Source organism: Odontesthes bonariensis, chromosome 18 (genome assembly GCF_027942865.1).
Source record: "Odontesthes bonariensis isolate fOdoBon6 chromosome 18, fOdoBon6.hap1, whole genome shotgun sequence".
NCBI lineage: Eukaryota > Metazoa > Chordata > Actinopteri > Atheriniformes > Atherinopsidae > Odontesthes > Odontesthes bonariensis.
Window position 1 is genome coordinate 24308091 of NC_134523.1, and position 72089 is coordinate 24380179.

Consider the following 72089-nt stretch of genomic DNA (forward strand, 5'->3'; position numbering starts at 1 on the left):
TCCCACCGGACGACAACCGACTTACGGTAGGCGTCCACTATTCCGGCACGTCAAGCCGTATCCAACGCATTCAGTTCATTTTCAATGAAATCCGGCCGATCGTTGTCGCCGTGCTCGCAAAGCATGCTGGGATTCCGGCACGGCAAGCGGCGGACCTGCGGCACGTCAAAAAGTTGGGCTCGGCCGGACTTTATGCAAATTTGCCACGGCAAACGGAGTGCGTTATCCAATGACAGTAGATCATGTGTTCTCCTGTGTCGCAGCAGCAGCAGCAGCTCAATAGCAGCTCTCCTCGCTCGGAGATCCGGATCCATGGTACAATATGAAATAATGTTCCATTGCTGACGATTTATACACATTAATTTCCCTCCAAAACTCAAATTTTTAGAGGGAGAAACTTCGGTTGGTTAAAATCACAAGTTATTTACTTTCCCCCGGAGCCATTCTACACGCCCCACACACCCACTGTAGTAGCAACACGGCGACAACTAGGCATCCAATCCGGCGAGTTAAATTGACGTGCCGGAATAGTGGACGCCTAGCCTTACCCACTTGGCAGCGACGCGGGGTGGGCCTATGTTCAACAGTTCAAAATCCATTGCGTAATAACAGCAACTCACAGTCCTGTTAAAATGTACTTCATCAACTTCACTATTTATAACAACCTTAACAATTTAGACAGATTCTTCCCCACTCACTGATAACCGTAGGCGACCCCTCCTCGTACAGGTTCTAAGCCTGCCCACTCGCAAAACGACAGTCATCCAGCCTCCCGTGCAGCTGCTCCCCATGAGAAGGTGAGAGAGAAAAAAACAACTCACCGTTAGCCGGCCTCAGAGCACACAGCTCCCCGGGGGGACAGACGACAGCCGGATCGCAGAGCAAAGCCAATGTTCGTGACGCCAAAATGAAGTGAATTCGATAGAGAGGAGAATCGCCGAACCGGTACAGAAGTGAGTGATGAAGGAGTCTGCTGACAAGAACTCAGTCGAACAAAAGAAATCTTTATTTCTGTCGTCAGGTTCGTGTCTAATTTACAGAAAGATGCATCTTCTGGAGAAAGTCTGTGTCCAATAGCCCTATGAAATCCTTTCTGCTCTTGGAGAGAAAGTCCTCACTCTTTAAAGGTTTTTCAAGGCCACTTGTCCAGGCGTTAAGCCAAGAGAGATGGTCTGACTGTACGAATGTCTCATATCAAATCTACCTTATTTGGTAATGCAAGGGCTTATTTTTCAGTGTATCTCAGTGTCTTGCACGGAGACGCGCGGAGGCGTCTTGAAATTAACCAGCTGTGGACTCATTAAACTCCGGTTCGTCCATTTTGTCTGTGGACTCAATGAACTCCGTTCAGATTTCCTCATGTGCCTTGGGCCCCATTTTGCCTGTGAGTCCATACACCTCAGTAGCATTAGGTGAGGCAATGCTGAGTTTAGACCTACAAGTAAACAACATGGAATGATCTTGCCCTCCCTATATCACTAAATGATTATTTTTCAACGACTGTACAAGATGCATGAAGCCACGCTTACCGAGCCTGTAGCGAGGTACAGAGGCTTCAGCAGTCAGAGGGGTTGACGACAATCCTTGCTGCCGGCAGAATCGAAACTTAAAAAGCTCCGAGTTGGCATGGATTCGCTAGCCTGACTACGTCATATTCACGATTCTAGTCAGAATGTGAGTCTGATACCGCTCAATAGAGTTTTGAGTATGGGGCGTGTTTCAACTAGCCTGGGCGAAAGCCGACTGTTGACTCTGTCAAACAGTCTGGGAAAACCCAAGAGGAATCCGTTTCCATGGAGGGCGGGACCTTACCCAGCAACTTAAATTCATTGGAGTAACAGAGTTCCCCTAACCAATCAGTAATGTTTAGAAATGACGTTGGTTATGCGCCGAGGTTCATGCTTACTCTCGCGAGGCTCTAGCTCGCGAATCACGCTTCCCACATCCGCTTTCATTATACCGGTACCATTTGATAAATCAAACTTTTCCCAAAGCCAGTTGGAAGGAGAGCTACGACATCCTTGCCACTAACAAAATTGAAGAGGCATTCCTCTTGCTCTCGTTTTAATTGTGTAATGATCTCCAGAGTTGAGACAACTTCATGGACAGCTTCTAGCGTTCTTCCGTCGCCATGTTTATTTCCGCTGCGGTTGAACTACAATTATATGGACTACAATGGACTCCGCGCGTGAGTTCTGCGTCACCACTCGCAACTGTTTGCTGATTGGCAAAACACTGAGCGAACCGAGGTAGGGGGATTTGGCCAGACTATGTGCGGAGCCAAAATCTTTGGGCGGAAGTATGTAGGATGGCGTCGCCAGGCTATGTTTCAACCGAACCAGGAGAAAAAATGCCTCTTCGCTCAATTGGATAGACCTACAACCAATCAGAGCAACATAGTATGTGACGTAGTTTAAGCAACACACACTTGTTGTTGGAAGGACGGCAAAAACATATTTTCTATCGATAAAAGCCTTTATCGCGTTCCTCTGTTCGTCTTTCAAAATGAATGCAATGTGGAGATCCTGTAGAACAGACTCGATGGCAGAATCTACACACCCTAGCTCTCCAGCAGCAGCCATGTTCAGCTCTTTAGTGACGTAGTCGATAATGTCCCTGTTGATCATCTGTCCATCATCGTATAAAGCCCGCCCTGGCAATCTAATTGGTCCGACCAATTCTTGGTCGGGCATAATGATTTCCCAACTGAGCAGAGCCAGACCGAACTTCCCGACCAAAACTTTTATGGGCGGGGCTAAGTTCGGCTGGCACCCAGGCTATGGATTCGCTACTTGCCCGTCTGACCGCTGAATCGCTGGCTCTGGGTTACTCAGCGGTCAGACGGGCAAGTAGCGAATCCATGCCAACTCGGATCTTTTTAAATTTCAATTCTGCCTCGTGACTTGACGAGCGAGCGCCCGGTCGCGGCAGCAAGGATTTTCGCTGTGGGGCCGTGAGTCACCCAGGTGGCACGAGTCAGCGGGGATTCGTCCCTCACTGTAAGTAACGGATGGATCGCAAGTCAGGACGGATCAGTAGGGGGCATGGCTCACTCACGGGCTCGTGACAAACGGGGCGGGAGTTAGGTTTCGATTCACTCAGTGTGTGACTCAGTGGCGTCATTAGGGCTATTTTAGGGGGGCTTCAGCCCCCCTAAATAATTTTATGTTCATTTATTACTTTTTTTTTTTTTTTTTTTTTTTCACAAAAAAATGCCGACAAATTCAATATAATGTGGCCAGAATATGAGTTTAAATAAATAATCATACAACCAGTCATTATTAACTTAAATATGATCATAAATCTTAGTTTCCCTATAGTGAAAGGTAGAGTCAGGGTCAGTGCGTCGTTATCCAATCCATTCCACTTGTTCATAGAGCACGCCCACGTCACTGAAATCCAGTCCACGTTTTCCCTGCAACCTAGGTTGCGCTGGTCTCGGCACCTGGGTACCTGCAGCATGTGTACCGGGAGCGGAGCACACAGAACCAAAAAATGGATATACGAAATTTTTTCAAGAGAGTAAGTATTCATCACTGCTGTTGGTGACAATTAGGTAGCTCCAGCCCCCCAGCTAACAACAGAAAGTCCCATGTAACTAATGAACGAAATGCTCCCTGTTTGACAAATAAAAACCGGGCTTGCGCCTTGCAAAGAGCCCCCTGTACAAGAGACAGCGTGTGTTGTGTGCTGAAGAAGATCTCTGTGCACTTACCTTAGTTGTTTTGCAGTCAAAAGTTACATTTAGCTGTAAAAGAACGCTGCTACATAGCTAACTAGTTAATCTGAAATGCACTGTGAAGGTCCTGGTTGTTTATAGAGTTAGCAGTCTTTTTTTTTTTTTTTTTACCATATACTATCTTTGGGGTGACTTCCTTCTGGAGCATCAGCTCCAGATACACACAATGAAACAGGAGTCAGAACATACAGGAACTCATTCACGTATGATTATGTGGATAATAATGACAATAAGAATGATGATAATAATAGTAATAATAATATACTAATGATAATCACATCACCACCCCTATTGACCTATAGGAGTCAGGGCAGAGGAGCAGAGAGAGTGAGAGGGGAGAGAGCTCTACTGGAAAGGTGAGTCACAGGATAGAGTCATTTGTGATGCAGACAGTCTTGGAATTTTATGGGGGGACTTCCTTCTGGAATATCAGCTGTGTTTCTAACTTAACGCATGCACACAGTGAAACAAGAGCTGAGCACATTCACATATGATATCTTCAGTGGATAATAATAGTAATAATAACGATAAATATTTTGCATAGTTTTGTATAATACATGAATAAGAAGCATTGGTTAAATACGGCACTGTAACTATGTGGATTTTTTTATTTTTGTTGTTGTTGTTAATGCTGTAAACATACAGTACTTCCTGTGTTTGTTGTTGTACTGTACGAAAGATGTTGTTAGCTGTTTGTGAAATTAAACGTTCGCTCACATCCTGTGCATCTCCTGGGGGCTTAGCCCCCCCTGTCCTTAAAACCTAGTGACGCCCCTGGTGTGACTGTGTGTGACTGAACACCATGCTAGAGAATGACTGTAGCCTAGTAGGCAACTAAAGAGGGATATATATTCCGGTTTCATCATTTCTCTCACGACCAAGGTGCAAGAGCGCTGTAACTGCCATTTGTTGACATAATGAAATGCCGTCTGGCTCGACTTGGGCGGATCATTTTTTTTTTTTATTTATTTTTTTATTTTTTTGAAGGCGGATCAAATGCATGCCACCATCCGGTCTGCCCGGGTGACGTATTTATCCGGGTTGAAAACCGGATAACCCGGATTTTGTTACAGCTCTATCGAGCATACATGGCTACGAAAGGAAAATCACACATGAAGTGTTGTGTTGTTGGCTGCCTGCACCTGTGGTGCGTTTCTGGAGACCCAGGTGTCCAGCAGCAGCTACTGTCTCTGCCGGTGATATCTCCCGGTGGTTTTCACAGCCACGAACAGGTCAGCCTGTGTGAGCTGCTCCACCGGGGCCGAGGGGGGAGCGCTCCTCCGCGCCGGGCCGCTCACGGCTCTCCTCTCCCGGCCAGCCGCCTGAAATAAGTTGAGAAAACATCTCCCTGGAGCCCCCTGCAGCTGGCAGCTCCTTCTGGTGTCCCCCAGTGAGCACGAGCCTCTCCCGGCCACCAGCAGACAGCTGACCGCGGCGGCAGCAGCGCGAGGTCCCGCTGTTGAGAAAACGTGTGGAAGCCTGCCGGGGGACCGAGGCTCGCCTTCAGCTCAGCGGGACCTCGCGCTGCTGCCGCCGCGGTCACCTGTCTGCTGGCGGCCGGGAGGCTGTCCTCAGTGGCGGACACCAGAAGGAGCTGCCGGCTGCTGGGAGCGCGGATGTTTTTCCAACTTATTTCAGGCGGCTGGTCCGGGAGAGGAGAGCGGCCCGGCACGGAGGAGCGCTCCCTGTTCGTGGCTGTGAAAAGCACCGGGAGATATCACCGGCAGAGACTGGAGCTACAGAAACGCACCACAGGTGAGTCAGGCTGGAGACTGCAGAAGCTCTGCACTGAAAACAAATGAAGCCTTAATTCATAGGGGATAGATAGATAGATAGATAGATAGATAGATAGATAGATACTTTATTGATCCCGAAGGAAATTCAAGCATCCAGTAGCAAGACATAATAAAGCAATAAAAATGTTTATACAATTATAAACACTTTAAAAACAATCTAAGAATTAAAAAAAAAATAGTTTAAATATACACTCTGAGAAAACTCTCAGGGACTACAGATGAAAATTAGCCTTGTGGCTATAATCTGACTCAATTGTATGTTGTGCACTGTCCCTGTTAAATAAACATTAAAATAAATAAATAAAGTACAGAATTTTACATTTAGGGGTATGATGGCTTGTCACTGGGGCAGTACCCTCTGAAGGATAGTTTTGTACCCTTATACTGAAGTAGCCTAACACAGACTGTCTATTGTACCCCAGCATGTAGAAAAAAAGGTACATATATGTAGGGCTGGGCGATTTTGAGAAAAACAATAATCTCGATTAGTGTTTGCTGTATCTCGATATACGATATCTATCTCGATATCTATGCAGGAAAAAATAATAAAAATAAAAAAATCGCACCAAATTCAGCAAAGTTTTTTTTTATTGAAGTGCAAACAGGTAGGCAGCCAAGTGCCTAGAGGTAGGTACTAGTAACAAAGTGCTTGTGCACCATTTTTAACATTATCAAACCAAGGAAGAAATATATTGCCTTATTGTAATTATAAACATAAAATCTGAGGGTAGACAGTTATATAGTGGAGCGCAGTGTTTCCCACAGATGTGAAGGCAATGTGTGGTGGTGGGCCACGGGGGGGGTAAAAAATAAAAATTCTTCAAAATAATTCCTTCGTTAATAATTGGTCTCACAGAACTTTATTGTATTAACCCATAAGAACCCGGACCCATTTCTCTCTTTTGTAATACCGCTTTTTGTGGGCAAGATTCAAGGATTGAAAGGTTTATTGTCATATGTGCAGTTAGAAACGTGTTTCCCTGAACAATGAAATTCTTTTCTTTGTTGCCCGCACTGGATGTCCAAATGTATAATAATAAAGATAAGATAAAGATAAAATAAGCATGCAACAGCAATATTCTAAAAGGTTTCTTAAATAAAATAAAAATATAGAAATCTGGCCTGTATACATAATGTGCAGTAGTGCGCTCAGTGTTTTATTGTGTATGGCTTAATTCGGTGTCACAATGGTCACAATATCGCCGAGGTCTTTTCTTTGTCCTTGCAGAGTCCATTTTTGTGTCAAAACAGTGCAAATTGCCAGCTGTGGTCAGACAACATTAAATAGCAAAAGGACGGGAGGTTGTCTCGCGAGTATTCCGTGTAATGACGTATACGCATATGATTGGTGGAGCTTAACGGCTCGCATAAGCTCTCGTTCAATCACGTATGAGAAACATTGTGTCGTGCAGCGTAAACAAAAAGTTTAAGGAGCAGATCTGGCGGCAGAAAGGCAGACAGAAATCGCTGAGGTCCCGTGCTGTGAAAACTGCCCTGGTTTGCGGAATACAATGGCTGGAAGACGACTTGCTTTCAACTCCCCAGCAACTCTCTGCGGGTCTACAGGTTTGTGTGTTTTTTTCTACTTGCACATGACCATTTGATTGTTTAATTTTAGTCTTGTTGACACTGTACAGCACTTGGGACAGTTCTCGCTGATTTTAAATGTGCTGTATATTAAACTTACTTACTCACTTGCTTACAGGCAGATAAAATGAAAGTCCTGTTGAATGCTATGACCGGGATGTCTCGTATGGTGGCCAGCACTGTGGATACGGTCGTGGAGAGGGTTCTGGAGGGAATCGACCAGAGATTCGCTAGGTTGGAGGCAAGATGGCCGTCGAGAACGGACTGGAGTTACATTCCAGAGAAGTTGAAGAGCGCAAGAGAAGGCGGATACAGAATCCGAAAATCGCGGTAAGAGTAGGTTATTGACTGTGGCTTTAGGCTAAACTCAACTTAATTGTGTCCATCACGTGAAAACCAGTGTGAGTTGCTTTATTTAAAAAAATAAATTTCGTGTTTTCAATTTATAGGAAGCAGCTCGCCGCCTGCATAACTCACCGTGGCATTATAATCCAGGTCAAGGGTAAGAATAAGTGAATGTTCTCCCAATATCTAGTTGAGTTGGACCCGATGTTACGTTACGTCAATGCAGTTTTTTTTTATTAACCATAGGCCTGTTGTTTTTACAGGCTACTGTCACCTCACAATATGGATGAAAACAGGTCAAACAGTCCGAACTTCAGAGAGGTAGACGGCGACACTATCGAGGGTGAGCGGCGCTGACTTTTACCACGGCTGGCACTGACACTTTTAAGCACTGGTCATTTTATTCATTCCTCTTGTTTGTTTTAGCTGCGTGACGGACCTGTGTGCTGTGCTACAGGCGCGTCTTGAAGCCAACCCGAAATACTCACAGTCTCACCACAGAAGAGTGAAAGAGAGTAAGAACATATACGCTGTCAATATGACTGTTGTTACTTTATAGACAAGTTGTCAATATGCTGTGCATGGATAGACTATGTTTTGATTATTTATTGGTTATTCCAACAGCTCCCAGAAGCCAGCTTCTGATCCAGGATGAGGACGTCTGACAACTCCCGCAGACCCTGCAGGGACCGGAGTAATGCGAAGAATGCGGATTCCAAACGGCGGCGTTTAGGCTTAGTGTGTATATTGTAGGCTACAGCAGTGTGTGTGTATATAGTTTTCAATTCTTTATTATCAATATGGTTCTTATTACAATGTAAGCTATGTACATTGTGTGGTGTGGCAATAAAAGCGCTTTAAAAAAAAAAGTTTCCTTTTTCATTTCCTCAATAGATTCACGTCATTCATGCCTGCATTAGCCTATTCATAGTGCAGCTTATAAGAATGACGTGAATATATGAAGTACACAAACATCCCAGGAATATTAGTAATCATAATCAAAATTATTAATCATAATTGCTGAGTGATATGCCCATATAAAGTATGCATATATTAACCTTATTGGCCAATGGGCGGTCAGCTTTACAGGAGCTTTTTTATGTAATCACGTGCCTTTTTCGTCCAATACCAGCGAGGCCAGTGAGAGGTCCAGGCACTCTCACAGCGGGTTGCTAATCGCTGAGCCATTAGCACCCCGCTGTGAGAGCCCGCCGCGAGTCGGGTTAGTTTCCGACGATTTTCTCGCTCACCAAACTTAAAGTTTGTCTGCCTGCAAGCGCCCAGGTGCGCCCGAAAATTAGGCAAATTCGCGGATGTTCACTGCCGTCCACAGTGACACAAATCCCTCTTTTCGTGCAGTGGGGGCTGTGTGTGTGTAGGCTATGCGAGAGAGACGCGAGGGACAGAGAGACGGAGGGAGAGAAGGGAAAGGAAATGCAGCTTTATTTTTTAAAATAGCGTTAAAAAAAATAATAATAACGAAACGCAATATGTGGCGGCCAGTGTTGAATCTGTGGCGCACCGCCACGAATTAGTCTAGGCTATGTGTGGGAAACACTGGGAGCGGACAGCTCCACGGCACAGAAGGAAAATCAGAGTGGCGAAATCTTGTTAATTTAGGTTAGACAGCATTAACTCGAGAAATTCGATATGTCAAAATCTTTCTCGATTTCATAAAACATCTCGAGAAATCGTAAAACTCGATTAATCGCCCAGTCCTACATATATGTACCTTTTACCACTTGAGTACATATATGTACCTTTTGGACCCTCAAAACAAAAGGGTAAACAGTACATGCAGCCAGAGGCTTCTCATGAGCGGGGCGGGGCGTGGCCAGCAACAGCTTATTTGCATAAAAGTGACAGAGCCCTTTAAACGGCTCAATTTGGGAGAGACTGAAACTGGCAAGAATAGAGCTGGTGAAATCTCTTTATGTGAGAGTGATTTTATGCAAAGAACTTCATGAACATGTTTTGTATAGCACATAGACCAATTCTAAATTGTTTAAATAGGTAAAATATGGCTCCTTTAACATCAGTGACTCATGATTTCACTTGGACTTGATCCTTTTTGACTTGAAAAAACTTGCTACTTTCCCCAAACCCAAAGATTAAAAAGTATGTTGACATGGATGCTCTATCTCTATTTGCACGTGTGCATCGGTGTGTGTGTGTGAGAGAGAGAGAGAGCCAGCGCGCTGTCGGCACAATATCCAGTCAAATTAGATCCCAGTGTTTTGATCTGACAGCATCCAACCAATCAAATTACAGGACAACCAATGAAGAGGAAGCTAGCCACAGGCTAGTTTGATGGCAAGGTAAAGCAGTACGAATATTGGCCGGGTTTCCCGAAAGCGTTCTTAGCATTATAGAAAAGTCTCTCTATGGATGGCGTGAATATATTACATATAGATTTATGTTTGTGTGTTTCTAATTCTGTCAGGGCCGTAGCAGAGGATGTGAACATGCAGGAGTGGAAGGAGAGTTTTTGGAAAGTGTGGATTTGTTCAGGATGTGAAGAAGACAGTTTTGGAGAAAATGTTTGAAAACTAAAAAGACTGTTTTGCAAACCTAAGGATATTTTGTGATGGAGATGAACACTTTGGGAGAGTTAGGACAGTTTAATAGAGTGCAGATATTTTTTTTTGGGAGAGAGGATATATTTTATAAAGTGTTTGAAAAGGTTAAGGTTACACTTGGGTTTTGAAAGGAGTTAAAAAGACTGAAAATATTTGATTATATGAGATCAATACAATACAGGACAGAAACTGCTGTGCAACTAGTTATAGTGCAATAAGCTACGGAAACACAATGTCAGCACTTTCTGAGGAAATTACATTCGCATTTGTTTATTTCAAATGTTTGAACAATGTTCTTGCAAAAAAAGATTTGATAAATAAATACAGATCTTAAAAGCATAAATGATCTGTGTAAATATTATTTCTCTGTTGTTAAAAGGATACGAAACTGAAACGTAGGACTTGGGACTTGAGACTTATCGGTCTTGACTCGGGACTTGAGGGCAAAGACTTGAGACTAACTTGTGACTTGGTCCCACCTCTGGCATGGTGTGACTGTGATTGGCCAGCAAATTCGCCTGACCCGAACCCCATAGCGACTCGATGGGCTATAGTCAAGAGGAAGATGAGACCCCAGACCCAACGATGCAGATGACCTGAAGCCGCTATCAAAGCAACCTGAGCTGCCATTACACCTCAGCAGCGCCACAGGCTGATCGCCTCCCTGTCACGCTGCATCGCTGCAGTAATTCATGCAAAAGGAGGCCCAACCAAGAGTTGGGTGCATAGAGATGATCATACTGTCCAGCAGCCTGACATTTCTGTTTAAAATATCCCTTTTTTAATTGATCTTATGTAATATTCTCATTTGAATTAGAATATTGAATTTGGTGTTTTCATGATCTTTAAGCAATAATCATCAAAACTACACAAAATAAAAGCCTTAAATATTTCACTCTGTAATGAATCTATATGAGTTTCACTTTCTGAAATCAGTGACAAAAACTTTTTCATGATAATTCAAATTTTTGCAGCTGTACTTGTATGTGCAGCTTGATTTTAGTCTTCCTGCCCAAATAAGGTCAATAAAATCAGTTTATTAATAGCTTTAAGATCCTCAGACTTGAAAATAACAAACAGCATGGATGTAGGGTATGTCATTTCTGGAAGGACTGTCATCTTAATGAGGTTAATTCTACCTAAAAATGATACAGGAAGGTTCTTCTATCGTGTTAAATTTCCTTTAGTGTTTCTTATTAAACCAGGAATATCTTCTGCATAAAGCTGAGCAAGTTTGGGAGCAATTTTAACTCCCAGATATACAAATCCTGTTGGGGCCCAGCGAAATGTCATTATTTCAGACCTTAAATCCAGATATTGATCCAAAGCCTTTCATACAATCAATCAGCATTGGTAATGACTCTGCTGGTTCTGTTAGTGTCAGGATATCATCTGCATATTACAAAACTATGTTCATCTGTTCCAGTTGATAATCCTTGAATATGTGGGATATGTCTAATAGCCACAGCTAAAGCTTCGATGGTTAGAGCAAACAGAAGAGGGGACGATGGGCTTCCCTCCTTAAGCTGAAGGGAGCAGACTAGAGGCCATTTGATTTATACAACAGTTTAATCCATCCCAAGAAATTAGTCCAAAACCAAATATTTTCATCACTTCAAACAAATATTCCCAATCAGTTCTATCAAAGGCCTTTTCAGCGTCCGGGGAAACATCTGCCCCAGGATTTTTATTAGAGCTAAAATAGTGAATTATGTCAAATACACGTCCTGTGTTGAAACCTGTCTGATCTGCATCCACAATGGAAGGCAACATCTGTTCCAATCTCAGCGCTGGTATTTCTGATAATATCTCATCATCCACGCAGAGCAGGCTTGGGTTTTTATCTTTTTCTCCTTTCAGCACTTAAAACAACTCCACCGGGAAGCCTTCTGCCCTCGGACATTTCAACCTGGAGAGACTCAGACAGAGAGATAGGAGACAATTGCAAGGTTTATTGTCAATATTTCTTTGGCGCTCGGGCCCCGGCGGAGGACATGCAAGCTGAACCGCTGTGAGCTTGCAAGTCCGGCATAGGGAGATAGATGCTGAATATCTTCCCCCCAAAAACTGAGCCGGGGCCGAGCTGGTGAGGGACTGGCTGCAAGGTGAGGAAGGAGCCTGTGAGAAGAGTTGCCCACCCTCCAAAAAAAGAAGAGAGCCCGCCTGGGCTGCCTGAGGAGAGAGAGAACGGGAGAGTGATCCCGCCTAGGCTGCGGTAGACTGAGACTGCCTGGGCTGCCTGAGGAGAGAAAGAACGAGAGAGTGAGCCCGCCTGGCTGCGGTATTCTGAGCCCGCCTGGGCTGCAGCAGATTTGAGCCCGCCTGGGCTGCAGTAGATTTGAGCCCGCCAGGGCTGCCTGAGGAGAAAGAGAAAGGGAGATTAAACCCGCCTGGGCTGCAGCAGACTGAGCCCGCCTGGGCTGCAGCAGACTGAGCCCGCCTGGGCTGCCTGAGGAGAGAGAGAACGTAAGAGTGAGCCCGCCTGACTGCCGTGGATTGAGCCCACCTGGGCTGCCTGCGGAGAGAGAGAACGTAAGAGTGAGCCCGCCTGGGCTGCAGCAGATTGAGCCCGCCTGGGCTGCAGCAGATTTGAGCCCGCCTGGGCTGCAGCAGATTTGAGCCCGCCTGGGCTGCCTGAGGAGAAAGAGAAAGGGAGATTAAACCCGCCTGGGCTGCAGCAGACTGAGCCCGCCTGGGCTGCCTGAGGAGAGAGAGAACGTAAGAGTGAGCCCACCTGGCTGCCGTGGATTGAGCCCACCTGGGCTGCCTGCGGAGAGAGAGAACGTGAGATTGAGCCCGCCTGGGCTGCCTGAGGAGAGAGAACGTGAGAGTGAGCCCGCCTGGGCTGCCTGAGGAGAGAGAACGTGAGAGTGAGCCCGCCTGGGCTGCAGCAGATTGAGCCCGCCTGGGCTGCAGCAGATTGAGCCCGCCTGGGCTGCCTGCGGAGAGAGAGAGAATGTAAGAGTGAGCCCGCCTGGCTGCAGTAGATTGAGCCCGCCAGGGCTGCAGTAGATTTGAGCCCGCCTGAGGAGAAAGAGAAAGGGAGATTAAACCCGCCTGGGCTGCAGCAGACTGAGCCCGCCTGAGGAGAGAGAGAACGTAGGAGTGAGCCCGCCCGGCTGCCGTGGATTGAGCCCACCTGGGCTGCCTGCGGAGAGAGCGAACGTAAGAGTGAGCCCGCCTGGCTGCAGTAGATTGAGCGCGCCTGGGCTGCAGTAGATTTGAGCCCGCCTGGGCTGCAGTAGATTTGAGCCCGCCTGGGCTGCAGTAGATTTGAGCCCGCCTGAGGAGAAAGAGAAAGGGAGATTAAACCCGCCTGGGCTGCAGCAGACTGAGCCCGCCTGAGGAGAGAGAGAACGTAGGAGTGAGCCCGCCCGGCTGCCGTGGATTGAGCCCACCTGGGCTGCCTGCGGAGAGAGCGAACGTAAGAGTGAGCCCGCCTGGCTGCAGTAGATTGAGCCCGCCTGGGCTGCAGCAGATTGAGCCCGCCTGGGCTGCAGCAGATTGAGCCCGCCTGGGCTGCCTGCGGAGAGAGAGAATGTAAGAGTGAGCCCGCCTGGCTGCAGTAGATTGAGCCCGCCAGGGCTGCAGTAGATTTGAGCCCGCCTGAGGAGAAAGAGAAAGGGAGATTAAACCCGCCTGGGCTGCAGCAGACTGAGCCCGCCTGGGCTGCCTGAGGAGAGAGAGAACGTAGGAGTGAGCCCGCCCGGCTGCCGTGGATTGAGCCCACCTGGGCTGCCTGCGGAGAGAGCGAACGTAAGAGTGAGCCCGCCTGGCTGCAGCAGATTGAGCCCGCCTGGGCTGCCTGAGGAGAGAGAACGTGAGAGTGAGCCCGCCTGGCTGCCGTGGATAGAACCCGTCTGGGCTGCCTGCAGAGAGAGAGAGAGAGATCCCACCTGGGCTCCCTGCGGAGAGAGAGAGTAAAAGGGGGAGTGAGCCCACCTGGGCTGCGGCAGGAACAGTGAGCCCTCCTGGGCTGCAGTAGATTAAGCCCGCCTGGGCTGCCTGCAGAGAGAGAGAGAAAGGGAGAGGGAGCTCGCCTGGGCTGCCTGTGGACAGAGAGAAAGAGAGAGTGAGCCCTCCTGGGCTGCGGCAGGAACAGTGAGCCCTCCTGGGCTGCGGCAGGAACAGTGAGCCCTCCTGGGCTGCGGCAGGAACAGTGAGCCCTCCTGGGCTGCGGCAGGAACAGTGAGCCCTCCTGGGCTGCGGCAGGAACAGTGAGCCCTCCTGGGCTGCGGCAGGAACAGTGAGCCCTCCTGGGCTGCGGCAGGAACAGTGAGCCCGCCTGGGCTGCGGCAGGAACAGTGAGCCCTCCTGGGCTGCGGCAGGAACAGTGAGCCCGCCTGGGCTGCGGCAGGAACAGTGAGCCCGCCTGGGCTGCAGGGGAAGTGCGAGAACGGGGAGAGTGAGCTCACTTGATTTGCCATAGAGATCGAAAGCCCCCTTTTCTGCCAAAGAGATAGTGCTGCCAGAGAGAAGCGACAATTAGAGCTGAAGGACTCCACCACCAGTAGTTGCGAGAGCTTACCTATAAGCTGAGCGAGCGCTGAGCAGCGAGCACGGATTGAAGGTCTGGACGGATGCAGGAGGAGTAGGCTGCCGAAGACCAGCAACCGAGCTGTTGGAGAGATGCCTCAGGAACACCCTGGACGGCTGCGGAGGTAGCTGCCCCAATCCGAAACTAATGTCCGGAGTAGCTCAGAGTGGCTAAAATCTTTTAAAAACAATATTTCATTGATCCGGGACGAAAGTAGCTGTGTGAGGTGCGCCCAGACACAATGAGAGATGACTGATGAGGGGGGAGGGGGGGGGAGGGGGGGGGGGGGGGGGGGGCAGAAGTCGAAGGCAGCGGAGAACCAACCGGGGCGGAATAATCCGAGCGGCTCGCGGCTGAGGTGGGCCCCGCAGCTGGAGCGGAGGAACCGGAGGGCGGGGACGGCCTCGGCTTCGCTTAGCCGGAGGCGGGGATCGCTTCTTGGACCTTACCAGCTGTGGGTGGGGAAGGAGTGGATGAATCGCCGGTTTGGAGAAGCTCTGCCAAAGATGCGAGCTGATCGGAGCCGAGGCCATCGGCTGGGCGGATGCTCTTGGACCGGAGAACAGATGCTGAAGAGCCGGCAGCAGAGAGAGGAGCGAGCCGGGCGCTCCGACGAAAGGGAGCGGGTAAAGCAGGTTTGGAAATGCCAGAATGACGGCTCGGAGGCCTCTGAGCAGCGTCAGAATCCGAGTCAGACATGATACTCCTGTGGGGTTGACCAACAAGCGAGAGCTAATGCATGCAGCTTGCCGAAGAACCGGTAAAGCCCCATGCAGGAGCGCCTTATATGTGGATCAGAATGGTTGATGAGCGATTGCCAACACCTGGAGGTTGATGAGCGATTGCCAACACCTGGTGAGTCTGCCATGTTGAATTTGCGGCTAGCCTTCATTTGTCCGATTGGAGCTGAGATGGATGTTTTTATTTCTACCTGTGAAATGGAAGCTTCAAGAAGTTTCAGATTCTGACAATTAAGGGAAATTTAAATCTAACCTAAAACCTCTTCTAAAAAAGGATGAAATTGGGTGAGATGCTTTAAAAATGACTTCCCATAAATGAACAGCTTCACTGCTTCCTGACAAGTGGAAAATACCTCTGATAAGATGATTCTTATAAAGATCCTTTTATGTTATGAAAGATCTTTGGGCTTCAAAAAATGAAGACACTTCAACAGTTTTTTTCCTGTTAAAGAACTTTATTAATTTTCAAACCCCTCAATACATCTTCTAGTATAAATCTGGAATGCTTCACTATGTATTATGTTGTCATTAATCCCAAACACAAACTATAATAACAGAAGATACAACAGGAGCTTTGAAAAGAAGCTTTGACATAAATTAAAAGAAACAACCTCTTTATTCTAAAGAACCCAAAGATTATAAAATACCTTTCAGTTTAAATCAATATTGTAAGTATTAACACATGATTGAGATTTTCAAATTGGGAACAAAAGAGCAAAAAACTTCAAATATATTTAAACCCCAACAAACAGCAGTAAAGATCTCAGACAAATCAGACAAACTGGCATCTTACAAGTTCACCTGATCTTAATTGTTTCAAGGATTTGTTCCAATTAAAAAGGTGAATCATCTACAGAAGTGTTTATATTTAATGGTCTCCTGTTTTAATAAAGACACAACAAACATGGCCCAGCTGAAGTGAACAGTGTCCAGAAGCATCTGCTGACAGCTGATTCTCCAGCTATGATCGACTCAAGAAAGATTTACCTACAGAGTAAAACTCATGCTGGCTCTGACTTCCTCACATTTAACAAACAGAGTTGCATTTAGCAGAAGTCACAACAACAACAACAAACAAATGTCAATGAACAAGAATGAAAAGTGGATCTAAGAAAACAGTAAAAATGATGATCAGCAACAAACTCTCAGAAATCGTCTTTTGAGAGTGAATTTTTGCACATTTTACCGTTTGATTTCCACTTAAAACTTTGTTTTTGCTCATTTTTCAATTAGAAGCAGAGACCTCAGAAACCGAATGATTTATTTTTGTTGGCACGTTCAACAGTTGGCGCCCATCATCGTCTGCTTTTCGTTGTCCTCCTGTGAAGAAAAGGTCAACAGAAATATTGAACTCACCATTTCTCAAACGACGCAGTTTTTATTTCAAACATCAAACGACAGCAACATATTTTAAATGTGATTTCACCTGGAACAATTCAACAGTATAACGTACTGATGTACTCACTTTCTTGGAGTCTGGATCTTCACGAGAAGAGGATGAAGTGTCAGAAGCTGCAAAGCAAAACAATTTCACATGAAAAGGATATTCATATTTTAATATAACTGATGCTGCCAGATTGCTCTGATTGATCTTAAAAATGCGTTATTTAAAACTCTTATCAAAATATTATTAAAAATACTCACTGTTGGTTCGTTTAAACCCTGAAAAAGAAAAAAAGCATTTGAGAAAATTAATTAAAGGAGATTACAATAGAATCAGCCTAAAAATAACAACTTTTAACCATCTGCAATATAAAAAAGTCTAATTTCACACAGTACTGACTCAGAGATGTAGTTAAAAAGGCAACAACAGCCAACACGAGGATATGTCATATACATTTAAAACTGACTTCCTGATGGAAGAACATCTTTCTTCCTCACCATGATTTCCTTTTTTCCAGTAGAAGACTCCACCAGCAACAACACCTGCCAGGACAAGTATTCCCACAAGAACTCCAACAACAGCAGCAACGGGGAAATCTGAACCTGAACCTGAAACAAAATTATTCATTCTGTTGAATCACAGGGTCATTGGATTATGGACTGGATGCACGGAAATGCAAGTGGAAATACTGTATGTGTGTTAAAAAAGGTATAAAAATAAATTTCAAATAAAAGTTTTGTTCACTTCACTTTCACAGGAAACACTTTCAGGTTTCCTGCTGCTTTTATACCGAGGAAACTACTCACTGAAGACTGAGAGATCAGCGAGAACAAACTGTGTCATGATCAGGCCGCTCTGCAGAGAAAGTGTGCTGAACAAGAAAAAACCAGCAGAACATAGATAATGATGTTTTAATGAGAGTTCAGTGTCATCGTATTCCATTCTTACCGTTACCCCTGAGTCTTCTTTTCTCCAGTTTGGTGATGAGGTCGTCTTTGACACCCGAGAGCTGAAACACACATTCGTACCTCCCCCACTCTTCAGGTGTGTCTGAAAGTTTCAGGTCAGCACTCATCTGGAAGGTTCCATCATTGTTGGGGAGGACCTCTCCTTTGACCACACCCTCATGAATCTCATCTCCATCTCTCCTCCAGAACAGATCAGCTCCGTTAGGATAGAAACCTGTAGCATGGCAGCTGACTGGAGAGGAGGCAGACTTCTGGAGGAGAGACACTGAGGGGAGCTCTGAGGAGGAAAGAGACAGACTAACAAGTTTAATATAATATAAGATAATGTAATATAAGATATAGAGGAGGCTGATGAACACAGTATCCATTTCACTAAAACAGGTGATGTGATTTTACCTGTTCGCTGGAGCGAGCTCTTCCCATAGGCCACATACTTCTTCAGCCACTCAGGACAGATCTGGGAGAGGTAACTGATCCAGTAGTCAGTATTAGCCTTGTTTTTGTCCCACTTGTGTTTGGTGATGACACCTTGTTGTTTTGGAGCGACCCATGAGGTTGTTTTGAGGTCAAATACTACCAAGTCGTCACCATCATAACCATACTGATTAAATCCTTTAACCTCTCCAGTCTCATCGTCCCACTCACATCCAACCATTTCTTGGTATAAGTGGATACCTGAAAGACAGAGAGAGAGATAGTAGAGAAAATCTATGTAAGATCCAGCACGGTCACTCATAATTTTATTTGCTCTTTCTTGAACCAAGAAGGTCTGACTGAGCTTCACTTACTGAGGAGGTGCCCTGACAATCAGATGCAAGTTAAACCCGATCCTGAACATAACATCCCATCCTCTGAAACTCTACAGAGAACTGATCATTTAACAAATATCCTCTTCCTGTGAAACATCCCCGACTACAGACTGTTCTGAGTTTTATCCAGGAGCCGTCACTGATGGAGAGTTTCAATCCAATGTTTGATCACAAGGCTTCGCTGGTTAACAATAAATCTTTTTAATTCTAATTATTTACTAAATGATTAACTGTTTTAAAAATGTCAGAAAAAAAGTTAAAAGAAACAAATTACTCACCATTTAAAAAATTTAAAAACCAGGACCCAGGAAATGTTTAACTTTTATACAACAAAGTGATGATTTGACAAACAAAACTGATTTTCTGCAGGATATCAGTGAACAGTTACTGCTTAAACACTACATATGTTTTGTTACATTATGGACGTGCTGTGCCTCAATACAGAAAAGTCATGTGGAGTGAACCTCTGATGAATACGATATAGTGTAGCTCACCTTTAAAACTTATGAAAAAGGCAAACTCCTACTATGCGGCCGCTTAGTCTGTAAAACTTGTTTGTTTTTCAGGGTTTATATGTGTTGATAATAGGAATATTGAGGATTATTGACATAGTTTCAGTTACAATCTATATTTGTGCAGGTGGAAACCCACAATGTTCTTTTAGTTGTTATTAAAAATGTTTTAGATGGACAGAGATTTGTGTCAGGAAATATTTAAGTCAACACCTTTAGAATCAGTTTGTAAAAATCCTGCTGGCATTTATAGAATATGCAACTATGAATATTGAGTTTTTAATGATGAAGTCCCGCTGAATTCAAATGGTGTCTGAAATGATTCAGCGGCTGTCTGTTCACTAATGAGTACTTTATATAACCAACACTATAAAGGGATGAGAGTAAAAAGTGAACAATCCAAACACAGTCAGAGATGTTCAGAGAGGAGACGCCCCGATGAAGAGTCACTTCCTGTGTCTGTGTCACATGGTTTACCCCGACTGACACGCCCCTTTAGGAGACCAGCAGCAGGTCCTGAAGGGCCGTGCATACTCTCGCAGCAGTGTGTTGCAGTGAGCTTGTCGCAGGTATGACACAGTTATTTTTGATTTATGCCCAATTTTGAAGCGCGGTCTGCGCTATGTTAATTCCACGCCACAACGCAAGAGGGACAATCACGAACAAGCTAGGATTGTGGGTGTTACGGTTACGGAGGTCATTCAACAACAATGGCGACTGGACGAATGCGCACTTTGATTGAGATGCAGCTGATCGATCTAGAAATAGAAGAAATATTGCTACTACTGGAGCTGGCAGAGAGGCGAAAGAATTGTCACAGTTAGCGTCACCATTAGCCGGTTAGCAAACCGGAAATACGCATAGTGTAGAGCGGATGTAGAGTTGACCAATCAGAGGCCTCCTTTCTCTCCTCCGTGGGGCGATATCTGCGGCGCTGTCTGCGGTGAGTTACAATTTTGCGGAGGTGCACCAGAGTGTCTGCGTAGGGGGGGGGCATGTCTGCGTTAACTGCGACACACACGCAGACGACCTGGTTTCCGACCATAAACCGCCCTTGAGTCTGTTCATTCTAATGGAGACGTGAACATGAACACAGATTCTGATAATTTCTTTCACCCGCAGTTTCTGAAAGAAACGTTGGACCCATTTTAAACAAGACAAACATCTTCTGAAGATTCTGACACTAAACTGATATTTTCCAGACCAACGAATCAGGAGAAAATTTACTTTGTTTGAGGCTGAAATCTGACAACACAAAATCCTCTGAGTTTTAATATATGACCCAAATATAACCTACACACAAGTGTATTATGATATGTACTCCTTATGCAACTTATCTTTTATTGATAAAATCATACAATACTCATCCAAATGTAATTTTATCCATCCAGGCTGCGTCTGAAACACTTATGCCACGCCCACTTTGGAGACCAGAACTCTTATTATTATTTTGTAATCTTAGTGCAGCTTGAAATACGCCATCTTGTTGGTATAAAGGCTCCTTGAGTTTTATGGGATTGTGATGTCAGCAGAAGTGAAGAAAACAAGGCATTTTTTTGGTATTACAGACATCAGAAGTGTTGTAGTAACAGAAGGTGGAACAGGGAAGTTTTATCAAGTTAAAACGATGGAGAATAACCACTTCCTCTGAGTTAAACTGATGAAATACCTCCAACACCTGTGAAGCTCTCATTATTAGTTATTATTTCACATTTCTTATCATACGTCTGATACCTGGCTACCTACAGTTAGCTTCTTATCAGCTACAGACACTGAGTTAAATCTGCACTCTGGTCTGTTAACCGTCATGATTTTTACTCTTGATCTTCCATCTGTGAGTTTCTCCTCCTTTAGTTCCTCTCTGATGTTTCTGTGCGCTCACAGTTACTGTAAAGACTTCCCGCAGCTGCACAAAGACGCCTGTTCGCTAACCTGCCGACTGCTACCCAGAATGCAGTGCGCTCATGGCGTAGTTGCCCGTTCTCTGTAAAGCAGCTGAATCTAAAACGCTGCTGAACATGATGTGTTTTCATGCTGTTGGTAAAGACTTTCAGCCACACTGAGTCGCCTCATCAGAGGAAAACATGATGAAATATTTTCTTCTTCCTCTTCAGCTCAGACAATAAAAACTGTTGCTGAAGGTTTGACAGACGGTCTGAGCTGCTTAAAGCCGCCATCAGTCCTCTCCATCATCAGCTATAACATCAGTGCATTCTAATGAACACACAGTTCAGCTGCTCTCACTGAATTATTTTCCTGTTTCTGCTGTCAGACGACTGAATGAGCAGAAATCTGACCGAGGCTCATAAATGTGAACGTTCCCCGCTAACCAGACGAACTGTGACTCCTGCACTGTGGTGCTGAGACGCTCCTTAAATCACTGTTTTACGATCATGAAGGACAAAGTGGACATAAAAGCAGCTTGATAACAGCAGCTGTGCTGTGTGCTGACAGAGAGGCTTAAAGAGGAGCTGCAGCACAGAAACTGAACCCTGTCTGAGCAGACTGAACACACTGTTACTGTGTTTTCCACATTTATTTCATCCAGTCTGGAAAATGGGAAGGAAAACCTCTAAAACTGCTGCTTTAGTGGGGATTTACTGTTTGTTTTAACTGCTGAGCTTCACTGTTAACACACACTGATGTAGTTTTACTTTCTTGTAGCTACAGGATGACGTGTTTTTCATTTTTTTACTGTTTTCAGGAACTAAGAGGAGGATCGTGTCTCCATCTCTTCATCCTCCCACAGCAGCAGCAGTCCAACTCTAACCTGTCAACATGAACTAAAACGTGTCCCACTGAAAACTTTAAATCATGTCCTCGTCTCATTCTGAGAGTCAGAGAACAGACTGAGAAGAAAAGCTGTGTTTTTAATGAACGTACAGAATAACAGGACAGGAGTTCGATTTTCCTGCTTCACTGAACATTTATGATCCGCGATCAGATCAGCGTTTGTGTTCATTCACTCGTCTGACAGCAGAGACAGAAAAATAACTGAATGAGAGCAGTTACACAGTGAGTGTGAACGTGAACACACAGTGTAGGTGATGATGGAGAGCAGCAGAGGACTGAACTGAGCTTTAACCAGATCAGACTGTCCGTCAAACTGCTCCACACATGTCGGCTGTCATCTACAGTTTTTATATTTCTCAACTAAAAAGGAACAAGAACACATTTGGACATTTTTTTACTCTGATTGGGTGTTTCCGTTTGGTTGGAGATCTTTACCAAATCAGCCTGAAAACACAGAGTGTTAAACAGTGTTTTCAGATTCAGCTGGTTTGAGCCTGCAGGAAGTGAGCTAACAAGCTAGTTAGTGTTAGCTCACAGTAAAAGTCAGAAACTTAAGAGAACAGTCACATATTTTCCTTAAAGGTTTTCTAATGTCAGCAGTGAGGTTTCATATATCAGAGATGGAAACAGAAGTGGAAACACCTTAACTCTCATCTTTCGGTGAGAGCTGCTGGCTGAATGCTAACAGCATCAGAGGTCTGTGGTCACTTCCCAGAGCTGCCTGCAGGAAGTGACTGACAGCTCATCTGACCAATAGGAGAGCAGCAGAGAGAAGCCCCGCCCCTGAAACATCCCTCTGATTTAAGAACAAACTCGCAAACAGGACGTAGGAGCTGTGATCTGAGATTAGGATTTCTTTTCATTTTAACCTGTAAATCATCATAATTAAACTTAAATAAATTTGAGCTGCAGTTGATGTTGAACGGTTCGTGGCACCACATTTCTTTACTTCTTATTCAGACTAAATTAACTTTATACCACTTTAGTTACACGTTTAGGGAACAAACTGATTTTCCTCCTCGTTGTTGCTCGTCCAGTTACAATATTTTCATTAATCTACTTTGATGATGATCGTCAAAGTCACCGATCTTTAATGTCCTGTGAAGCAACGAGGAAATAACTGACAAACCTTTTCTGAATCATTGTGTGTTTTTAACAATGAACAGGCTGATCTGTTAACTGTGAGATAAAGATCGATCCTGTATGAGACATCTTCCACTGTATCCAGTCAGGCAGGTTAATTAAAACACTCGTGTTATATGAGGACCCGTCAGACGCAGCCTGTGCCTCCTTTATGGCCCTGATCTCCAGTTTAACAAACAAGGCTCTAATATTCCTCTATCAGCTGTGTGCTGTTAAACTGATATAATATCTGCGACTACAAGGTTTCTACTGTGAAGTTATTCTGAGGCAGCTCACTGTCGGCAGCTCCGCAGAGTTATTCTGATTTAATAATGTTTCTGATTCACATTTATTTTTTCAGTTCTTTTAAAAATATTCCTTCAGATTTGTTTCTCTAGTGAATGGAAACCCAGCTGCTGTGCATCAGGACAGAGTTTATTTAATCTAATCTGTGTTCTCCTACACATTATGGATTATTTCATTTATTTCATAAATACTGCTTATACAGTATTTTACTGTAAAACTTCAAGAAACTAAAGAAAATTAAATAAATTAAAGCCTGAAGATGAATTTTTAAACTGATTCTTTCTTCTTTTCAACCAACAAGTTGTTCATTTAACTTTAATCACATTAAACAGAGAAAACAGTGAAATGTTCATATCTGAGAAACAGAAACCAGGAAATGTTTCATGTTTCGTGTTGATGGAAGAGTTTAATGATTATCTGATTGGGAATATTTATGGTTTTATGATCAGTTCACTGCTGACTAATAATTTCAGCTCTGTGTGTGTTTATTACTCCACTGACACGCCGCCGTTAAACAAAGTCAAACTGATCCAAACTGTCGTCCAACTCTGTGTTTATCATCGATGAACAAAGTGTGATCAGAACAGTAGAGTTAATGTAATGCAGCCTGTAGTTGGTGGAGTTTAATTTGTGTTCATAAAGACTGTAAAGGACCTGAAACATGTGAAATATGTCAGTGAGCTACGGGGTGAAACATAAAGAAATGTTACTTTTCTAACAGATCCCAGCTGGTACGGTCTGTCTTTAGGTGTGTGTTTGCTGAATCTGTCAGGAGTTGAGTCAGACTTGTTGGATAGTTTCCTGCTGGGCGTCACTTCTGCTCACATTTAAAAGATGGTCCGTGTCGGTGCTGTTACAGGCTTCTCTCTCACTCTTACTGTCTTGTAGTTGGTATTTTGGTATCAGCCTCAGCTGATCAGCAGCAGGAAAGCTTCTCCAGCCACGTGCACACAATGAAGTGCAGCAACGTGGGCGTTATTTTGGTTAAAAAGGAGCGACAGGGTGAATAACTGATTAAAGAGTGAGGCGGTGTGAAATCATTTTATATAACTGCTCTAACTGCTATGAAACCTTTGAGGTTTGAGATGTTTAAGTTGGATAAAATTCTCTGTTCTGGCCGCCGTGTTCTGAGTAGCTGTTAGCTTAGCTCCACGTCAGAATTCCTCCCTGATTCTCCAAAACGAGTCCTCGATATAACCAACACTGTGAAATGGATGAGAGAGAAAAGTGAACAATCCAAACACAGTCAGAGATGTTCAGAGAGGAGACGCCCCGATGAAGAGTCACTTCCTGTGTCTGTGTCACATGGTTTACCCCGACTGACACGCCCCTTTAGGAGACCAGCAGCAGGTCCTGAGTCTGTTCATTCTAATGGAGACGTGAGCATGAACACAGATTCTGATCATTTCTTTCACCCCACAGTCTCTGAAAGAAACGTTGGACCCATTTTAAACAAGACAAACATCTTCTGAAGATTCTGACACTAAACTGATATTTTCCAGACCAACAAATCAGGAGAAAATTTACTTTGTTTGAGGCTGAAATCTGACAACACAAAAACCTCTTTGTAAAAGTTTTGATATATAACCCAAATATAACCTACAAGTGTATTATGATATGTACTCTTTATGCAACTTATCTTTTATTGATAAAATCATACAAAGCTCATCTAAATGTACTTTTATCCATCCAGGCTGCGTCTGAAACACTTATGCCACGCCCACTTTGGAGACCAGAACTCTTATCATTTTATAATCTTAGTGCAGCTTAAAATATGTCATCTTGCTGGTATAAAGGCTCTTTGAATGTAAAATGGGATTGTGATGTCAGCAGAAGTGAAAAAACAAGGCATTGTGGGTATTACAGACAGCAGAAGTGCTGATAAAATACCTCCAAAACCTGTGAGGCTGTCATTATTATTTATTATTTTATATTTCTTATCATAAGTCTGATATGTGGCTACCTACAATTAGCTTCTTATCAGCTACAGACACTGAACAGAGTAAAATCTGCACTCTGGTCTGTTAACCGTTGTGAATTCACTTCTACAAACCAATTATAACTTCACATGAACAAAGACAAAGCATGGACGCAGATAACTGCGCAGACTCTTCTATCAGAGTCTCTTGCAAAGCAGACCTGTAGATATCCAGAGCCAACTAACCCTGTAGTGACACGACAAACTGCAGCAGGTTCACTGATAGTCTGATAAAACTGTGAAACTGTGACTCATCACAGCAGCTCAGGTTAACTGATCACTAATCCAAAGTGTGATTTACAGAACAGAACGAGAGCAAAACTGATGTCTTTCAGCATCTTTGTGGCTGATTGTGATCATTTTAAAGTGCCGCTAGATTAGAAAAATAGAATAGAAATAGGTCTATTTTGAAATAACAAATTAGTCTACAATTATTGGGGTGATTTTGTACAGGTATACATCTGCAACAGAATAGAGAGAAGCCCCACTCAGAAAAAAAGACAAAATTTGATTTGTAAGGAAAAACTAAACTCAAACCAAAAATAATAAAAATAAACCAAAAAGTTTATTTCATTTTACATTTTAGCTCTTAGTATTTTTTCTAATGAATGTAAATATGTGTTTCAGTTTGTGTTGAATGTTATTTGATGCCAAATTTCATATAATTTTATGAACAAACAAGTGATGGCCAATAAATAGACTGCCCTGTTTTGGTTGTTTTCTCTATATTTTCACACTGTAAGAAAAAAGAGAAAATAATGTATAAAATGGCTTGTTTAGCTGATTATTACTGAGCAGTAAGTTAATATCAAAGAAAGCCCTAAACTGAAATAATTGCAAATCATTAACTAATAAAGGTTTGGCAAAGCTAAGTGAATCACCTAATAATCAAAACAGTCGCCTTAATAATATTCTGTCAATAAATGTATTAATTGTAACAGTAATATTAAATATTCTGCAGTACTTAGTAGTTATATAGTAGTAGTTATGTAGTTATACTGTTGTCACTGTGGTCCAAATTTGCTCTTTAACCACTTTACTCTACTGTGAATGACAGAATTTTGTCATTCACAGTAGTTTGTTTCTACATACTGTTGCCACTGCCATATGACGCAGCAGAAGAATATTAGAATGATTAAGATTATTATGGACCAAAACTTTGTCAGTGCAGAACAGCAGTGTAACTCAGTAAAGTGAGCGTTGAGTCTCAATGTAAACTGAAAAAAGAAAAAAGTCTCTCTGAGAAACTGCTGAATAAAACTGTGTTACAATATGTGTGTGTGACTAAAAAAACAAAACAAACAAACAAAAAACAATCCTACAAGAACAAAAGAGAAATATTATCGACAAAAACATAAACGAACCTCCAGTCTGATTGAAGCGCTGCTTTAGAATTTGAACGCCGGCTTTAAAGCTCTGCTGGTTACCCACACAGGTCTGAGTGTTTCTATCCCAGTACTGTGGATCCTCTGCAGTAGCTGCAGTCATCCAGTCTTGTTTGGGTACGTTTCTCTTGGTGATGCTGTCACAGTGACTTATCTGAACATCATCGACCAACCCAACAGACACATACTCTGGGAAGCCTGAGACTCCAGATGAAGCAGTGTAGAAATACTTCAACGAGTGAGTGACTGTAAAAAAAGAAGAAGAAATTAATGAGCTATGAACTAGATTGTAGGCTTCTTGATTAAAGTTTTTAAACCACTGATAAATGTTATTGTGCAACACTTCAGAAACACTTTCAAGACATCAAAACTGCTTCTGATGTGAAGATAACAAAAGAATAAACACACAGTTTAGTTAACGTTTTGTTGCTCTATAATGTTAAAGGAACTTATTCATAAATAACATGAACTTAATGGTCATTTAAAAAAAATCTAAATCTAAAGTGAAGTTCTAGTTTTGTCTCCATGCAGAGGACACATTTAATCTACAAGAGGCATCATTAATAAACACAAAATAAATCATCGGCAGATTTACTGAGCTGGCCCTTGAAAAAAGCAAACTACTGAAACTTAAATAAATATAATAAATACAATGTAAGAATAATGAAACTGGACCCAACAAATTACAGTAACGTTGAGTGGTTAAAACGTGTTATATTTACTATGTATATTTATGAAGAATACATATGCAGGTAATTTTAATAAATATACTGTATCAGTTTGTCATTTGACTATGTGATTTATACATGTGATAATTACACGTGTCCTATAATACGTTATTTGAGACAATTGAGTGGATTTATATATAAAAAAAACATTTATGACCAATCTGATTATAGATTATAGTAAAAAAAATCTAGTTTTGAGTTCACATTTTTTTACACTGAAATTAACGAGTAACGTGTTAATTAGCATTAGCGGTTATTAAATATTGTACAGTAAAAGCAGGAAGTTTCTCAGTGTCTATGAAAAGAAAGCCAATAGACAACAATCAGTTTACAGCGCTCTCAACTGTGGTGAAGCGTTTCACGACTGAAGAAGTCTTATTAAAGCTTATGAATCAAAGGGTTCATTCATATTTGTCATATAGAAATCATAATTATATAATCAAATGGGTTATTACATTATTACTTCACTATCATCCATTGTCCCATCGATAAATAGTCGGGAGGCCTTTGTCTTTTTCTAAAATGAAGCTATAAAGTTTAGATTAACCTTCATGTCAAAAGTTTTCCTAATTTTAAGACTTATAAATTAGTCGAATAAGGAGGTTCAGTAATATAACAAAGTTACTTCCATCAGTATTTGTCAAACAAACGCTACCTTTAACGACATAAATATACGAAGCTTATTTTTCAGTTACAGTGAACCCAGAACAAACGGTGAACTCACCAGCCGTCACTCCGTGTATTCCCAGGAAAAGCAGAAAAATGAGCTTCATGGTGACCTGCAGTTTAATCCTCTCTCTGGACACGTCTTCGTCTCCTCACTCAAACTGTGCGAAATCGGCTCTTGTTCGTGGACTAAAATGGACAGAGATGGTGGGGGCTGTGGGAGAGAGCCAATGGGAATTTATTGAGTGTGTCGACGTCACTTAAATCTGGGTGAAACTGACACTCCGGGGTTGTCAACGAAAGTGAAAGTGTAAATATGCTTAAACATTTTTTATAACTATTATTTTAAGCCTGTTTTTGATGGTATAAAACAACGGGAAGACACCGCATGATCATCTTAGCCCAGTAACTTTTTAAAATAATGTATTTATTGAGATTTCAAGTGTATTATAGTTCAACTTGTTTTTTTTTTTTTATATGTAGATATTAAAAGGTGTAAATATTTTCTAGGAGGTTATATGTCACAGTAAACTACGCAATCTAGATATCTTGTGGATATGCTGCAGTATCTATTTGTTATTCATTGCTATTGTGATTTAAACAATAAATAAATAAATATCCTACAACATTCACAAGTGTGGTGGGGTGCTCCCTCTAGTGATTCAAACCTTCACTTGACAGACCCCAGCACAGTTTCCCAGTTTAACCCTACACACTGGTGGGGATAAAAGCTTCTGATGTGAGCTGTGAGAGGAAACCTCACAGTTCAATGTATTTTTTGCTTTTTTACTTTTTTTCAGTCATCTTATACTTTCAGCTTATCTTCGTCAGCTGGAACAGAAATCAGTCATGCCTGTGATACATTACATTACGGTCATTTTGCAGACGCTTTTATCCAAAGTGACTTACAATAAGTGTAAGTACATAAAAAATGTATCTTTATGAGACATGAATGCATTAATATTTTTGATGGTAAGGCATAAAAATGTTTGCACGTGGTGAGCAGTGTCTGGCTTTCAGTTTTTAAACTTTATAGATAATTCTGCACAATAACCCTGTTTTCTACTTTTAAGGTGTTCAAGGGACAACTCATGAGGATGTCACTCAATTTTCTGTTTGTCAATAGGTGTGCAATATTAGGAATATGTCTACTGCTTTAGCATCAGCTAATCTTGTCATTTTGACATTAAAAGCATCAGACTTAAGGAAAAAGTTACATGTTTACCAGTCATTTTTGGGAAGTGTCGGTCATTATGCTGCCTACATCGTAAAAGCATCAGGCTGATGGGGGATTTATTCTGAATTTTACAGGTGGCCAGTGAAGAAATTCCAACACAGGGGAGATATGGTCTCTCTTGTTGGTACCTGTCAGTATTTTCATTTCTGCATTTGAATTAACTGGAGGTTGTGACACCCTGATCACAATGAATTACAACAGTTCAACATGTCCTAATTTTCCAATATGAACCTGTGGGAGGATATTCCTAACTATAGCATTGCCGTGCATGTGAAAGAATGCAGTGCAAGAGACTTCTTTTACGTGTGAGTTCAAGGATGAGTCTCGTTAAAAAATTAATCCAAGGTTCAAGACCCTCACAGCGAGAGGGTTCCAGGTTCAACTCCCGGCTGGGGCCTTTCTGTGTGGAGTCTGTATGTTCTCCCCGTGTATGCGTGGGTTCTCTCCGGATACTCTGGCTTCCTCCCACTGTCCAAAAACATGCATGTTAGGTTAATTGGTGGCTCTAAAATGTCTCCTTAGGAGGGAGTGTGAGCATGTGTGGTTGTTTGTCATGGGGACAAAACTGCAGACACCCGTTTATAGGACGATCAACATCCCCAGAGCCAGTTTGTGACGCTAGTAATTGGCTATTGCCCACTGCCCAGCTCACACGGATTAGATTAACCATATTTGTCAACCAGAGAAAGGTGATGGCACCCTCCGGGTAAGGGATGAGTCTTTGTCTCAAGCGGGGTTTACTTATCTTGTTTAATGTGACGGCAAATTTGAGTTAGCGATGGACAGGCAGACAGATTGGAGCTCTAATGAGGGCAATGCTCTGGTCCATGTGAGGAAGCTGAGCCAGAATGTGAAGCTTTCAGTTCCAAACCTCACCTATGGTCACAGATCTGGGTACTGACCCAAAGAATGATGTTGTGGATAAAAGTGGCTGAAATTTATTTATATATAACCCTTCTGGCCTGGGAACTCCTCGGGATAACCCCAGAAGGAGCTGGAGTGTGTCACTATAGAGAGGGATGTCTGGGTTTTGCTCCTGGACCTGTTGCCTCCATCACCCAACCTCAGATAAGCAAAAGATAATGGATGGATGGATGTTTACAGGAAGTCGCCATTAGTTGGCCTCATGTCAGGTTTGGGTCCATTGTGACATTAAAACAATTACACAAACACACTGTAACAAAGAAATGTATAAAGAAACTTTACAAGGATTAATTATTGTTTAAAAAAGGATCTAACTCAAGAAAGCATGATTAGTTCCCATAAACTTTTGGACACCAATGGTATGACGCACTCGTGGTAGAAATATAAAACAGAATTTATATATATATATATATATATATATATACACATGGAATCTTTTTTATAACTCACTGAGTTGCATACTCACCAACACTGTTTTGCAATTAGCAGTAAAAAAAAAAAAATTCTTAGCTCAGTACTTAACTGTGTCTGGAGTCTCAGTCACACTTTGAATAACATGTACTCAACAAGTCGGTCTAACTGTCTGGAGGACAAACAAACACTTTCTTCAGCAACATTCAGACCTGCGTCCTGCTAGCTCACAGAAACGGTTTTGTACTTTTGTTAATCATAATGTGCCTGAAAGTCAGTTTCTCCTGCAAACCGGCTTACAGAGTTATGAGAAGCAACAGCATCATCACCTTATTCAGTGACTTTACCGGCAGGTAAAAACGTGGTGAAACATTTATCTACAGTAAGTTAAAAGATTCAATGCTGTTTTTAATGTAACACGCTTCACAACCAAAACATAAGTATGACCTAACCTAAACTGTAATGAGCCAAAAATAAAGTACAACCACAGTGTTGTAACTTTATGAGGAAAATAAAAATGTCAACACATGAAACAACTACAATGTACAAAATAAAGATGGACTCAGGTAATTTTGTCTGTTTTAGCCATGTGAACTTTAGTTTCATTTAGTTTCTGAGCATGCTTACAATTTTGTCAGAACCACTCTCGTCAAAATGAGACGAGAAACAGATTTTCAGAAGCTTATTCTGAATGCATACAATTTATGTTTGGCGGTATGGCTCTGTTCGGAGGAAGTTCCAAACTTTTCCATGAGCTCCATGGAAGCCAAGACAGGGAACAGCAGCATCCTCAGGTGGAGTGCCTTCCATTTGCTGTAAAGGCAACAAACCCCCCAACAGATCATACCGGAACGCAGCCAGCCAATTGATAAGTTGGAACCAGGGTATCCTACCCCCCCCCCAACGATTTATTAGCTACCAACGTGTGTCACCATTATGATTAGTAGTATTACAAAATAATTATTAAACCGCGACTAGGCTTGACGTTAAAAGGTGGAACTGCCGTAGGCCCACATTACACAGACTGAAATGTGATGCGAGTATTTATTTGGGGCAGGCATTGAACTCAACCACTTAGGTACACCATAAAAATATATTCGGTCTCCACAGCAGCGACAGCGCTTTGCGGCAGGGCAAAGCAGAGCAAGATCCAAGCAAAGCAGCAAGATCCAAGCAGAGCAGAGCAAGATCCAAGCAAGCAGAACAGGATCCAAGCAAGCAGAGCACATCCAAGCAGAGCAGAGCAACATCCAAGCAAGCAGAGCACATCCAAGCAGAGCAGAGCAACATCCAAGCAGAGCAGAGCAACATCCAAGCAGAGCAGAGCAAGATCCGATCCAAGACAGCAAAACGAGAGCCAAGCAAAGCAACATCCAAGCAAGCAGAGCCTTAACACACTTCACCTGACCACCTAGGAAGTTAAAGTCACCGTGAGCTTGCATATTTGCTATCCACACAATTAAAAGCCATAAAGCATAACACAAATGACCTCTGTCATTGCTGTTCGTGCCATCAATTCCGGGAGCGGTTTTAATGATTTGACTTCATCCCAAATTTATTTTCGATCTTAATCAGCATCTTTCATGCAAAGTTAAGCCCTACCAGTGGCTCTTGCTTTATTTAAACAGAGGCACACCGCACAATAAAACAATTTTTTTCTTCTTTTTTTTTTCTCTTTTAACTCCAGTAGGCAGCTATTCTAAGTGGAAAAATCTTTCAATGACCCATTGGAAACTACCTTCCCAACAGCACAAACTCCAGCTAGCTGAAACATCAGCTTATAGCAGGTTTAAGTAAAAATATACTGAAAATCTAGCCGTGCAAGATGACACGTAGCATGGCAACTTGGCATCAACAGGGCATCACAATGGCTTGAGTAAGCAGAGAAACAGGATGCCATTTATTTTCAAACTTCCAAGAAGACCAGCAGCCTCCAACATGACACAAAATGAGAAGAGGCAAGTGCTTCCTAACACGAGCACATCACATGCATGAGTTGTATACAAATAGCCAGAAAGCAACACTCAGTATTTGCAAGCAAGAAACTAAAGGGAAGAAAGAAAAGCCTCCAGTGTTTCCTGCAACATATGTTTCTCAGAGGTTCATCCTGCACAAGTACTTAACTGGACAGTTTGCTCTTTTATCAGTTCACAGCTGAAATCAGCTTTTACAGGCTGCTTCTCAACAGAAGGAAAAAGGACAACGCTCCTCCTGAAGGGATTAGTTGTGGCATCAACCGTGGGGACGATGGTTGAAATGTTTTGATGTCGTGCAAATTAGCATGCCATTTGCTGTGCAAGAGCCAATCACAAACAGGCTGGTGTTACACGAAGTGGCCGGACGCTTGTCCACAAAGCATCACACATATGCTGTAGAACTAGCCTAGAAATCTAGACGCCCCTAGCGGCCGCAAATGGAATTTGCTCCGGGGCTAGTCAGAGAGTCTCTATTATGAGGAGAGGGAAAACTGGCGGCTTTTTCCGGGTGGTACTGCACTCTAGGGGCGCCAACGAAGCAGTGCAGAGCACGCCGAACTCTATGGTGGTACTATGAAATCCACCTTAGATCCAGCCATTGCTTTGGATATATTTTTTCATTTTAATTTTCCTAAAGGCAGGATAAATTATCCTTTCAAACGGCACTTGGTTTGATTTTTTAGACTCACTAGATTTGTTTAAAATACACATTTATTGTCAGTATTGCATCCCGAGTGACGTCACGCATGTGGCATCACTTTACGGCATGGTCAGTCCTAGCGCTGAGCTAGCAGAGAGGGGTTAGCTCAAATAGTTACAGATTTCAGCACAGCCCTTTTACATACTCTCTGACTAGCCTCTGGTTTAGATTTGGTTGTTGTTAGCAGCACCAGGTTAGCACTCTGGCACAGTGGACGAGTGCCGTAAAGCAGCCGGTCGTAATCAGCCGTGCGTTCTTCAGATTCCGTTAGCTAGATGCTAGCAGAGACTGACTCGCAAATGCCAGACCTGTAAGAAAACAGAAAGATATAACTCCCAGGTTATTGTACTTTCGATATAAATCCACATCCCTCTGTCAGAAATCACAGTAATATTTTCAGGTTTCAGCCGCTAGCGGGGACATTTTTTGAGTTATTAGCGCCAGCCCTATGGCCAATGGTCATTCTGCACTCGCTCGCCAGCGCCCCCAGACAAAATCAACTGAACTGCAGCCAAATTTTTTATAATGGGGCGAATAGGAAGTGGAACGGCTGTCTGTAAAAGGGCTGTGGGCTAGTCTAGTCACTTGTGGTCGTCTTGCGAGGTTCCAAATCAAAACTTAATCGAGCCAATCAAATCGTGAGGAGCGGTTTCAGAGGCCGGGCTACCTAGTGACGACAGAGGTGCGACGTTTCAGTGTGTAGTTCCAGAGAGAGGTAAAAAAAAATAAAAATAAGTCCCAGAGAGAGGTAAACAATGGCTGCGCCCGGCGAACAGGCTTATATAACAGCTATATTGCCTTCCATTAGCTAGCTCTCTTTAGATTTATAGGGAAACGAAGTAAACTTACATCTGAGAGCAATCCCCAGTCAATTGCGAGCATGATGTACCGAAGACGGCGGGCCGAACGGCAAACCGGAAGTGCGTTGCTCACTGCGGCTAGCTTTAGTAGCGACAAATTCGTGGGAACAAAATTGTAAATAGCTGGTATTTTGTCAGATTTGCAACACCTTGGGGGTCTAAATGACTACTTTCTCGCCTGAAAATGTTTCAAATGTTGCTAAAGTTATATATTTACAGAGTTTATAGCTTAAGAGTAATCAGCTTTTCAGGCCATAGACTACAAACCACGATATACATTCCGTCGCGTTGACTACATAAAACTTCTTCATCGCTCTGATTGGTTGTTGCGCCATCCTATTGCGTGGCGTTAAACTTGACAGACAGCCGTTTATCCCACCCACACTGCTATTCAGCGTCACTAGACCCCTGTACAGCTTTTTGCTGTACGGATCTGGCTTGCTAGGCTACTGTAGAACTGCTACAGATGTCAGATCCTTTAAATCATCGAGTGCATCACTGATCTCAAGTGCCATCTTGTGTTTATGCTCAAGCCTTTAAACACAAAAACTGTTGGACGCATTGTGCTTGAAATTGTCCCCTAAATGGCCCCAAAGAACCGAGTGAGGATGGCAGGGATTGTTTGGACGGGAAGCACAAAAGCCAGTACGTATGATTCTCTTAGTATACGAGCATTGCAGCTCACACAGCAGTGCTCAGGAGAGCAGTATGTATCCTTATGATATGGTGTTATTTGTAGCTTAGAGGACTGGCTTAGAGCATAAGACTAGCTCTCTTATTGTCAGTTATAGAGCGTTTAAATAAAGGATTCCCGTTAGAGGCAATAGCTGTGTATTACTGGACAAGTCTCTTAAATCGCTCTATATGAGCATCTGTAGAGACCTCCACTGTTTAAAATGTATAATTCCCAGAGCTCATTTACCAGTTGAATAAATATTCAAAGGTAGTTCAGTCAGCCAAGTACACTTAGGCTCCATTGTTTAACGATAGCCTAGCTAATCAGCCTCTTACTGTTGCTTTTGTTAAGCAAAAAATGCAGCTAGTAAGTGAAAGTTTCACTGTAGGTCTCTGGAGGTTGTTATACGACGAAGTGCATTTCTATATCAAACAGGGTAGCATCCTGACGTTCTCTCTTCAGGATCAAAACCTTTTCAGGGCCTATCAACGATGAGCCGACTTAAAGCAGCGGTCGGCAACTTTTTTTTTTTTTTTTAGTCATATTAGCTTGAACTGTCATGGGATTCTGGAAGTAGAATATTAAATAGGCTGTTTAGGAAAAATAACGAAATCTGTAGCTCCCTCTGAAGCCTGTAATCATGCTTGCAAAAACCGAGCGCTCCCGGCTGTTTTTAAACCAATCAAGTTAGGGTGGAGGAATCCTACCTGTCAATCACAGCTTGTGCACACGCTGCTGCTGAGCGTGAGTCTGCCCCAGCTTGTGTGCGCTCGCACTGGTGTGAACTCACGTGCACAACCTCGTCTACAGAGGGGGAGGGGTTTGGGGGGCGATTCGGAGCTTGTTAGAGGTTGGGGGAGGGACCTGAAAGTTGTATCAGTTCGAATTTTCCGACTTTAGACTCGTAATTTTGAAAACTTGCCTACTGCAGCTTTAAAGTTCCCATGGCATGGTATAGTAGCGGCACTTTAAATGGGCTTTCGGAGGCTTCAGGATGTTATACCCCTAGGCGTTCTCAAAATTCACCCGAAAAAACGCAGATTTGGCCACTTAGAAGAAAGCCGCATTTCAGCGCTCTCTCCAGTGCCCTGTTTTCCTAATGAGAAGCAAGGAGGAGCGCGAGGGGTGTGTCATGGCTGAATGGGGGCGTGTCTGATTCTCTGTTTTGGCTCCGCGCATGTTAGCTGCCTGCTAGTAGGAAAAAAAAAAAAGAAATGTCAGGTGAGCAAACCATCGTACCTTTCGCCTTCGACCCGGAATCGGACCCTGAAGCCGAGGCGCAGGCAGTTCAGCAACAAACTGCAGATCAGCAGCGCCTTCAGCAAAACGTCTCAGAATGGTGAGTTTGAAATGTTATGTCTGGAAACGTTTATAGTTGGGTCGGTCCGAACCACTGAGGTGCGCAGATATAGCAGTCGCTTAGCCTACGGTAGCCTAATTAGAGCAGAAATTGTAGTCACTACATCAGGACTGCCTAAAATATTATTTTTGCTTACAAAACGTATAAGTTCCCAACTTATTTTGCAATGTGGGCACGTATTTGCAGTGCTAACATTAGTGAGTATGGCTGCTGGCATCTCCAGTCTCTACACCAAGTAACTTTCTCAATGTCGCCTTGCATTGTACAACAGTAACACTGCCAAAGTATTTCCCATAGTACACATTGCCAACATGCAAATGATTCTCCACCCAGTGTTGACATAAGGGGAGCGATTTATAACCAAGTTTTCTAGACAAAAAACCATACCTCATCATATCCTGACCAAGTGCTGGATCCAAAGTGTAACTACACGAAGTGAAACTTATGCTACATATTTCTGTGTACCCCTTTTTAGTAGCCTGTCTTCACTGGGAACAGCCAGCTGTGCGTTGCCCATGTAGTTATACAGTAGCCTATGGCATGCAAAAAACATGATAGTATTCTGACCAGCATGTAATTATTCTCATGCTCACCTGTTAATTCATTTACTTGCCACTAAAGATGTTTCATTGTTATATTTGCTGGCATTACCTGAAAACAGAATATCATTACACTGCCTTTTTAAAAAAAAATAGGTGTCAATGTGGAATTTGCGAGATAATGCCCACAGAAAGGGAGAGTAGATGCTGCATTGAGATCCCTCAGGTAACACTGTAAACATTTCGATCTACCTGTTTGGCAGTTTACGCCTGAGAAGAACCCATCGGTAAGCGTTGTAAAATAATCACTCATAGCCACATACATAGAGTTTACAGTATACCCACCCAACAGAGCCTGATAATTCAACTATGCAGACAGTATGAAGAGTGTTTGTAGATTTATTTACAAGACATTATTAAAACACTATCAAGAATAATCCATAGGAATATGTAAATATGTACAACATAGCAATAACAGAAGAACAACAATATTCTCTGCAAGTGTAGTTTTTTTCTATCTGTTCTTCCAGGCGCTTCAGGTATTTGGCCTACAGGCAGTTCGTGGCGTGGTGCCGGGGCTTTTTGGGTCGCCGGATCAGAGTGGTCATTCCTGCCTGTGTGGTCCTGCGTATCCGTGCCGAGTACCCCGATGATGAAGGACACTGCACCGGGTTTAGACTGCCTCGCGTGTGAAAAATTAGCTCCATCAGGACATCCACATACCCTTTTCACACAGAACATTCATACACACTGTACACGCACAACATTTGTATATTTCAGTTAGTCATTTGTACATTTCAATGTTTATTTATATATTTATATTTGTTCTATATATATATTTATGTTTGTTTAGATTTCTATTTCTTTATTATTATTCTTTATTTGTTGGAATTAACCTCAGTAAATTTGATACAGGCAAAAGTAGTTGGACTTGAATTCTTGAACTTTTGAGGTCTTACCAAAGGTTGGCTTAGTCTTTTGATGTTTGACTGTGCACTCCCCCTTCTTGGATTTGGGAAAGGAGATTTTGAAGAAAGGTACACCTTCTGCTGTCTGGGCCTGTGGTCGGTTCGCATTTTCATTAAAGTGGATCGCCGCCAAGTACAGTCTGAAAGAACAAGAAACAATGTGTAAACGGTATTTCTCACAGAATTTTCATTTGTCATGGTGGTGGGGATCAGCTGGTAGAGACACATGCATCATCATGGGAGAGCATATGAAAAGCTCTTTTCCAAAATGCTATAGAAGCTGTTCTCATTACTTTTTTTTAAATCTGATTTCAAGCATCAGGAAAGTGATATCAGCTGAGATAGCATTTGAAACATTTAAATGCTGCTTTTAATGGTAGTAACAAATAAAACAACATTTTTTAAAGTAGGTATAAAACATTTTGGAAAAAGCTTTTCATATATTGTGAAGTTTCATAGGAACTATGATCTGAAAGCCCCCTAAAAGTATACATTTTTTGGTAAATCAAATATAAATTACATTCACAAGACAATCTTTTCAGGGGACCTGGTCTAGGTGTTTCGTGCCTTATAGTGCTGGAGAAACCCGGCTCAATAATGACATTTCAGACAACAAAAACTTTCAACAACTACAAGGTAAAACATCTCACCTGCAAAGCATTCCAATATAGAGAAAGACAACATTCTTCGGTGTGGCTGCAGTCCTATTGACAATGGGGTCAGTCTGGCAGGCAGCATCCCTGCTGCGGGATGTCTGGACGTGAGCACTTGATGTGCTGGCCAGTGAAAGTGAACCTGATGCAGACAGAGAGCACACATCTCATGGTTCGAAAGCCGAGCATTACACTCGTGATAAACTGACGAGTCACGACAGATTTGAAGTCAAAACTGTGTTCGAATTGACAGATACATAATGGTGTATGTTCGAGGGAAGTCAGCAAACGTTTGCTAAACATCCTTCACCCAGCCACAACACCCGATCGCATATCACACACGAAGGACGCAGAAACGACAGGACATTAAAAAAAAAGTCACCAAACCGTAACAAATGCTTACAAAATATAAAGTCACCAATCTAAAGAAAGGCTTACAAAATATGAATTGTTATCGTCGGGCGTCATTTTCCGTGTAACAGACGTATCTAGCCGCAGAACAGAACTAGACTTGCTTACCTAAGTATTCATGCTGTATGTAGTCCCCTACACGTGAGATACTTGGTCAAAAGACAAATGTCTTGTTTTACAACCAATTTTCTAAATCTAACCAGTTTAACAGAGTATTGGTTTTGTAGCGCAGTGTAGGTTTCATGGATAAATACCTCCACAGCTAATGTTAGCTAGTTAGCTGTCACCCATAAAGTGCTAGCGGCTAGCAAATAATTATGACTTACTTGATCGGTGTGGGTAGCTGATGGACCGGCAAGGCTTGGCACTGATCCAGGCTTCAACTTCAGGTGTAGGGTTGTGAAAGCATTCCTCTGAAATGTGTCGCGCAAACACTGACGCTCTTTGGAACATGCATGGGCACCCGTCCCTCGTAAATGAAATTTAGCCATTCCGTTTTCAAAGGGACAGAGGATGGCAGCGGAAACATATTCTTCTCTTCATCTTCACATCCTGGCACAGTACATTTCGCATGGTAATGTCGTTTGGAAGCCATTGCTGTATCTTCTGTGACCGTCTTAAGTCGTGGCGAGTCTCGGTCTACTCCACATGAGTTGGGCGGGTAAGGTAATGCATGTGTGGGTGGAGACAGGGCGTGGCGGAGAGAGGGGGTGGGAAATTTTGATGAGCTCTATCCTGGCATGACGTCATACCAGGAGCCTTGAGTCAACGAGACACTTGGAGGCGCTCTGTTCAAAACATGGAGGAAATGCTGTACTGCTCTGTGAATACATTTCGCAATTTCTACTCACTGGGGTGACTAAAGGAGCCTAGAGAAACTCATTTTAAGGCTCAAAAACCTCTGAAAGTGAAATTTTCATGCCATGGGACCTTTAACACAAGCAGAACATACATGAGCAATAATAATCACAGTGGATCTACATGATGAGATCAATTCGACCACAGCCACAGTTGGGCTTCATTCACAAAATGCTTTGTATTCATCCATTGAGCATGGGATTTCAGTTCATGACACCGTGGTCATTTTAGCAGCAGAATAGCTCTGACTTTAGCATTCTCCATGCACAGAATTGATTCTCCCTCCACTGAGTTCACAGTGAAACCCTGAAAACTTGTCAATGAATCTCTGATTTTATTATAAAAAGCACTCACTTCACTTTACCTGGCAGCTTTGCATTCAATACAGTGGGAAAAAATAAAAATAAAATAGACTTGTTTGCTGGTGGATAAACGAGCAATGCTGTAGCTAGCAACTGAGAGGAGGAACTAGTCCAAACAATGTTTCCAACATTGACCGAGGAAAGGCAATAGTTGTTAATCATCTGACTCACATCACCTCCCACTGTATCCACAGGCACAAGCACTCCACACCCCGACACGACAGGTGGCGCCAGGGCTGGACTGGCTATCTGGCCGTTCGGGCATATCCCGAACGGCCCTCCCGCGATTTGGGCCCTCTGGGCCCTCCGAGGGCCGTAAATAAAATATACATATTATATTTTTTATTGACTGCGATGGTAAAAAAAAAAATGACACGTCGGGGCCCATTGGATGTTTCTCCTGACGCACAGAGTGCTAGTCCAATGAGAATACCTAACGTTGTCAAAGGCCCGCCCCTCCCTACAGGCCCACTTGACCCAAGTCTCTTGAAGTTTAGCTGACTTCACTTGGCTATATTCGGCTAAAGCTCTGGTGGAAAGAGGACGCGAAATGGAGAAACAAAAGAGTGACCATGACAAACGTAAAGAAAAGAGAAAACAAAAACCAAGAGACGACGCAGTAAAATGCGCTAAAATCACCGATATGTTTTTTAAAAGCACAAGCTCGAGCTCAGGTTCGGTTAGTGGGGCCGTGGGAGATGCGGAACCTGGCTGCTCGACCTCAGGTTGGGGCAGTGGGGCCGCCGCCGGTACATCATCAACGAGCGCACAGGTGGTGGAGAATAGAGCTGTAACAAAATCCGGGTTATCCGGTTTTCAACCCGGATAAATACTGCCCCTTTTCCACCGCCAAGCTAGCCCTACTCTACTCGATTCGATATAGCCCGACACTACACTACACGACACGGCACCAGTAACATTTTCTTTTCCACCCAAACTGTGGCCTGGAAGTGGGCGGAGTCGGCCCGTTCACCACTAACGTGACGTCGGTTTCAGGTGACTACAAAGTGTCACGCCGCGGTTAGTCAAAAGTAAACACAAGATCGAGTGTAATGTGTAATGCAGTTGACAATCCATATTGTTTAGTTAAACCAAGCTCTTTATTAAAAAAGACAGCACAAAAGTAAACAGCAGGAGTTGTCTCAGATACAGGCGACGCCAGTGTTGGTGCCGGTGGAATGCAGATCAGCTGTTGCCTCAGCTGCAGATTGCATGCCATTGTCGGTTCTGAAGCCTGCAGGATTGGAGGATCTTCGCTGACCTCAGCAACCGAACACTCATCGGTTGCACAAACCGAGTCTTGAGTGAAAAAAAATAAAAAGTGTGAACATACGAAACGCATACACGTAACCGTATAGGTGAGACACTGTGCTAGCCTTCCAAAACAGCGTTGTTTGCTAGCTCACTCAGAACAACTTATGAGACGTCTGTGTAACTTTTTACACAAGTTAAAGACTGAACATGTATTTGTTACGATATAAAACATGCATTTGTTAAGACATATGCGTTGCACCAATGGGATAAGAACAACTTACCATTTTTCATCGCCTCCAACAAAGACGTCGCCGTATCCATGCCGTTCGCCGGGCTGTGACCGTAAATGCCGTCCATTTGGTCGAACCACTTCAATGTCTTTCGGTTTGACCCACTCCGGCTGTTGTGGTCTTCAGCTTGTCTCGGCACTGCTGAGAATTCCGGTGATAGCATGGCTAGCCATCAGCTTGGTTATATCCTGGAACACCTTCTCATTTCATGTCGCTCCGTCCAGTTCCTTCTGCACGCGGTCCTCAGCCACCACACACAGAAAGGTCTGCACCTCGCTCACTGTCCATGGGTTGGCTTTCTTTCTCTGGTCTTCCATCTTCACAATTCTGTTTATTCTCTGGTTCTCTCGCAGTTGTGTTTTCATACATGGCGGGTGTTTCATACATAAAGCTCCCCGAGCTTCGTTGCGTGTATGACGTAATTTCACCTGACCAATCAGTGGACAGCACTGATCATGTGACGTTTTAGCGCCGACAAGTAGGCCTACCTACTAGACCCACCTCTGAAGCAGGTACTTGCCGGGGCTCAAAATTGTAACGGGTCCCACCTTCAACCCGCGGTGGAAAAGCTCCCAACCAGGGTAGAGTGGGACCGTGTAGAGCTGTGTTGGTACAAAAATGTTCGGTGGAAAAGGGGCATACGTCACCCGGGCAGACCGGATGGTGGCATGCATTTGATCCGCCTTAAAAAAAAAAAAATTAAAAAAAAGATTAAACCGGAATTTATTTATTTATATGTGTGTTCCCTCTTTAGTTGCCTACTAGGCTACGGTCTTTCTCTAGCATGGTGTTCAGTCACGAACACACAGTCACAGACACACACTGAGTGAAACGAAACCTAACTCCCGCCCCGTTTGTCACGAGCCGGTTAAGCGAGCCATGCCCCCTACTGATCCGTCCGGACTTGCGATCCGTCCGGACGGGACGAATCCCCGCTGACTCGTAACTGCTCGAACGGCTCATCTGCTCGCGCTCGGCTCTATCTCTCTGCTCGCTCGCAACTCTTAGTTGTATAAATGAGCCACACCACCACTTATGTTCCAACTTCGTAGCGTTGCATTTTTTTCTCTCGTTAAGCCAGCCACTTTGACGGATCCTTGCTCGGTCAGATCGTATATTGAGTTGTTTCTGTGTGGAAGCGGGTGCCTGAGTCTGGCGAATCATGCCGGCTCTGGGTGACTCACGGCCAGACGAGTCACGCGGCAGAATCGAAACTTAAAGGGGAACTCCGGGGCATTTGAAGCGTGTTTCCATTGCTAGAGGTTGTCAAATAATGATCGTATGACACAGAGAGGTGCGTATCTGCGCTCCCTGTGTGAAGATCGCTCTGTCCGCACAGCATGTCATGCGAGGCTAATACGTGGTGGCTAAGGGGCAAGCGCTAACCCTTCCACGTAAAACAACAACTTGCACACTGCAGAAACGTCACACCACTTTATAAACCATCCGACAATAAAGTCACAAGCCTTACCATCAAAACCATATGCATGGTTCTCACATTACTGGCATGGGGACATTACAAAACAACTTTATAAACAGCATGTAACTCACCGGCTGGTTGTAGGCTCGCGCATGTGAAAGCCCAGAAGAGTCGATGGAGAATAATCCCATATACAAAACAATTATCTTCTCTAGAAAAACTGCGTTCAAGTATTTAAAACATTACAACAATACTTGCCCAGTAATATTCTTGTAATGTTTTAAATACTTGAACGCAGTTTTTCTAGAGAAGATAATTGTTTTGTATATGGGATTATTCTCCATCGACTCTTCTGGGCTTTCACATGCGCGAGCCTACAACCAGCCGGTGAGTTACATGCTGTTTATAAAGTTGTTTTGTAACGTCCCCATGCCAGTAATGTGAGAACCATGCATATGGTTTTGATGGTAAGGCTTGTGACTTTATTGTCGGATGGGTTATAAAGTGGTGTGACGTTTCTGCAGTGTGCAAGTTGTTGTTTTACGTGGAAGGGTTAGCGCTTGCCCCTTAGCCACCACGTATTAGCCTCGCATGACATGCTGTGCGGACAGAGCGATCTTCACACAGGGAGCGCAGATACGCACCTCTCTGTGTCCTACTATCATTATTTGACAACCTCTAGCAATGGAAACACGCTTCAAATGCCCCGGAGTTCCCCTTTAAAATGATCCGAGTTACTCAGCGGTCAGACGGGCAAGTAGCGGATCCGTGCCAACTCGGATCTTTTTAAGTTTCGATTCTGCCGGCATAGCAGCAAGGATTGTCGACTCGTCAACCCATCTGACTGCTGAAGCCTCTGTACCTCGCTACAGGCTCGGTTGGCGTGGCTTCATGCATCTTGTACAGTCGTTGAAAAATAATCATTTAGTGATATAGGGAGGGCAAGATCATTCCATGTTGTTTACTTGTAGGTCTAAACTCAGCATTGCCTCTCCTAATGCTACCACATTTGTCGCTGTGTAAATGCACACACTAGCTGTTGTGTCTGGCTTTCAGATAAAATGGCATTGAATTATTACTTGACAAAAATAAATTAATGAACTTGTAGCCGTAGGCTGCTCTTTGATTTATCAAAATGAATTGATAAATGGGACAAAAAAAGGCGAGGCGCATAGCCACTAAACGGCAGAAAGTTGTTTTTTTTTTTAATAAGTGACTCAAGTGATTCGTATAACTCGAATCCCCTCCTCGAAATGATCCGATCAGCCCGGATCACCCAAAAGATTCGAGTTAAGCATCTCTAGTGGAGAATGAACAGGAGGAGGCGGAGGAGATGGTTCCAGCTGGGGAACCAGAGGAGGAGGAGACGGAGATAGGAGACGTGACCCAGCAGGGAGAGATGAGGTTAGAATTCATCTCAACACACCCGCTAGCCAATGCAGTGTAGCTATTGGGCGCAGGGCTGGACTGGCATCTGAAAAGGGCCCGGGCACTTTTTGATCACTGAGGGCCCAGCGCGCATATATGTATATTTATACACACACACACTTCTGTCTAATTATCATTAATCCTCCATTTAATCCTTGTAAGGTGTTCATGTTTTTGTTACATAGAAGATATTCTGGCCCAGTGGACCTGGGACTAAAGGAGGGGGAAAAAGCTGCTGTGCACCCTCATGTTCCCTTCATCCTGCTTGTGAAGTTCTGAGTATCTTTGTTTTTGAGGATAAGAAATAGAGAGAGGAGGATAACTAACTTTATTTTCCAGATGATGAGCCCTGGCCAGTGAATCTCATTGTGAAAAAAGTATTCATACCATTTTCGTTCAGCAAAACCTGAAAATGGGTCCCACAGACCCAAGCCAGGGATAAGCAAAGCAATATTTCACCAACACACACAACACTGTATAGAAAAGCAGCACCAGCACCACACACACACTGTTGTATGTTCTAAGTCTTACTGAATCAAATTAAACATGTAGTAATAATTTCCTGGGTTCAATTATTTTATTTATTGCTCAAAATTGCTCCAGTCCACAGATACTGTCAGTGAGCTTACTGAATGGAATGTTAACCCCCGCCCCCCAGGCATAAACTGTAATGCAGCTTGAGACTGATTAAAAGAGCCTAAGATAGTGCTTATGTCTGTGTTTTTTCTCGGACACGTCATTTTTAACACTACAGCAAAACCAAAAAATTATACCAAATGGGTATTTTTGTGACTGATTTGATGAAGTTCAACTTGGTCTCGGTTTCAAACTTTCAGGCAATGGGAAACGAAACGCTGAAGCGCCCTTAGCTACACTGCATTGGCTAGCGGGTGTGTTGAGATGAATTCTAACCTCAATCTCTCCCTGCTGGGTGACGTCTCCTCCGTCTCCTCCTCCTCTGGTTCCCCAGCTGGAACCATCTCCTCCGCCTCCTCCTGTTCATTCTCCACCAGCTGTGCGCTCGTTGATGATGTACCGGCGGCGGCCCCACTGCCCCAACCTGAGGTCGAGCAGCCAGGTTCCGCATCTCCCACGGCCCCACTAACCGCACCTGAGCTCGAGCTTGTGCTTTTAAAAAACATATCGGTGATTTTAGCGCATAACTGCGTCGTCTCTTGGTTTTTGTTTTCTCTTTTCTTTACGTTTGTCATGGTCACTCTTTTGTTTCTCCATTTCGCGTCCTCTTTCCACCAGAGCTTTAGCCGAATATAGCCAAGTGAAGTCAGCTAAACTTGGGGTTATAATGATGATGATGACTTGGGTCAAGTGGGCCTGTAGGGAGGGGCGGGCCTTTGACAACGTTAGGCATTCTCATTGGACTAGCGCTCTGTGCGTCAGGAGAAACATCCAATGGGCCCCGACGTGTCATTTTTTTTTTACCGTCGCAGTCAATAAAAAATATAATATATATATATGTATATTTTATTTACGGCCCTCAGAGAAATCGCGAGGGGCCGTTCGGGATATGCCCGAACGGCCAGATAGCCAGTCCAGCCCTGATTGGGCGCTTCAGCGTTTCGTTTCCCATTGCCTGAAAGTTTGAAACCGAGACCAAGTTGTCATCCTGACTTCATCAAATCAGTCACAAACATACCCATTTGGTATAATTTTTTGGTTTTGCTGTAGTGAAAAAAATGACGTGTCCGAGAAAAAACACACAGACATAAGCACTATCTTAGGCTCTTTTGATCAGTCTCAAGCTGCATTACAGTTTATGCCTGGGGGGCGGGGGTTAACATTCCATTCAGTAAGCTCACTGACAGTATCTGTGGACTGGAGCAATTTTGAGCAATAAATAAAATAATTGAACCCAGGAAATTATTACTACATGTTTAATTTGATTCAGTAAGACTTAGAACATACAACAGTGTGTGTGTGGTGCTGGTGCTGCTTTTCTATACAGTGTTGTGTGTGTTGGTGAAATATTGCTTTGCTTATCCCTGGCTTGGGTCTGTGGGACCCATTTTCAGGTTTTGCTGAAGGAAAATGGTATGAATACTTTTTTCACAATGAGATTCACTGGCCAGGGCTCATCATCTGGAAAATAAAGTTAGATATCCTCCTCTCTCTATCTCTTATCCTCAAAAACAAAGATACTCAGAACTTCACAAGCAGGATGAAGGGAATATGAGGATGCACAGCAGCTTTTTCCCCCTCCTTTAGTCCCAGGTCCACTGGGCCAGAACATCTTCTATGTAACAAAAACATGAACACCTTACAAGGATTAAATGGAGGATTAATGATAATTTGACAGAAGTGTGTATATATAAATATACATATATGCGCGCTGGGCCCTCAGTGATCAAAAAGTGCCCGGGCCCTTTTCAGATGCCAGTCCAGCCCTGGGTGGCGCCGCACCCATCAGACTGTAATGCAGACAATACCAATCAACAGCGTGTAGCGCCAGAGGCGCGCGCTCCACCTTAGAGCATCACCGCGAGGATCCACAGACCAATAGTCACGCAAAATCATGTGAATCGGTGTAAAATAAGCCGCGTGTCTAACCGCGGCAAGCCCTGCCACGTACAGGAGCCCGCCGCGGCCTACCTTGACTCTGACCGCGGCCTCTGTGACAGCTCGCCCGGTGTCGCGTCTTGGCTCGGCTGGATGTCCTCCACGCGTCCATCTCAGCCGAATCTCCGACTCCGCCGGCAGCGGGGATCCATGCCGGACGACAGGGTAAGCAGCACAATAAAAATACTAGCATCGGCGCGTATGCTAATCGGAGCTACGTCTTGTAAGCAGAAGCAAAACTTTTTGCCCCTACGCGGGGAGCTGCTGTGGAAGGCTGCAAGCAGAGAGCAAAAAAAAGCAGTGACAGCAAACCTAGTTTAAATGAAGTGCCCCAAATGCCAGCACCCAATTGCGAGCATCAGCTGAATACCCAATTGAGCACAGCTGGTTGCGGAGCCATAAGGGTTGGGTCGGCGTCAGCCAATAGGCAAAGGGCGCGTTGACTACGTGGTCTGCCAGAACTAACGCGATGCTCCATTTCAGGTTAATCGAAGCTCATAAAGAAGAAAACTGCAGTGCGTCTGTGTGCAAGTTAGATCCTGCTTTTATTATATCAGTAGAAACTAATGATCCAGCACCAGACACGATATAAATCAGGTCAAAGATGCACAGGCCTGGAATGAACTGATTCAAGTTTATTCATGTAGATCACAAACGCATGACTAAACACTGCATCTAATAGGTCCCCCACTTCCCCCTTAACACACCACCAACTACACCTGTGAAGTATAGAATATGCAACTTTCTTATCTTATGAGCTTTTATTTGACTAAACATTTTTACTCAGTGTTTTACTGAACTACCATGTCATTAATATTTGATCAGTTTCCTGTCAGTGATGTTGATAAGACATCCTCGCCAGTAGCTCACTGTTTGTGTGACTAACATGTCACCTCCAACATAATCCTGCTCATTTTTCTAAGGGAAACCTATGCTTTTTTGTTGTTTAGTGTGCAGGCCATACTATGGCCGGGGGAAGAGTTACAACCCTCCCTGGACAGATCATTTATCTTCCTTATGATGTAATTAGATCCTGAATCCTCTAAATCCAAACACAGAAAGTTCTCACAGTGTTTTTTCCTGCTTTGCACAAATTATTGCAGCCTACTGAGCAAGTCTTTTTTGACCTTTCAATAACCTTTATTTACAAAGTCAACATGACGTAACATAACAAGACTGGTCCTTATCATCAAACCAAATCAAATCAAACTTTATTATAAAGCACTTTTCATACATTAAAATGTAGCACAAAGTGCTATACATGTTTAAAAGTATATATATATATATAAATAAATAAAAAAAAAAAAATCAACTTTGAAACATGTGGCTGAATACAGAGGAGCCAGGCCAGGAAACACCATCACAGGAGGCCATCTGCACTGGGTGCTGCTCACAGCCCACGACCAGGACGCCTCCACCCGGGTGCACACCGAGCTAATAGGCCAGCGAGGGTCCCACAGCAGTGGAGCACTGCCGCAGACCCCCCACCTGGCCAAGCCAAGGTTCACCACTAGTCAGAGACATCCCAGCCAGAGTCGATCACAGCCCCCAGCACAGACGGCCCCCACCGAGGAAACACTGGGAATATGGAATAAGAACTTAAAACTACAAAGGCTAAGAACATGAAATAAATAAATAAATAAAATAAAATAATAATAGGAAATAGCTAAAATGAACTCTGTTGTAAAAAGTAAAAAGAATAAAATAATAAAAGGGCTAAAAATATAAATTGACTGAAATAATTAAATGAATGTAAAAATAAGACATTAGTTAAAAGCCAAATTAAATAGGTGGGTCTTGAGCCTGTTTTTAAAAATATCAACACTCCATGCGGCCCTCAGGTCCTCTGGCAGGCTATTCCACAGACAGGGGCCATAGTGCTGAAAAGATGCCTCACTGTAAGTTCGTGTTTTAGCTTTGGATATTATTAAAAGGCCAGTGCCAGAAGATCTCAGGGCGCGCCACTACCAATGAGAGGAAAATATTATTGTCCCAAAAAATCCAAGTTGCACTTGATTCTGAAGGCTTCCAGGGGACCCTTACAGATCCTTAAAAATACATTGATCTTACCGTCTAAATGATATTTCAGTCCTCTTAAAGTCACTAACTCTGAAATCAGTGATCTCCAATTGGACACAGAGGGAGGGATCATCCACAACCCATTTCACCAAAATAGTTCTCTGTGTCAGCATCAAGATGGGTTGACTCACGTCTTCAAATTATTTAAAAAAAGTCTGGGATGTTTCCAAGTGGGCAGAACACTGGGTCTACTGACGTCCTGCTTACTTATCTCATTACTCATGTTTGTGCACATTGTTCCTCCAGAAAGCCTGAACAATGTCCCAATCCCACAAGCAATGAAATGTAAACATTATGTTATATATTGTATTGTAATTCCTTAAATCTATTGCAGACAGATACAGGAGGGAGGAAAACTCTATTTTTTCTGTATATTTCTGTTTATAATTTTGAGATAAAATACTTGTGGCCTCAGGAGAAACTCCTCGAGTCTTTTAAAGACAACTACAAGTTCTATCAAATGGAACTTTTTATATATATACACTATCTATATGTAGTGTCAAAACTGTAGGTTTTTATAAAAATCCTTATTTGAGACGCCATATTCTGTTTTCAAAGTCTCAAATGTTGTTTCAAACCTTCTTTTATCAAAGAGACCAAGTTCTGTCAGCCACAGTCATAAAAGGATTGAGAGAGTGGTTACGTCTAAAAGTCTTCCTCAGTTTGCCCCGCGCCAGCAGAACATTATTTATTAAGGGGTTACTCTTGGCTATGTGCGGTATTTTATTCAGCTGTTGGTCCAGCAGATTAAAGACAGGGTTGGTAATCCAGTTCAGAAACACATTTTGTAATACTGGGTGAAATGGTCCGTCTATCCTGAGAGAAATCTATACAAGATGTATTTAGAAAAAGGGACGAAAATAATCAGACCTCTGTGGCAGCTGCAGGACTGAGAAAAAGCTGACCAATCCGAGATCAGCCTACAAAAAACCAATCAGATGCCTCTGCTTTCTGCCGACGCCCCCCTCTGCCGGCTCCCTGCTCCGTGTGCGCACGCGGTTCTACCGGCTTTGGATGAAGCACTGACGGAATGGGGAGGGGGGGGGGGTGGAGCTTAGAGGACGGGCCACTTTCGAATCTTGTTAGCTCTCTTGCTAGCTCTCTAGGATTACCAACCATAGCTTTAACAGCTGAAAAAGGTCCGAACATCACTGATTCGATTTCAAGCCACGGACATTCTGGTTGCCTGGTGACCCAAGAGGAAAGAATCCTGGCTTAAAGGCTGAGGTATAGTTTTCTTTGTGTGGTAAACCCCACCCACCTCGTTCTTTTGGGATCTGAAGTACATGTGCAGCTTAAGAAATTAGAATATCATGAAAAAGTTCAATATTTTTTGTATATATCATATAGATTCATTACACATAGAGGGGAATATTTCAAGCCTTTATTTCTTGTAATTTTGATAATTAAGGCTTAAAGATAATGAAAACCCCAAATTCAGTGTCTCAGAAAATTAGAATATTGTTAAAAAGTTCAATATTAGGAACTCAGGGTGTCACACCCTAATAAGCTAATCAACTCAAAACACCTGCAAAGGTTTCCTGAGCCTTTAAACGGCCTCAGTCTGGGTTCAGTAGGCTTCATAATCATGGGGAACACAGCTGATGTGACAGATGTTCAGAAGACAGTCACTGACAGCCTCCACAAGGAGGATAAGCCAGAAAAGGTCACTGCTGAAGAAGCTGGTTGTCCACAGAGTGCTGTATCCAAGCATATTCATTGAAAGTTGAGTGGAAGGAAAAGCTGCACCAGCAACAGGGATAACCGCAGTCTTGAGAGGATTGTGAAGCAAAATCCATTCAAGGCTTTGGGGGAGCTTCAGAAGGAGTGGACTGAGGCTGGAGTCAGCGCATCAGGAGCCGCTACGCACAGACGAATCCTGAACCAGAGACGACGTCAGAGGCGTCTTACCTGGACTAAGGAGAAGAAGAACTGGGCTGTTGCTCAGTGGTCCAAAGTCCTCTTTTCAGATGGAAGTAAATGTTTCATGTCATTTGGAAACCAAGGCCCCAGAGTCTGGAGGAAGAGTGGAGAGGCTCAGAATCCACGTTGCTGGAGGTCCAGTGTGAAGTTTCCACAGTCGGGGATGATGTGAGGAACCATGTCATGTGCTGGTGTTGGTCCACTGTGTTCTCTGAAGTCCACAGTCAACGCTGACATCTACCAGGAGATTTCAGAGCGCTTCATGCTTCCTTCTGCTGACGAGCTTTATGGAGATGCTGGTTTCATTTTCCAGCAGGACTTGGCACCTGCCCACACTGCCAAAGCTACCAAAAGCTGGTTCAGTGAGCATGGCTCAGAGGTGTGGACTCGAGTCATGTGACTTGGACTCGAGCCAGACTCGAGTCATGAATTTGATTACTTTAGACTCGACTTGACAAAATCTAATAAGACTTGTAACTCGACTTGGACTTTAACATCAGTGACTCGTGATTTCACTTGGACTTGATCCTTTTTGACTTGAAAAGACTTGCTACTTTCATCAAACCCAAAGATTAAAAAGTATGTTGACACGGATGCTCTATCTCTATTTGCACGTGTGCATCGGTGTGCGTGTGTGTGAGAGAGAGCCAGCGCGCTGTCGGCACAATATCCAGTCAAATTAGATCCACGTTGTTTTGATCTGACAGCATTCAACTAATCAAATTACAGGACAACCAATGAAGAGGAAGCTAGCCACAGGCTAGTTTGATGGCAAGGTAAAGCAGTACGAATATTGGCCGGGTTTCCCGAAAGTGTTCTTAGCATCATAGAAAAGCACAACCCTGTTCATTGTCATGTTCATGTACCCCCCCTTCTAATCTCTCTCTCTCACACACATACACACACCAGTCTCTGGATGGCGTGAATATATTAGATATAGATTTATGTTTGTGTGTGTTTCTATATCTGTCAGGGCCGTAGCAGAGGATGTGAACATGCAGGAGTGGAAGGAGAGTTTTTGGAAAGTGTGGATTTGTTCAGGATGTGAAGAAGACAGTTTTAGAGAAAATGTTTGAAAACTAAAAAGACTGTTTTGCAAAACTAAGGATATTTTGTGATGGAGATGAACACTTTGGGAGAGTTAGGACAGTTTAATAGAGTGCAGATCATTTTTTTGGGAGAGAGGATATATTTCATAAAGTCTTTGAAAAGGTTAAGGTTACACTTGGGTTTTGAAAGGAGTTAAAAAGACTGAAAATATTTGATTATACGAGATCAATACAATACAGGACAGAAACTGCTGTGCAACTAGTTATAGTGCAATAAGCTATGGAAATACAATGTCAGCACTTTCTGAGGAAATTACATTCGCATTTGTTTATTTCAAATGTGTTTGAACAATGTTCTTGCAAAAAAAGATTTGATAAATAAATACAGATCTTAAAAGCATGATCTGTGTAAATATTATTTCTCTGTTGTTAAAAGGATACGAAACGAAACGAAACGAAACGTAGGACTTGGGACTTGAGACTTATCGGTCTTGACTCGGGACTTGAGGGCAAAGACTATAGACTAACTTGTGACTTGGTCCCACCTCTGGCATGGTGTGACTGTGATTGGCCAGCAAATTCGCCTGACCCGACCCCATAGCGACTCGATGGGCTATAGTCGAGAGGAAGATGAGACCCCAGACCCAACGATGCAGATGACCTGAAGCCGATATCAAAGCAACCTGAGCTTCCATTACACCTCAGCAGCGCCACAGGCTGATCGCCTCCCTGTCACGCTGCATCGCTGCAGTAATTCATGCAAAAGGAGCCCCAACCAAGAGTTGGGTGCATAGAGATGATCATACTGTCCAGCAGCCTGACACTTCTGTTTAAAATATCCCTTTTTTAATTGATCTTATGTAATATTCTCATTTGAATTAGAATATTGAATTTGGGGTTTTCATGATCTTTAAGCAATAATCATCAAAACTACACAAAATAAAAGCCTGAAATATTTCACTCTGTAATGAATCTATATGAGTTTCACTTTCTGAAATCAGTGACAAAAACCTTTTCATGATAATTCTAATTTTTGCAGCTGTACTTGTATGTGCAGCTTGATTTTAGTCTTCCTGCCCAAATAAGGTCAATAAAATCAGTTTATTAATAGCTTTAAGAGCCTCAGACTTGAAAATAACAAACAGCATGGATGTAGGATATGTATTTCTGGAAGGACTGTCATCTTAATGAGGTTAATTCTACCTAAAAATGATACAGGAAGGTTCCTCTATCGTGTTAAATTTCCTTTAGTGTTTCTTATTAAACTAGGAATATCTTCTGCATAAAGCTGAGCAAGTTTGGGAGCAATTTTAACTCCCAGATATACAAATCCTGTTGGGGCCCAGCGAAACGTCATTATTTCAGACTTTAAATCCAGATATTGATCCAAAGCCTTTCATACAATCAATCAGCATTGGTAAAGACTCTGCTGGTTCTGTTAGTGTCAGGATATCATCTGCATATAACAAAACTATGTTCATCTGTTCCAGTTGATAATCCTTGAATATGTGGGATATGTCCAATAACCACAGCTAAAGCTTCGATGGTTAGAGCAAACAGAAGAGGGGACGATGGGCTTCCCTCCTTAAGCTGAAGGGAGCAGACAAGAGGCCATTTGATTTATACAACAGTTTAATCCATCCCAAGAAATTAGTCCAAAACCAAATATTTTCATCACTTCAAACAAATATTCCCAATCAGTTCTATCAAAGGCCTTTTCAGCGTCAGGGGAAACATTTGCCCCAGGATTTTTATTAGAGCTAAAATAGTGAATTATGTGAAATACACGTCCTGTGTTGAAACCTGTCTGATCATCATCCACGCAGAGCAGGCTTGGGTTTTTATCTTTTTCTCCTTTCAGCACTTAAAACAACTCCAACGGGAAGCCTTCTGCCCTCGGTCATTTGTCCGATTGGAGCTGAGATGGATGTTTTTATTTCTACCTGTGAAATGGAAGCTTCAAGAAGTTTCAGATTCTGACAATTAAGCGAAATTTAGAATATCTAACCTAAAACCTCTTCTAAAAAAGGATGAAATTGGGTGAGATGCTTTAAAAATGACTTCCCATAAATGAACAGCTTCGCTGCTTCCTGACAAGTGGAAAATACCTCTGATAAGATGATTCTTAAAAAGATCCTTTTGTTATGAAAAATCTTTGGGCCTCAAAAAATGAAGATACTTCAACAGTTTTTTTCCTTTAAAGAACTTTATTAATTTTCAAACCCCTCAATACATCTTCTAGTATAAATCTGGAATGCTTCACTATGTATTATGTCGTCATTAATCCCAAACACAAACTATAATAACAGAAGATACAACAGGAGCTTTGAAAAGAAGCTTTGAGATAAATGAAAAGAAACAACCTCTTTATTCTAAAGAACCCAAAGATTATAAAATACCTTTTAGTTTAAATCAAAATTGTATGTACAAACACATGATTGAGATTTTCAAATTGGGAACAAAAGAGCAAAAAACTTCAAATATATTTAAACCCCAACAAACAGCAGTAAAGATCTGAGACAAATCAGACAAACTGGCATCTTACAAGTTCACCTGATCTTAATTGTTTCAAAGATTTGTTCAAATTAAAAGTTGAATCATCTACAGAAGTGTTTATATTTAATCTCTCCTGTTTTAATAAAGACACAACAAACATGGCCCAGCTGAAGTGAACAGTGTCCATGAAGCATCTGCTGACAGCTGATTCTCCAGCTATGATCGACTCAAGAAAGATTTACCTACAGAGTAAAACTCATGCTGGCTCTGACTTCCACACATTTAACAAACAGAGCTGCATTTAGCAGAAGTCACAACAACAACAACAACAAAAAAAAATCAAATCAATGAACAAGAATGAAAAGTGGATCTAAGAAAAAGGTAAAAATGATGATCAGCAACAAACTATCAGAAATCGTCTTTTAAGAGTGAATTTTTGCACATTTTACCGTTTGATTTCCACTTAAAACTTTGTTTTTGCTCATTTTTTAATTAGAAGCAGAGACCTCAGAAACAGAATGACTTATTTTCGTTGGCACGTTCAACAGTTGGCGCCCATCATCGTCTGCTTTTCGTTGTCCTCCTGTGAAGAAAAGGTCAACAGAAATATTGAACTCACCATTTCTCAAACGACGCAGTTTTTATTTCAAACATCAAACGACAGCAACATATTTTAAATGTGATTTCACCTGAAACAATACAACAGTATAACGTACTGATGTACTCACTTTCTTGGAGTCTGGATCTTCATGAGAAGAGGATGAAGTGTCAGAAGCTGCAAAGCAAAACAATTTCACATGAAAAAGATATTCATGTTTTAATATAAATGATGCTGCCAGATTGCTCTGATTGATCTTAAAAATGCGTTATTTAAAACTCATTTTATCAAAATATTATTAAAAATACTCACTGTTGGTTCGTTTAAACCCTGAAACAGAAAAAATGCATTTGAGAAAATTAATTTGAGGAAATTAATTTAAGGACATTACAATAGAATCAGCCTAAAAATAACAACTTTTAACCATCTGCAATATAAAAAAGTCTAATTTCACACAGTTAAAAAGGCAACAACAGCCAACACGAAGATATGTCATATACATTTAAAACTGACTTCCTGATGGAAGAACATCTTTCTTCCTCACCATGATTTCCTTTTTTCCAGTAGAAGACTCCACCAGCAACACCTGCCAGGACAAGTATTCCCACAAGAACTCCAACAACAGCAGCAACGGGGAAATCTGAACCTGAACCTGGACCTGAAACAAAATTATTCATTCTGTTGAATCACAGGCTCATTAGATTATGGACTGGATGCAAGGAAATACTGTATGTGTGTATAAAAGGTATAAATATAAATTTCAAATAAAAATTTTGTTCACTTCACTTTCACCTGACACAAGTTTAAATTTCAAACAAACAACAAAGCAGCTAATCATAAAATATCCTAAATGAACAAGGTAAAAGAAACTTAATCTCAATCTAGAAAATAGCAAAAATAAAACAAGTTATAGCAAAAAATCTGAATTAATGAAGAGAGTAAGAGTAGGCCACATGGATTTGAACAAGTTATTACTTAAAAGAACATTAATACAATAACATTAAAATAAAGAAATATGCAGAGGTAAATAAAACTTTAAGAGTGTTGAGTAATTGGTGCAGTTTCTGAGGGACATGAAGGATGAGCGGTGCTGAGGTTTCCTGCTGCTTTTATACCGAGGAAACTACTCACTGAAGACTGAGAGATCAGCGAGAACAAACTGTGCCATGATCAGGCCGCTCTGCAGAGAAAGTGTGCTGAACAAGAAAAAACCCAGCAGAACATAGATAAATGATGTTTTAATGAGAGTTCAGTGTCATCGTATTCCATTCTTACCGTGATCCCTGAGTCTTCTTTTCTCCAGTTTGGTGATGAGGTCGTCTTTGACACCAGAGAGCTGAAACACACATTCGTACCTCCCCCACTCTTCAGGTGTGTCTGATGAAAGTTTCAGGTCAGCGCTCATCTGGAAGGTTCCATCACTGTTGGGGAGGACCTCTCCTTTGACCACACCCTCATGAATCTCATCTCCATCTCTCCTCCAGAACAGATCAGCTCCGTTAGGATAGAAACCTGTAGCATGGCAGGTGACTGGAGAGGAGGCAGACTTCTGGAGGAGAGACACTGAGGGGAGCTCTGAGGAGGAAAGAGACAGACTAACAAGTTTAATATAATATAAGATAATATAAGATATAGAGGAGGCTGATGATCACAGTATCCATTTCACTAAAACAGGTGATGTGATTTTACCTGTTCGCTGGAGAGAACTCTCCCCATAGGCCACATATTTCTTCAGCCACTCAGGACAGATCTGGGTGAGGTAATTGATCTGATGGGCATTATAAGCCTTGTCTTTGTCCCAATTGTGTTTGGTGATGATACCTTGTTGTTTTGGAGCGACCCATGAGGTTGTTTTGAGGTCAAATACTACCAAGTCGTCACCATCATAACCAAACTGATTAAATCCTTTAACCTCTCCAGTCTCATCGTCCCACTCACATCCATACATTCTTTGGTATAAGTGGATACCTGAAAGACAGAGAGAGAGATAGTAGAGAAAATCTATGTAAGATCCAGCACGGTCACTCATAATTTTATTTGCTCTTTATTGAACCAAGAAGGTCTGACTGAGCTTCACTTACTGAGGAGGTGCCCTGACAATCAGATGCAAGTTAAACCCGATCCTGAACATAACATCCCATCCTCTGAAACTCTACAGAGAACTGATCATTTAACAAATATCCTCTTCCTGTGAAACATCACCGACTACAGACTGTTCTGAGTTTTATCCAGGAGCCGTCACTAATGGAGAGTTTCAATCCAATGTTTGATCACAAGGCTTCGCTGGTTAACAATAAATCTTTTTAATTCTAATTATTTAATAAATGATTAACTGTTTTAAAAATATCAGAAAAAAAGTTAAAAGAAACAAATTACTCACCATTTAAAAAAAATTAAAAACCAGGACCCAGGAAATGTTTAACTTTTACACAACAAAGTGATTATTTGACAAACAAAACTGATTTTCTGCAGGATATCAGTGAACAGAGTGACTGCTTAAACACTACATCTGTTTCTTAGAGCAAAGTTGATCAGATCTTATCCAGTTTTGTTACATTATGGACGTGCTGTGCCTCAATACAGAAGAGTCACGTGGAGTGAACCTCTGATGAATACGATATAGTGTAGCTCACCTTTAAAAATTATGAAAAAGGCAAACTCCTACGATGCGGCCGCTTAGTCTGTAAAACTTGTTTGTTTTTCAGGGTTTATATGTGTTGATAATAGGAATATTGAGGATTATTGACATAGTTTCAGTTACAATCTATATTTGTGCAGGTGGAAACCCACAATGTTCTTTTAGTTGTTTTTAAAAATGTTTTAGATGGACAGAGATTTGTGTCAGGAAATATTTAAGTCAACACCTTTAGAATCAGTTTGTAAAAATCCTGCTGGCATTTATAGAATAAGCAACTATGAATATTGAGTTTTTAATGATGAAGTCCCGCTGAATTCAAATGGTGTCTGAAATGATTCAGCGGCTGTCTGTCCACTAATGAGTACTTTATATAACCAACACTATAAAGGGATGAGAGTAAAAAGTGAACAATCCAAACACAGTCAGAGATGTTCAGAGAGGAGACGCCCCGATGAAGAGTCCCTTCCTGTGTCTGTGTCACATGGTTTACCCCGACTGACACGCCCCTTTAGGCGACCAGCAGCAGGTCCTGAAGGGCCGTGCATACCCTCGCAGCAGTGTGTCGCAGTGAGCTTGTCGCAGACATCACGCAGTTATTTTTGATTTATACCCAATTTTGAAGCGCGGTCTGCGCTATGTTAATCCCACGCCACAACGCAAGAGGGACAATCACGAACAAGCTAGGATTGTGGGTGTGGTGGGTGGCGTGTTTCTCTTCCGGTTACGGAGGTCATTCAACAACAATGGCGACTGGACGAATGCGCACTTTGATTGAGATGCAGCTGATCGATCAAGAAATAGAGAAATATTGCTACTACTGGAGCTGGCAGAGAGGCGAAAGAATTGTCACAGTTAGCGTCACCATTAGCCGGTTAGCAAACCGGAAATACGCATAGTGTAGAGCGGATGTAGAGTTGACCAATCAGAGGCCTCCTTTCTCTCCTCCCTGCGACGATATCTGCGGCGCTGTCTGCGGTGCTGTCTGCGGTGAGTTACAATTTTGCGGAGGTGCACCAGAGTGTCTGCGTAGGGGGGGGGGCATGTCTGCGTTAACTGCGACACACACGCAGACGACCTGGTTTCCGACCATAAACCGCCCTTGAGTCTGTTCATTCTAATGGAGACGTGAGCATGAACACAGATTCTGATCATTTCTTTCACCCGCAGTTTCTGAAAGAAACGTTGGACCCATTTTAAACAAGACAAACATCTTCTGAAGATTCTGACACTAAACTGATATTTTCCAGACCAACGAATCAGGAGAAAATTTACTTTGTTTGAGGCTGAAATCTGACAACACAAAATCCTCTGAGTTTTAATATATGACCCAAATATAACCTACACACAAGTGTATTATGATATGTACTCCTTATGCAACTTATCTTTTATTGATAAAATCATACAATACTCATCCAAATGTAATTTTATCCATCCAGGCTGCGTCTGAAACACTTATGCCACGCCCACTTTGGAGACCAGAACTCTTATTATTATTTTGTAATCTTAGTGCAGCTTGAAATACGCCATCTTGTTGGTATAAAGGCTCCTTGAGTTTTATGGGATTGTGATGTCAGCAGAAGTGAAGAAAACAAGGCATTGTGGGTATTACAGACATCAGAAGTGTTGTAGTAACAGAAGGTGGAACAGGGAAGTTTTATCAAGTTAAAACTATGGAGAATAACCACTTCCTCTGAGTTAAACTGATGAAATACCTCCAACACCTGTGAGGCTCTCATTAGTTATTATTTCACATTTCTTATCATACGTCTGATACGTGGCTACCTACAGTTAGCTTATCAGCTGAAGACACTGAGTTAAATCTGCACTCTGGTCTGTTAACCGTCATGATTTTTACTCTTGATCTTTCATCTGTGAGTTTCTCCTCCTTTAGTTCCTCTCTGATGTTTCTGTGCGCTCACAGTTACTGTAAAGACTTCCCGCAGCTGAACAAAGACGCCTGTTCGCTAACCTGCCGACTGCTACCCAGAATGCAGTGCGCTCATGGCGTAGTTGCCCGTTCTCTGTAAAGCAGCTGAATCTAAAACGCTGCTGAACATGATGTGTTTTCATGCTGTTGGTAAAGACTTTCAGCCACACTGAGTCGCCTCATCAGAGGAAAACATGATGAAATATTTTCTTCTTCCTCTTCAGCTCAGACAATAAAAACTGTTGCTGAAGGTTGGACAGACGGTCTGAGCTGCTTAAAGCCGCCATCAGTCCTCTCCATCATCAGCCATAACATCAGTGCATTCTAATGAACACACAGTTCAGCTGCTCTCACTGAATTATTTTCCTGTTTCTGCTGTCAGACGACTGAATGAGCAGAAATCTGACCGAGGCTCATAAATGTGAACGTTCCCCGCTAACCAGACAAACTGTGACTCCTGTACTGTGGTGCTGAGACGCTCCTTAAATCACTGTTTTACGATCATGAAGGACAAAGTGGACATAAAAGCAGCTTCATAACAGCAGCTGTGCTGTGTGCTGACAGAGAGGCTTAAAGAGGAGCTGCAGCACAGAAACTGAACCCTGTCTGAGCAGACTGAACACACTGTTACTGTGTTTTCCACATTTATTTCATCCAGTCCGGAAAATATTAAGGAAAAACTCTAAAATTGCTGCTTTAGTGGGGATTTACTGTTTGTTTTAACTGCTGAGCTTCACTGTTAACACACACTTGATGTAGTTTTACTTTCTTGTAGCTACTGGATGACGTGTTTTTCATTTTTTTTACTGTTTTCAGGAACTAAGAGGAGGATCGTGTCTCCATCTCTTCATCCTCCCACAGCAGCAGCAGTCCAACTCTAACCTGTCAACATGAACTAAAACGTGTCCCACTGAAAACTTTAAATCATGTCCTCGTCTCATTCTGAGAGTCAGAGAACAGACTGAGAAGAAAAGCTGTGTTTTTAATGAACGTACAGAATAACAGGACAGGAGTTCGATTTTCCTGCTTCGCTGAACATTTATGATCCGCGATCAGATCAGCGTTTGTGTTCATTCACTCGTCTGACAGCAGAGACAGAAAAATAACTGAATGAGAGCAGTTAAACAGTGAGTGTGAACGTGAACACACAGTGTAGGTGATGATGGAGAGCAGCAGAGGACTGAACTGAGCTTTAACCAGATCAGACTGTCTGTCAAGCTGCTCCACAAATGTCGGCTGTCATCTACAGTTTTCATATTTCTCAACTAAAAAGGAACAAGAACACATTTGGACATTTTTTTACTCTGATTGGGTGTTTCAGTTTGGTTGGAGATCTTTACCAAATCAGCCTGAAAACACAGAGTGTTAAACAGTGTTTTCAGATTCAGCTGGTTGAGCCTGCAGGAAGTGAGCTAACAAGCTAGTTAGCGTTAGCTCACAGTAAAAGTCAGAAACTTAAGAGAACAGTCACATATTTTCCTTAAAGGTTTTCTAATGTCAGCGGTGAGGTTTCATATATCAGAGATGGAAACAGAAGTGGAAACACCTTAACTCTCATCTTTCGGTGAGAGCTGCTGGCTGAATGCTAACAGCATCAGAGGTCTGTGGTCACTTCCCAGAGCTGCCTGCAGGAAGTGACTGACAGCTCACCTGACCAATAGGAGAGCAGCAGAGAGAAGCCCCGCCCCTGAAACGTCCCTCTGATTTAAGAACAAACTCGCAAACAGGACGTAGGAGCTGTGATCTGAGATTAGGATTTCTTTTCATTTTAACCTGTAAATCATCATAATTAAACTTAAATAAATTTGAGCTGCAGTTGATGTTGAACGGTTCGTGGCACCACATTTCTTTACTTCTTATTCAGACTAAATTAACTTTATACCACTTTTGTTACACGTTTAGGGAACAAACTGATTTTCCTCCTCGTTGTTGCTCGTCCAGTTACAATATTTTCATTAATCTACTTTGATGATGATCGTCAAAGTCACCGATCTTTAATGTTCTGTGAAGCAACGAGGAAATAACTGACGAACCTTTTCTGAATCATTGTGTGTTTTTAACAATGAACAGGCTGATCTGTTAACTGTGAGATAAAGATCGATCCTGTATGAGGCATCTTCCACTGTATCCAGTCAGGCAGGTTAATTAAAACACTCGTGTTATATGAGGACCCGTCAGACGCAGCCTGGGTCTCCTTTATGGCCCTGATCTCCAGTTTAACTAACAAGGCTCTAATATTCCTCTATCAGCTGTGTGCTGTTAAACTGATATAATATCTACGACTACAAGGTTTCTACTGTGAAGTTATTCTGAGGCAGCTCACTGTCGGCAGCTCCGCAGAGTTATTCTGATTTAATACAGTGGAGTTAATAGTGTTTCTGATTCACATTTATTTTTTCAGTTCTTTTAAAAATATTCCTTCAGATTTGTTTCTCTAGTGAATGGAAACCCAGCTGCTGTGCATCAGGACAGAGTTTATTTAATCTAATCTGTGTTCTCCTACACATTATGGATTATTTAATTTATTTCATAAATACAGTATTTTACTGTAAAACTTCAAGAAACTAAAGAAAATTAAATAAATTAAAGCCTGAAGATGAATTTTTAAACTGATTCTTTCTTCTTTTCAACCAACAAGTTGTTCATTTAACTTTAATCACATTAAACAGAGAAAACAGTGAAATGTTCATATCTGAGAAACAGAAACCAGGAAATGTTTCATGTTTCGTGTTGATGGAAGAGTTTAATGATTATCTGATTGGGAATATTTATGGTTTTATGATCAGTTCACTGCTGACTAATAATTTCAGCTCTGTGTGTGTTTATTACTCCACTGACACGCCGCCGTTAAACAAAGTCAAACTGATCCAAACTGTCGTCCAACTCTGTGTTTATCATCGATGAACAAAGTGTGATCCGAACAGTAGAGTTAATGTAATGCAGCCTGTAGTTGGTGGAGCTTAATTTGTGTTCATAAAGACTGTAAAGGACCTGAAACATGTGAAATATGTCAGTGAGCTACGGGGTGAAACATAAAGAAATGTTACTTTTCTAACAGATCCCAGCTGGTATGGTCTGTCTTTAGGTGTGTGTTTGCTGAATCTGTCAGGAGTTGAGTCAGACTTGTTGGATAGTTTCCTGCTGGGCGTTACTTCTGCTCACATTTAAAAGATGGTCCGTGTCGGTGCTGTTACAGGCTTCTCTCTCACTCTTACTGTCTTGTAGTTGGTATTTTGGTATCAGCCTCAGCTGATCAGCAGCAGGAAAGCTTCTCCAGCCACGTGCACACAATGACGTGCAGCAACGTGGACGTTATTTTGGTTAAAAAGGAGCGACAGAGTGAATAACTGATTAAAGAGTGAGGCGGTGTGAAATCATTTTATATAACTGCTCTAACTGCTATGAAACCTTTAAGGTTTGAGATGTTTAAGTTGGATAAAATTCTCTGTTCTGGCGGCCGTGTTCTGAGTAGCTGTTAGCTTAGCTCCACGTCAGAATTCCTCCCTGATTCTCCAAAATGAGTCCTCGATATAACCAACACTGGGAAATGGATGAGAGAGAAAAGTGAACAATCCAAACACAGTCAGAGATGTTCAGAGAGGAGACGCCCCGATGATGAGTCACTTCCTGTGTCTGTGTCACATGGTTTACCCCGACTGACACGCCCCTTTAGGAGACCAGCAGCAGGTCCTGAGTCTGTTCATTCTAATGGAGACGTGAGCATGAACACAGATTCTGATCATTTCTTTCACCCCACAGTCTCTGAGAGAAATGTTGGACCCATTTTAAACAAGACAAACATCTTCTGAAGATTCTGACACTAAACTGATATTTTCCACCAAACCAACGATTCAGGAGAAAATTTACTTTGTCTGTTTTAGGAATGGGGTTTTGAGATCATTGGGTGTTTTGTTAGTTCATGTTTCTTTGACTTTTCATCTGGGACAAATACAACCACAAATGCATTATTCATCTTTTGGCAATATAGTGTATGTCTAGATGACAACCAGGTATTGGGGGGTGAAGTGAAACCTATTCAACACGGACTGGACACTGTCGTACATCACATCAGCACAACAGGCATATAGACACTGATGACAGAAGTATAATTAAACTGACAGATACATGTTGTCCCATACTCAGTGGACACTTGGACCCTCGCACAGTACACGGTCATTAGTCAGTCATCTCCATCTGGGCTATCTTACCTGCTGTTTGATTGAATCGCTGCATTAGCAGTCCAACATTGGCCTTAAAGGTTTGTTTAATTCCGCTTCTAATATCCGTGATCTGTTTCTCATCTCGAACTCCCTCCATCCAGGTCTGCTTCAAGACGTTTTTCTCAGAAAAGCTGTCGTAGTAATCTATTTGCTGCCCGTTGACAATCCCAACCGCAACAAATTCTGGAAACCTTTCCATGCCTTTGGATCCTGTATAGAAATACTGCAGACTGTGGGACACTGCAAGACAAAACACAAGTTCTCTTTTAAGAAAATAGGTCCGTGCATTTTTTTGGTCTTTTTCTTTCCAGAAACTGGATTTTAAATAAGATGTTTGATTTATTTCTTAAATACACAAATAAAACTCAAAATACAATTCGGTTGTGTTACATATGGGTACATTTTTTTTAAAAGTTTAATATTTACAGACAAGCCATTGGAGGTCAGAGAAGACATCCACAGAAAAAAATGTTTGATTTGAGACTACATTCCAGTTTGTTTGAACATTATAGTTATTTGTATAGCAATTACATATGAGTAGCACAAAGTCAGTACAGCAGCAAATCATTTCACTCAAATTCCACAATGCAAAGTGAAGGAGTTTGTGCACCCCTTTAAAAGACAAAAACTAATCTTAAAACATCTTTTATGGATTTGTGGAAAAATACTGACAACATGCTGTTAATGTCATGTTGTTATTTCCGTGTCATCTTCCAAAATACTTTTTGCCAATTAATATCTTTATTCACTGTTAAATTGTAATGTTTATGAAACAAATAGGTCATTCTTTATCACTACCTTAACAAAATTATTTATAACAGTTCAGTTGATTTGGCATTATATTCTATATGTATTTTCACCTGAGTTGTGTTAAATTCAGTATAAAGTTTCACATTATTCTAAATCTAAAATTAGCTGATGAAAGTAATTTCCTATAATGTGCTTTCGTATTAATTACATTATTTATGGCACTATGCCTAGATGCAATTTGATATTGTTGTAGAATGATGTGGATACTGAAATTGATGAGAGGAAACTGAGGGAGGTATTTTATCAGAAAGGCTGATGAAAATCGTGGAGGGAGACCTGGAAAAGGAACACATAGCCAAACTCATTTAGTTTGGTTAGACTGCCCTGTTGCCACCACAGGTATGTGATAATAACAAAAGGCCCATTCATTTAACCTTCCCTTTCGAAAGAACAAGATGATTTATCGATGTTCCCACAAAACTTAAGGTTCAAGGAACATTAACCAGAACTGTGTATTTATTTATTTATTTGTCGAGAAAACTTTCAATTCTGTGCATCAGGGAATATTGGCTTCATGTCGCAGCGGACCTTTCTGTAAAATTAACAAACATTCATTTGTTTGCTGGGATGTGTAGGCATGTCGTCAAATTAAATACTTAAAGGCATGCGTCCACACTGTAATCAACTAAACACAATGTAACCTTGAGACAGTTGTACACATTCTGATCAACCATGGATTTTATAAGTCAACGTAAGTCTACGTAAAAAATATTGGATGCGTCTTAAACATGGCCAAGTTGACAATATATTTTAGCACAATTTTTGGTTAAAACGAGGACTTTTATTTGAATATTTATTTTTTCACTTAGCTGGTATTTATTTTTGGTTGTTTTTTTAATTATTATTTTTACGTTGAGTATAATGTACTTTTATAGCCCGTTGTTACGGCTAAACATGAAACAGTTATTCTGGACAAACCAAGCGCCGTCACCAAAAAAGAAAGTTGGCTAACTTACCTTATCCATCAAAAATACTTTTTTAAATGTCAACAGTAATTCGACTAAGGAAAACCAAGTCTAGGCTTGTTTTGTTTGTTACTAACACATATGACTTGATTCTATAATAGTTCCCTGGGAGTGATCAATTATGATGAAAGGAAATTGAAATAATCTGGAAGAGCAAACGATCCATCAGTATTTCGACTGCTTACATAAGATCATATAATACAATTCACAACTCACCTGCTGCCGCTCCGTTTATTCCCAGGAAAACCAACAACATCAAGATCTTCATTGTGGCAGTCCGTCTCAAACGAATTAAATGGGGAAAAGACTTACGTATCCCGTGTGCGAGAAGTACACAGTCTGTGCTCCGCGCACAAACGTCAGGCATTAAATAGGTTATGGGGGGGGCGGGCGGATGATGGCCTCGTCAGATTCCGTATGAGCCAATGGTAATTTATGATGATGGGCGACGTCACTTAAATCTGGGTAAAACTGGACTGCTGAGGTTATCAACGAAAGTAAAACCTGCTTCATTTAGCGAGTGCAACTAGAGTGAGTTCTACCCGTTGTGTGGGCTTTCATCAGTTTTTCTCTTATGACATGAGCATGTCTATTATGACTTATTTTTGCTATACGGTGTTAAACAAACAATCAAACAAAAATCTAATCTGAGGAAATGTGTACAAATAGAGCTATGTATTATCATAGAATATAGATCATTGTAAAACAAATCATAGGCTAAAATTGGTCTCTTTAGTTTCTGGAAATACAGGAACATCTTTTATTTCATTTTATTAAAAAAAAAATTGATATCGCTGGTTTGGAACTGAAAATAGTTCAGGTCAAAACCATCAACAAATACAAGTGTGGTTTCACCGATGTTGACAATTAGTGTTTCTGTGGTGAGGTGCGCCCTCCAGTGGTTCATATTTCCAGTTTTGGAGTTTCTCGATGTGAAGAGTGAAGGTCCAACATCCATCCAAATATTTTCTATATCTATAAAATACTCTACAAGTAGGGAATGGAGAATGAACTGACATTTTATCTTGCATTTTCAAACAGAAAATAAATATTAAAAGCAATAACTTGTCTTTACTTCAAGGAAGGTTAAAGAAAAGCTCATTTTTATGCTCTTAGGCTCCCCCTACAGGGGCAGGATGTAACGTCACTGTCAAAAAATCCAAGAGTCTGGCTGCAGATCTGTGAGGACTGGAAGCGAGGCAGGGCCAGCTCAGAGGGGGGGTGAATCACCGCCTCGACTGGGGAGGACTTTGAGCTGTCGGTGGAGCGAGAGAAGCTGCATTGGCGTTGGGTTTGAGGTGTGATCCGGGAGTCACAGGAAGTGAGGTAAACTCAGGAGGCAGGATGCCAGGCGAGGATGAGGGAGAAGAAATAGATGACATGGAACAAGGCACTGACAAAACGAATGAGCCGATACAGGGTGCTGAAAGAAGCACTGAAGGATGGCAGACGGTCAGCAATCAGAATAAGAAAAGGAAGGGACAATCATCTGAATTAGACGAAAGCGGCAAGGAGGAAGGTAAGCCACCTCAAATCAAAGTAATACTGCGATTTCAATCCCCGTGTACTGTCAATCCCATAAAAGCCAGCCAAGAAGTTCATAAATTGGTCGGAAATGTCTTTGCAGTTTGGCCTTTGAGGGACGGTAATTTAATGATTGTGTGTCGAGACAAAGATCAGCAACAAAGTATAATGAAATGCAAAGAGTTTTTGGGGAAAGCGATTAAACCACAGGTGTGGGAAGAGAGAGGTAAAGTCTTGGGGGTGATTTCAGGTGTATCGACTGACATGTCTGACGATGAGATTAAAACTAACGTGAGGGGTGTACGAATTGTTAAAGTGAAGCGCCTACCAATCACTAGAAATGGAGTCAAGAGTGCAAGTCTGTCTGTTATGTTGGTCATGGATGAAGAGCAATTACCAGACAGGATTAAGATTGGATACGTCAGTTATGGCGTTAGACTCTATATTCCCCCTCCAACAAGATGCTATAAATGCCAAAGATTTGGACACATTGCCGCTGTGTGTAGGGCTACACCCCGGTGCGCAAAGTGTGGGGGTGAACACGAGTATGGGAAATGCGCTGAGGGAACTAAAGTTATGTGTTGTAATTGTGGCGGGGAGCATAGCGCTGCATATAAGGGCTGCGAGGAGCATAAAAAAGCTGTGCAGGTACAAAATGTGAGAGTGAACGATAAAATATCCTATTCTGACGCTATTAAGAAAGTGAACAAAGCAAAACCAGTTGCCCGAGTGATTTCTGCCTCCCAGCCTCCCCCGCAAACATTGGTAGGCCCACAGCCCCTGAGACACATTGATAATGAGAACACCCTGATTGTTGACAAACAAAAATTTGTTGCATTTGTGGTGGAATGTATTAATTGTACAGCAATGGTAGAAAGTAAGACACAAAAAACTTATATAATTATAAGAGCAGCTAGGAAATATCTTGGGATGGAAGATCTGTCCTTTGAAACAATCAATGAATTATTAACAGCAAAGGTAAATGAAAGTCAGCAGTCATGTGGTGGTGGATTGTGATGGTACTGTCTATACTGCAATGGAACGCCAGAAGCTTAATAGCAAATGGCCAAGAGTTTAAGCACTTTATTGAAAGACAATACGATAAACCAAACATTATATGTGTACAGGAAACCTGGCTCAAACCAGTACTGGATTTTAGAATATTTGGATACACAGCCATACGTAGGGACAGAGGTGTAGGAATAGGAGGAGGAGTAGCTATTTTTATCCAACAGGGTCTTAATTATAAGTTGTTAACTTTAAATGCAGAAGTGGAAGCAATTGGGGTTGAAGTGTGGGCTGGGGACATAAAGTTTGAAGTGGTAAATTTTTATAACCCATGCTTAAAGATAACAAGAGAGATACTTGAGGAAATCTGCAGTCAAGGGAGTAACAGATTGATATTATGTGGGGATTTTAATGCTCACAACACACTGTGGGGAAGTAATCGAACAGATGATAATGGACGGGTAGTTGAGGTTTTTATGGATGATTGTAAGTTGGTGTGTATGAATGATGGAAAGGGGACGAGACTTGATGTGGTGCGTGGAGTGGAATCGGCCATAGATCTTACTATAGTGTCAGAACAAGTAGCAGGAACCACTCAATGGGATGTTCTTAAAAACTCTATGGGAAGTGATCACTTCCCTATTTTGGTCAAGATAAGAGAACATAATGTTTATCTGGAGCACAACTTGCATCCTAGATGGAGTATGAGAGAGGCCAATTGGGGACTATATAGCATGACTGCGGATGCCAAATTTATGGGGATATTGCCGACTGTTGATGATGTTGAGGAATTTAACTCGGTGATCACGAATATAATATGTGATACTGCAGAGGAAATCATAGGTAAGTCTACTGGCCATAGGCAAAAGAAGATGGTTCCCTGGTGGACAAATGAATGCAAGGCAGCTGTTAAGGCTAGAAACAAAGCATTTAAGAAGATTAAATGTAATCACTCTTTTGATAAACTAATTGCATATAAACAAGCACAGGCTAAGGCTAGAAGGATTATTAAAGATGCAAAAAAGAGATATTGGAGGAACTTTTGTGGAACCATTGGATCAGAGACTAAAATAGAGGACATGTGGGGTATGATTAGGAAGATGGGTGGAATAAGGAGGGATTTTTCTTTGCCAGTTCTTAAAAATGGAGTTTCTGAAGCAGTGACGAATACTGAAAAAGCAGAAATGCTTGCTGAAGCGTTTATGAGAGTTCATAGCTCCAACAACCTGTCTACTGAAGAACAAGTACGGAGGGAAAAGGTGATAAAAGAGAATGGAGTGATACTGGGCAGGAAGGAAGTCAGTGACAGTGCCCTAGATAAGGATTTTACACTGTTTGAGTTGAAAAGAGCTCTTGATGGTGCTAAAAACACCTCTCCAGGCAAGGATGGAATATGTTATGCTTTCATTGAGCATTTATCTGATGTGTCTAAGAATGTCATAATTAAACTGTACAATAAGGTGTGGGAACAAGGGCGGCTACCATCCGGCTGGAGGCATTCTGTAATTGTACCTATACCTAAGCCAGGGAAAGATAAAACAGAAGTCAGGAGCTATAGGCCAATAGCCCTGACGTCAAACTTGTGTAAATTGATGGAAAGGATGTTAACAAAGAGACTGGTGTATGAGATTGAGAGGAGGGGTCTTTTCTCCCCGCATCAGAGTGGTTTTAGGAAGGGGCGCACCACTATGGATCCAGTTGTGGTGTTAGAAAATGAAATCCGAAAGGCTCAGGTGAATAAGGACATGGTCCTGGCAGTTTTTTTTGATATAGAAAAGGCTTACGATATGTTGTGGAAAGAGGGACTCTTGTTGAAATTGAACAAAATGGGAATTGGCGGGAAAATGTATAACTGGATTATGGACTTCCTGAACAACAGGACCATTGAAGTGAGAGTTGGAGCTAGTCACTCCGGAATGTATAACATTGACAACGGCACTCCGCAAGGGAGTGTGTGTAGCCCTATTTTGTTTAATATTATGATTAATGACGTGTTTGACAAGGTAGACCTCAGGATAGATAGGGCCCTGTATGCCGATGACGGGGCCCTATGGATGAGGGGCAAAAGTGTCCATGGTCTACAGAGTAGGATGCAGGGTGCTGTTAGTAAGGTGGAGGAATGGTCCCAAGAATGGGGCTTTCGTTTGTCTATTGGAAAAACACAGGTCATCTGTTTCTCAAAAAAAAGGGTGAATCCCAATGTGAATCTCAGACTGTATGGGCAGATACTTAACCAAGTAGACAGCATAAGGTACTTAGGGGTATGGTTTGACATAAAACTGACATTTAAAGTATATTTACAGAAGATACTCGATAAATGTAAGAAGAGTGTTAATATCCTTAAATGTTTGTCTGGAAGAGACTGGGGGGCAACGAGCTCTTCCTTAAAAAGAGTTTATACTGCATTAATCAGACCAGCGATTGATTATGGCAGTATAGTGTACAAATCAGCAACTAAGACTTCTCTTCTAGAACTGGACAGAGTGCAAGGAAAAGCCTTGCGAATATGCTGTGGGGCCTTCAGGACCTCCTCCATCCCGGCGATTCAGGTGGAAACAGGCGAAATGCCAATGGACCTCAGAAGGCTTCAGTTAGCAAATATGTATTGGGTAACCCTTCAGGGGCACGACGACAGTCATCCCACCAAAAGAGTGTTTATAGACTGTTGGGAGTATGGACAATCGGTACATAGCTTTGGGTGGGAGGCAAATCAGCAAGCTAGTCAGGTGGGGTTAGATGGTATCCCAGTATGTAAGACTTCTGCCACATCAATTATTCCCCCTTGGTTTTTTTGCTTTCCCTGGGTCAACTTGGGGGCTAAGGAAATTGTTAAACCTGGAGGAGTTTATCAGACAGTACAACAGTACATTGATTTTATGTTTCATGACGCTGTCCAAATTTATACTGATGCTTCAAAAGACCAAGATGGAAAAACGGGAGCGGCAGTACACGTCCCTCAATTTAATTTTCAAAGTAGCAAAAGAACATCAGATTTTCTTTCAATTTTCACAGTTGAAATGATGGCGATAATTTTGGCTCTGCGATGGGTAGAAGAGGCGAAACCCAGTAAAGCTGTATTATGTTCTGATTCAATGTCTTCTTTAACGAGTATTCTTAGCGGAAGGTCTTCCTGTCGTACAGATCTTTTGGAAGAAATACATCAGATAATATATAAGGTAACGCAACAAAGAACAATACTGCAGTTTTTCTGGGTCCCTGCCCATAGGGGAATTCAGGGTAATGAAACCGCTGACAAATTAGCAAAAGAAGCTACAAGAGCTGAGCAGGTAGAACTTGAAATTCCTTTAAGCAAATCAGAAATGAAAGCTATACTGAAGGAAAACATAAACAAAATGTGGCAGGAACGATGGGACCAAGAGGAAAGGGGAAGGCACCTGTATAATTTACATAAGAGAGTTGACATTAGATGGAGTGGGGAACTGAAACGTAGGGAGGAGGTGTGGATTACAAGGCTGAGGATTGGACACACAGGTCTAAATAGTGGGTTGAAGATAGTGGGAAAGCATCAAACAGGAGCCTGCATGCACTGTGGAGAAAGGGAGGGAGTTGAACATGCATTATTGCATTGCACAGAATACACTCATGAGAGGAAAAAGATGCAAAGGGTAATTAAGACACCTATCTCACTGAATACCTTGCTTAGTGCACCATGCATCCAGACAACAGCGATAGTCAGGTACTTGATAGAAACAGGACTAGGAAATAGAATTTGATTTATTTATTTATTTATTTATTTATTTATTTATTTATTTATTTATTTTTTATTTTATTTATTTATTTATTTTTTAACTTCTCTTAGTTTTTTATTTATTTATTTTTCCTTTCTCTTGCAGTATTTTCTCTCTTTATGATCAGGCATAGTTTAAATCAATCCCATTGGATCACACCTCAGCCCGGTAGATGGCGGTAGTGCACTTTGTATGCAAACTGCCAATAAACACTACAAAAGAAGAAGA

The 72089-nt window shown here is 42.3% G+C and overlaps 2 protein-coding genes and 1 long non-coding RNA gene across 3 annotated transcripts; 1 reads left to right on the forward strand and 2 right to left on the reverse strand.

The window, feature by feature from the left end:
• The first annotated feature begins 7792 nt into the window (after positions 1–7792).
• Positions 7793–8166, forward strand: LOC142368096 (uncharacterized). Its single transcript, XR_012767253.1, has 3 exons — positions 7793–7810; positions 7894–7982; positions 8092–8166. It is a non-coding gene; the product is annotated as an uncharacterized LOC142368096 (long non-coding RNA).
• Positions 8167–15766: 7600 nt separating this feature from the next.
• Positions 15767–28147, reverse strand: LOC142368290 (major histocompatibility complex class I-related protein 1-like). The gene is made up of 8 exons (XM_075450418.1): positions 28033–28147; positions 26560–26826; positions 18072–18350; positions 17656–17952; positions 17205–17315; positions 16968–16985; positions 16789–16835; positions 15767–16643 (listed from the first exon to the last, which is right to left on the reverse strand). Exons 1-8 carry the CDS (start codon positions 28079–28081, stop codon positions 16602–16604), a joined length of 1110 nt encoding a protein of 369 aa, XP_075306533.1. The 5' UTR covers positions 28082–28147; the 3' UTR covers positions 15767–16601.
• A 25979-nt stretch (positions 28148–54126) lies between these two features.
• Positions 54127–65942, reverse strand: LOC142368291 (major histocompatibility complex class I-related protein 1-like). The gene is made up of 8 exons (XM_075450419.1): positions 65797–65942; positions 63794–64045; positions 56710–56988; positions 56296–56595; positions 55565–55678; positions 55333–55350; positions 55151–55197; positions 54127–55005 (listed from the first exon to the last, which is right to left on the reverse strand). The coding sequence occupies exons 1-8, from the start codon at positions 65846–65848 to the stop codon at positions 54964–54966; spliced, it is 1104 nt and encodes a 367-aa protein (XP_075306534.1). The 5' UTR covers positions 65849–65942; the 3' UTR covers positions 54127–54963.
• Positions 65943–72089: the final 6147 nt, after the last annotated feature.

Excerpts from the sequence above, each read along its gene's own strand:
- LOC142368291 (XM_075450419.1), bottom strand. The coding sequence starts at position 65,848 with ATGAAGATCTTGATGTTGTTGGTTTTCCTGGGAATAAACGGAGCGGCA. Across the intron at positions 56,596-56,709 it reads GAGTTCTCTCCAGCGAACAG|AGCTCCCCTCAGTGTCTCTC; the intron begins GTAAAATCACAT and ends TTTCCTCCTCAG. Across the intron at positions 55,679-56,295 it reads AAGAAGACTCAGGGATCACG|GTCCAGGTTCAGGTTCAGAT; the intron begins GTAAGAATGGAA and ends ATTTTGTTTCAG.
- LOC142368290 (XM_075450418.1), bottom strand. The coding sequence starts at position 28,081 with ATGAAGCTCATTTTTCTGCTTTTCCTGGGAATACACGGAGTGACGGCT. Across the intron at positions 18,351-26,559 it reads GCGCTTCAATCAGACTGGAG|GTATCCACTTATACCAAGAA; the intron begins GTTCGTTTATGT and ends TCTGTCTTTCAG. Across the intron at positions 17,953-18,071 it reads GAGCTCGCTCCAGCGAACAG|AGCTCCCCTCAGTGTCTCTC; the intron begins GTAAAATCACAT and ends TTTCCTCCTCAG.